The 72,089-nt window shown below is 45.5% G+C and overlaps 1 protein-coding gene across 1 annotated transcript; it reads right to left on the bottom strand.

The window, feature by feature from the left end:
• Positions 1-15,121: 15,121 nt before the first annotated feature.
• ZCCHC2 (zinc finger CCHC-type containing 2) lies at positions 15,122-61,653 on the bottom strand (the record flags this gene model as incomplete). The annotated part of the gene is made up of 14 exons (XM_084260272.1): positions 60,416-61,653; positions 45,585-45,696; positions 41,801-41,877; positions 39,305-39,376; positions 36,050-36,162; positions 34,041-34,135; positions 30,779-30,862; positions 29,039-29,096; positions 24,110-24,248; positions 22,680-22,744; positions 21,729-21,823; positions 18,490-18,618; positions 16,281-17,789; positions 15,122-15,189 (listed from the first exon to the last, which is right to left on the bottom strand). Exons 1-14 carry the CDS (start codon positions 61,349-61,351, stop codon positions 15,122-15,124), a joined length of 3,552 nt encoding a protein of 1,183 aa, XP_084116398.1. The 5' UTR covers positions 61,352-61,653.
• Between the last annotated feature and the right edge of the window lie 10,436 nt (positions 61,654-72,089).

Below are 72,089 nucleotides of genomic sequence, written 5' to 3'. Positions count from 1 at the left end.
GCTGAGCCAGCTTTTATTCTGATACATAACCAGGTCACGTCAACGTTATTAGACACGACCAGTTCCACGATCTCTGCAGGCAACTACTTCAGGGAGGAGGAAAACCCTTTGGTGCTGCGCTTCATGGCAGAGCCAGTCCTTTGCACGGTCCGTGGCCAAATCCTATCGCACTGGAGATGACGGTGTTTGCCTCCAGGCAGGCAGGCAGGCAAGGACGAGCAGGGCAAGGGTACCATGGCCAGCTTTGCAAAGCCTGCCTTACTCCTCTCCAACCTTCCCCGGGGCTCCCTCCATCCCCCCCTGCCCTTTGCTGGGTGCGGGTTTGAGGCAAGCCCAAGCAGGTGGCCGGTCTCCGGAGCAGGAGCCGGCACACACCGGCACATTTCAGCCTCGGGATGTTTCCCTTTGAATAGCTCGGCAGCAAAGGCTTTCGTCCTGGAGAAAACTGACTTGTCTTCCCACGTCACTGGGGTTTGAACACCGCTGTCTGAAACCTGGCTTTGGCTTTAGGTCCAGTGTTTGAATGGGGTAGAGCTGCCAAGGTGGTCTTCCTCCCTTCAACCCACCCCCCCCTGCCCTCGAGGTCTTCCAGGACAGCCCCGGATATACGGGAGGTCTTATAGCTGAACTGCACCTTGGCAAAGCTGCTTAGTATTCATCCTTTGGGGCCAATTGCTGGCTATCATACAGAGCGAGGGCGATTCAGGAGGAAGAAAAGGCATCTTTTTAAAAAAATTAAGTGTGTTGGGTTGGGTTTTTTTCTCTCCCCTCCAAGGAAGCCTGCGAGGCAGAGTGACAAGATGCATGAAGAGAACATTTATGCAGACTAGCAGCGTGGCCTATTTAAGAGGCAAGTGAAAGAGCGATTATTCCACAGCTCCATTCTGATGGTAACCAAAAATAAAAAATGTCAGGATTGGGCAAAAGGACCACACGCAGGCGAGGAAGCGGCACCGGCGGTGGGGGGGGGGGGGTTACCGGTGGTGGGAGGGGGGTTACGCCGGCAAAGGGACCCTGATTGGGAAGCAAACGAAAGCCGAGGCTCCCGCTCGCAGAATCACCAACCCAGCTCTTGCAGGAGCAGTTGCCAGGAGCAAGAGCATTAAAACCCCTCTGCGAGGCAAACCGGAGGCAGAACAGAAAGGAAGCCAATCGCTATTGTTCTCCTTCCCCCGTTCAGAGAGGCTGCGCTCAGCCAGGTCCAACTCTGGCCTCTATTTCTGGCCAACCAACTCGCCCAACTTATGCCACATCTCCCATGGCAGAGCTGCTGGCGTATTCTATAGGCAAAACCCCAGAGCCTTTCAGAAGGGTTGGCAGCCACCCCCATGGTTTGCACAGAGAGAGCAGTTTTGCCTACAGAGCAGCCATGTTCTTGGTTTTTTCTTCTGTCACTTTAAGGAGCTTTTCTTATTTCAGGTTTCAGAGAGGAGTGGGGACTAAGCTGGGGGACAGAATGCCAGATTCAGCACCCACGGTGCAGCCAGAGTGGGTGCACTGACCCTCTCTCAGCAGCTGTGCCGACACACACAGCAGCAAGGGAGAAAAATCGATGTGATGGCTTTAAGTCAGGGAGTTAAGTCATTTTGGTTTTTGAAGCATCTACCTCAGGGGGCTCTCCATCCCCACTTACTCCCTCCCCTTCCCACAATGGTGTCCTGCAACGCGACCAATTTGCCTGCTCCTGTGCTTCTAAAAGGGCCGTTCATAAAGACTGACCAGCTCTTGTGGACTCACGGGCCTTCAAAAGCAGAGTCACAAGGTACTCTGCTCAACAGCTCCCCAAACAGCTTAAAGAGTGCTCTCCCAAAGACCAGTGTAGCAACCCTGCTGTCTTTCATTCTCATTACCCTGGAAAACTTAAACTCAGCCATTTCATGATCTCTACGGCCAAAACAGCCACCCACTGTCACATCTCCCAGCCAGCCTAGGAGGGCACCTTTCCTACCTGGTTCACAGTACCTGTGAGAAGTCGTCATCTCCTACAGACCTCAAAAATTCCCAATTCCTGCTCATCACAGCAGTGTGGTAATCCCAATTAATGCCTAGGGAGTTGAAATGTCCCATGAGGACAAGGGCTACTGATCCAGAAATTTCTCCTAGCTGCCTATAGAATAACTCATCTGTGCTTTGCTTGTTTTTCCTCTGAAAGACGGGACTCACCCTCTCTCAAACTTGCATCTGACATCTAACTCACTTGCTCTCATCCCCCCCTCTCTTTCCCTGACTCCCTCCCGCCCCCCAACTACATCAAGGATGCAGGGATGTACCTACACAGGTCCCAACCCAAGCAAGATTCCCAGGGATGGCACAGGCAAGTGCTCAAGAGGCAGCACAGGGAACCCATGGTGCACAGCAGGGCAGAGGGGCAGCTGTGTGTGGCCAAGTGGCATCACACACCCCATCCCACCGTCAGGGAACCGGCCTGAGTTAGGAGCAGGGATGTAGCCGGGAGCTCCTAACGTCACCCTCCTCAGTCACCCTCATTTCTCCCAAAGCCAACACCTGCTGCAGGCAACGTGATTTATGCCTTTAGCTTCACACCTCTGCTTGCAATTGGGACAAAAGCATCTCTGTGTCTCACAGAGGGGTGGGATTATTTACAGAGAGAATTCTTAGGTGGATCAGGTGACTGAATTTTTAGGGCCCTTCCACATACTGTAGCTACATCCTCAAGGCTTAAAAAGAGAAGGAGAGAAGTCCCACACCACGAACATCCCCACAGCTGGATGGATGTTGGCAGGATGCAGTTCAGGGCCGCTTTGCCCCCGAGCAGGACAGAGAGTGAGGCACGTGGCTGCGTGCACCCTCCTCACAGGGGACATGGCACCTTCAGCATGAAGGAAAGAGCAAGAGAAGCAGGACGGGGGCGCACAGCACCGGAGGGAGAGAGGAATCCCTTCGGAAGCACCGGGGGATCAGTGAGCCTGGCAGTCGGGGGAAATTGATAAGAACTGGTATCAACTGGTGATCGTTCATTTTGGCCATTGCTCCCACTGCAAGGGGCATGCAGCAAGGGCCGCCATCAGCCCCCTCACCGGTCACACACAGCTACTTGTGCCAGCAACACAGGGACAGAAAATAAGGCTGGAGACACACGAGACCTGTCTGGAGAGGCAGCTGGAGGCCCACTGGGGCATTACAAGGGTTCCTAAATGATGCCTGACATCGATGCGTGGGCTCCTGAATTGACCCCCCCTGTCTACACCAATAACAAACACAGCATTGGGTGGGATAGGAGAAGAGGGCAGCTTATGAAAGGGATGGTCATGATAAAACTAGAAGGAGGGTGTCCCACAGATCTTGTTTTCCATGCTTGCCAAGGGCTCTCGGAGCACACAGCAGTGGGGATGGGAGGCCACCAGGTGAAGCATAGTCCTGGGGAACAGCTGAGACCTGTGGGACTTGCATCACTGGCTGTGCCAGGGCAGGAAATGGAGACATATTCCCACCTCCCAGCTGTTTCCCAGGAGCTGCTGAGACCCGTGGTGGAGGCTGCAGGAGGATCAGGAGCCAAAACCACTCAGCACCTCGTGAGGGGAGGGACGGAGTGAACTGCACTGCTTAGCTTGCTGTTCCTCTGCATACACGGGCCTGAGAGGTCTTACTGATGCTCGTGAGGACGTGACGTTTTAGAGTGAAGGAGAAGCATTCTCAGCCTGTCCTCAAAAAGCAAGCTGCTGGCTTCTTTTGGTTTTAATGGAAGAGAGAAGGCTGTGAAGGGAAGAGAGACTCATCCTCTCCGCATTGATGGTGGCTTCGGAGGTCCTTTGCCCCCAGCAGATGTCCCAAATACCTCAGGGGAGGAGAAACATCTGGTTTCCAGGCAGAGCAATCAGGACAAGGGTGCCACAGAGCCACCAAGGTCTGCCTGTTGTGCCAGGTAGGATTTCCACCTCCTCTTGCATGTGAGCTCCCATGGGCTGCATCTCAGCCCAGTTCAGCTCTGGTCCCACCGTGTGACATGCGAGTCTAGAGGCCGATCACCCTCCTGCCACCCACAAAGCTCCAGTGGCCATCAAAGTGATGACCTCATCTGCGCTTGATTTTCTGCTTAAATCCCACTGCAGACAGAAGCCAGACCTACGCTCCTGTCCGGCATCCTGTGCCCCGGTCACAGGTGGGCCTTGTCTCCTGCTGAGCTGATGCTCACCATGCATGAGAAGACGAGGCCAATCTGCCTGATGCTCAGAAGAAAATGAATCTGGGGAGCGAGCTTGGCCCCCATTACATTTGCTGAACTTTCAGAGCTCTTTGAGCCAAAGCATGACATCATCCTAATGTAACACAGTGCTAAATTAAACAACACGGAATAAAAGCCTATAAACAAAGGAAAAGATAGCTCTGAGAAATCACAGCCACTGAAAACCAAACACACAGGACAGACCAAGGTCTTTGTGGACACACCAGGGCAGACAAACAGCAGAACACAGCATTCCCAAGGGGATAGAATGGAGGGAAGTCACAGGAAAAAGGCATTACCGGAGCAGATGAAGTACTGTCCAACACACCCAGTTGCAGACCTGGAAGCAGGGATTTTGTGACCAACCCTGTTACCTCACTGGAAGCAAACAGGTACATGGAAAAACATGGAAGGTGGTAGCACAGTAGGGTTCAGAGGCCAACAACGAGAAGAGAGGAGACTCAAGAGAGGCAGCACTATGGAAAATGAGAGGAAGGGATGAACGACCTTGTCTTTCATCTGGATAATTGTGTCCAGCTGAGCCCCATTTTCTCATCCACAGCACTAGCCACATGCCCCACCTGTGAGAGCCCATCTGAGGCTGCTCTGCTCTTAAAAGGTAAAACAAAGAGCAGGCAAAGCTGTAGACTGGGAAGCAGCAGCTTGTAGGGTAGAGACATCTCTGGCAGTGCAACAACTCTCCCTCAAAAAGCATTTGAATTCACATTTGCAAGGCAGGATTATTGCTGTTCTTTGTCTCAGGGAGGGGAAAGTGACATTTTAGACCTTGGGTGCTGACAAACGAGTTCTTATCTGTACCTAAGGGATATGGATTTTGCTCTCTGATAAGGCAGTGGTGATCTGGAGTGAAATCTGCCCTCTTCCACCTGTCCCTGCTGCCTCAGGCACGGCCCTTAATACCTTATTTTAATAGGTCTCAAGCGAGCAGTGAGATCCATAACCACACGGTTTAACGGCTTCCGCGCTGCCGCAAAAACACCACCTAAAGCTGTGGCTGCACAGCCCTGTTCCCTTCACTGGAGGGATGCAGCCAAGTCAGTCAGCACCACATGGCTTTGGCTTTCCATTTGTTGCATTGCAGAAGTTAGCCCAAGGGTTCCTGGGGCTGAATTTGAACCTGGACCAGCCTTAAATAAACCACCTTGAGTGACTCTAATAGCTCCATTTCAGTCTGACCCCTTCTATCCCTTCTTTCCATCCTTTCCTCAGCTGCACTTTGGTCTTTAGTTTTCCTGCAGTTATCAAACAGTTACAATGGTGTCTTCTCCAAACAGGATGATCTCCACCTCTCTTTATTCACACCCACTGTCCTTTAGCCCATAGATGGCATAGCACCAGTAAGAAGGAGATGATTACCTACCTGGAAAGGGACTTTTCAGAAGTGGGAATGGGGGAATGAAGAGGCGAGCCTTGTGAGACTGTGCTCACCAGGGAGCTGCAGGAGAGCAAGCTGGTGGTGAAGACCAGCCCTGGCTACCCTGCATCCCCCCAGCAGAGCCAGCAGCTGGGCACAGGTCCATCAACAGCCCCAGGCCAGGTGCAGTGGTGGGGCAGGTCCACCCAAACAGCCTGAACAGGAGCAGCAGGAGAAGGGGACACACTGAGACCCACCCAGGAAGACCCAGCCACTTAACTGGGATGAGGTGCACAGGCAGCATCGCCCCAGCAGGCACCTGGCTGAGCTAAACTGGGGCTGCTGGGCCTGGGGCAGGGTGGATGGAGGTCCCAGGAGAGGCCAGGAAGGCTTGTTTAAGGCCTGTTAGTGCTCCCGAGGCCCCAGCGATGCCAGCTGTTCATTTTTTGCATTAGCTTTGGCACGTTCTTCCCCTCGTCCTTTATGGAACGAGCACCCCGCTGGCGCTCTGCGCGGCGGGGCGGCGACGCGCGGCGACGCAGGGGGCTGCGGTGGCTCCCCCGCCATCGCTCCCTCTCCTGCCTTTAACCTCTCACGTTTCCTCCTATCAAAGGCACAGCCAGCTGTAAAAATAACACCCTGGCACGGGTGAGAGTGTTCCGGCGCGATACGCAAACACCTACAGCAGAGCAGAGCAGAGCGCTGCCGTGCGCAGCTCCAGAGAAGCAAAACTAATTTAATTGAGTTTTATTAAAGAGCTGAGGGCGCTTCCCAGCTTTCAAGTGGCAACAGGAGGAGCCTGGCATGGCCCTGCATCAGAGCCAGAGACGGGAAGAGCTCGCCGACCAAAGGGAAGCCAGCATATGGAATACGTTACCCACGTTCCTCATGGAAGTGAGGAGCTCTCGAGAGTTCAGAAGGAAACTAGATACATTTCCAAACAAAGAAACACTGAAAAACTGGGGGTGAGTGACACCCAGCACGGCAGGGAGGGGAGAGGGCTTGCACAGCCTTCCCCCTGCCCGTGTGAGCCTGAGGTTGTTTGAATATGGAAGTGGTCTGAAACTGCTTAAAGATCTGCACCGAGGAGCTGAAAGATGAAACTTTAGGGCATCAATCAAGAAGGTCTTTTTGGGGGTGGAGGGGGGGGGAGTAAAGTCCCAAATAACTGTCTAAACTCTCTAGATGCTCACAGTCTGGCTATATACACCACTGGTACCATGGGGCTGGCTTGACCTGTCCCAACCCTCGCTGCACTTATGAGAAACTACCAGTTAGGAAGGTCTCAGCTTTTAAAATTGAACAAAAATTGAATGAAAAAACACCAACAATTGAAATTTGGACACCACCACTGATCAGTACCGGTCCTGCTGTGGCTCCAGATCCTGGCACTCACTCCTGTGCCTTTGTGTGCAGGGCCTTGTACACCCCCACACCAAAACCTGCTTTCAGACAGGCTGCCGCGGTGCGTTCAGCTGCCACGGAGCAAGAGGTGGCAGCCCCCTGCTCAAGGGCATCTGAGGTGCTCAGGGAAGAGCAGGGGGGTTGGGGCAGGTTGGCAGCTAAATGCAGGGGGACATATAACCTGTGAGGCGTGGGGCAGTCACTGCTGAAGTGAACTCATCTTCCAATGGCTGAAGGCCTCCTGCTTTTGTGGCCTTCACCAGAAAGGCTGGGGCTGCCGGTGCAAATGAAAGCAGAGGTCACCCAAGTGCCTGAAAAATGTTCCGAAATTGAACGTTGGCATCCTCTTTCTTCAAAATCCTGTGCCAGGGTTGGGCAGCAGTCCCTTTGTCTATAGCCTGAAGGCAGAAAGTGCCAATCTGGAGGTAGTTGCCCCACTTCTGCCAACCCCCCAGGTCTGTGCTATGAGGCGGAGAAGCACAGCAGTTCCGGTTGTCCCATGGAGGCACCGGCACTGGGAACCCACTGGCAAACAAAAAGCCTGGCAGCATCCACTTCCATGATCAGGAACAAAGTGTAGGTAAGTGCTCTAGCAACCTGGCTTGGCGGGTCCCGCTTGGATGAAGCGACAGCTGTGTCACCTCTCTGGGTAGCTGCTCTCTCTGGCGGCGCTGGAGGCGTGACAGCATTTGGGCATCACAGTTTACTTGTAGAGTGGCCAAGCACATTTTGTTTTTCCCCTGTCTAATTCTAAATTAACATCCCATTCTTTGCCTCCTCTGCCTGAGAACCTGGTGGAAATAAGATATCCTTCCTCAGAAAGGAAGGAAAACCATGGTGGTTTCAAAGTGCAATGCTAAGACCCATGTAGCTGCCCTGGCAATGGCTGGTACCGGCACAGGCCCACGGGGAAACAGTCACCCCCTTGCTCAGGCTATTTTATTTTGGTTTAGCAATTTTTTTGGTATTGCTGTTTGGGAGTTCACATGCTGTGGATGAAAGGATTCTGAATGGCGCTCCATCACGGGTATGGTGGCTGCATGTGTGTAAAAGGGACTTTAAAAGGCCCATGGGGGCAAAATCAAGGGGGGCGAACGACACCAAATAAATGAAAATGCAAACCAAATCAAAGGGAGGCAACACTCCAAAGGGTGCATGAGCCAGCTGACATCTCTGTGTCGCTGTAAGAATGATGAACTCTGTAAGATTACAAGTGTATTGTGATAGCCTGGTCAAATCCCACAGAAAGGAGCCTTACGGAGGTTGTGGGAAGCGCCCGTCTCTTCTGTTACGTGCCCGATCCAGCCAGCTGTGCTGTGGTGAAATGCAGAGTCCAGCTGGGGTTGTACCACATGGATGCAGTTGCCTTTTGCCGTTCAGAGCTGAGAAATAGATCTGAGCTGCTGTAAGAAGTTAAGAGATGTGTGAAACTACCTCCCCTCAAATGCACCCTGATGCCTGGTGGCATTTTCCTTGGTCTGGTTGTTGCTCTCCCCTCCCCTTGCACTTTATTGATCCTTTCAGTCCAGGTTTTTCTTTCATATGTTGACAAGGGGCCAGGATTTCCTGGACCACACACTCTGTCTGAAATTCCTAGAAGTCCCTGTCAAGACACACTTCGGAGCAGATCTGGTCTTTAAGGAGCAATTAAAGGCAGCCCCGGGATGTTTTCACACAGAAGCCTTGCCACTGCTGAGCTGTGCACTCTTTCACTGGCGTGTCTGCATAGCCTGTGCAAGAAAAGCTTTCAAAAGAAGGAAAGGAGCAGTTTGATGGCAACATGCTTAATTGTGTCTGATACACTGAGGACTCTACCTCAACCTGCCATCAGTTTCCACACTTAGTTTCAGTCAAAACAAGAGAAAACAAAGAAACAAGAAAAAAATCTGAAGCAGTTGGAAACACTGTGGTTTAACTTTCAAACCACAAGTGGTGTAAAATAAGACTCCTATAATGTAAGCATAATATTTTATTATGTAATGGCTCTGTAATTAATTTTTTAAAATATTTTATTTTGCTGGTCCCTAACCAGTACTTCAAAACCCAAAGTAGATGGCAAATATATTTCTGAAGCAGCCATCCCCATCGTTCATCAGCCACGCCAATCAGCATTGTAGGAGTTCATTCTTAATTTTATATTGGGGCCCAACATCCTCCCTCTCTGGAAAAAATTGTAGGTGTAAAGTCAACAAAAATGGCCATTTTAGATCAAAGAGGGAAGGAGTCAAACAAAGACACTAATGGTTATGATAAAAGCTATTCTAGCCTTTTACCAGCTTCAACATTTTATTCCAGCCTGTGCTTTGGTACATCGCTTTATTGAGACATTCAGACAGCAGTGACCCCTTATAGAATCATAGAAGGCTTTGGGTTGGAAGGGACCTCAAAGATCATCTCGTTCTAATCCCCCTGCCACGGGCAGGGACACCCTCACCATACCAGGTTGCCCAAAGCCCTGTCTAACCTGGCCTTAAAAGCCTCCAGGGATGGGGCTTCCACAGCCTCTCTGGGGAGCCTGTGCCAGGGCCTCATCACCTTCATAGTAAAGAATTTCTTCCTAACATCTAACCTAAACCTGCCCTCTTTCGGCTTGAAGCCACTGCCCCTGTTCTATCACTACACTCCCTGGTGAACAGTCCCTCTCCCACTTTCCTGTAGGGCCCCTTTAAGTATTGGTAGGCCAGAATTATCTCTCCTCAGATCCTTCTCCTCTCCAGGATAAACAAGCCCAACTCTTGCAACCTGTCTTCATAGGAGTGGTGCTCCATCCCTTTGACCATCTTCATGTCCCTCCTCTGGACCCACTCCATGCTAGTCAGCATGTATCAATCTTAAAAATAACGGGTTTATGTCCCATCTCTTGGGAAACATGTTCCTGAGACACAGCAGAGAAGTATCTGGTCTGATGTTAAATACCTACTGCATACCTTCAGACTAAGTAGAAAGAAATAAGAGAAATTATCCTGAAAGACGACCAGACTCCCTCATGAAATACCCTAATTTGCAATAACAAGCTGTAAGGACTTCAGAAAGTGTTTCTCACTGTATGACTGCAAATACCTAGGACCATTTCTGATGCTCAGTGGTTCTTAAGACAGGGCTTTCACGTTTAGCAGCAGTTCTCTGGGCCTTCACCACAAGACCTGGGCTATTTTAGCTCCAGGCAGTTAATAGTTCAGACAGACATTCAGAGTGGCTGGTTTTTTGTTGTGTTTTGGGGGGGGGGGGGGGGGGGGGGTGTTGTTTGGAAAGACACCAGTTAGCACACTCTTCCCGTCAGAAAATACAAAAACATGAGAAAACCCTACAGAAACTAACATGACAAAGTCAGAGAAGCTCTGACGGTACTTGGATGTTGAGAAGGAATCAGAGCATCTCACAGGGTGCCGTGGGCTCCATCGGCAGAGCCATGCTGCCACCTATTGTGCAGAGAGGTCGGAGACTCATTTCATCTCGCTAGCGGCACGTTGGCAGGAACTGCCGCTTGGATTCCTCTTTTGTTTTCTTTTCCTTTTTTAAATTACCGCTACTTTCTTCCCAGGTATCTGCTACTGGTCGTTGCCGGAGCCGGGATGCAGGCACAGGTGGACTTTTGGCCTGTCCAAACACAGCTGTTGGGACGTTTTGATCTCTGATCTACTCCAACGTAGAGAACTGGACACTCTACAGCTGCTAGCCCAAAGGCTGGGTGAAAACTAGAGCCGTTTTTCAGTACCCTGGGGTGAGAGGCAGGGTGTTCTCCCTGCAACAATGCCTTGAGATGCACATTTCCCTCCTTCCTCCTCAATGGAGCACGGGGCTGTGAACATAACTGAGGCAGCACTCGAGCCCTACTGTAACCTCAGGACACCTCCTCTTCCTCACAAGCACAAGTGCAGTCCATGTACCCTTTGTGGGTATTGTGCCCGACTCTGGCAGCCACAGTTACCATGGCAGGAAGCCCTGAGCAGGAAGCATTGCTGCCCAAAGCTGCTTTTTTGTGTGGGCAGAATTGAGGCAGCTGTACTTCAGGAGAGCGGCTGTGGGAGGCCCAGGTCAGCACAGCTCTGGAGGCAGCCACGAGCAAACCCCAAACAGGCTGCAACCTCACTCCCATCTCCCCACAGCTAGAGCAGCTCAGCACTTGTCAGTGAACCTTTCTGCACCTTTGACTTCCCACCTACCCTGGCACGACACCTGTGGCCTCTGTTCCTTCAGGAGTATCAATTAAATTGAGATCTGGACATTCCTAAGGTCGCTTAGCTGGCGGAACGAGGCCACCCACTCACCCACAAGCAAGCAGCACACGTCCTTGCACTCCCCTCTGCTCTCACCTCTCCGACCCTGTCCGTGCCCACCCCATCACTCCCTTGTTCTTCCAGCTGTAGCAGCCAGACTATTTGCACAAACAGGTGGTTTCCACCTGCAGCAGCGCTGCGGCGGGCAGTGCAAGCCAGGAGCTGTGTGGTACTCTGGTCACTCCCGGGCAGCCCTGACTCCAGGCAAGGAGGAGGTTTCCCATCCATCCTTAGGGCATCCAGCTGTTCCCAGGCCACTCAGTGGGAAACGGTCTTCCTCGAGCTGCTGGTGTAGTTGAACGGGACAGCCCAGACACTAGTGGTGTAGCCAAAGAGGAGGGCTAGGTACGAGCACTGCTAGGTAAGAGCACTGCTAGACCTCCACCAAAACAAGCCTCAGAAGAATGAGGTGTTTTATACCATTTGCTGACCAGAGGGTATGGGGTTTGGCTTTCCATTCTTGAGTTGACACACGTTTTTGAGTTGGTTTGGAGTGTGTCCAGAGGAGGACACAAAAAATAATCAAAGGGCTGGAGCACCTCTCCCATGAAGACAGGCTGAGAGAGCTGGGCTTGTTCAGCTTGAAGAGGAGGCTCCTGGGGGACCTTAAGCAGCCTTCCAGTACCTGAAAGGTGCCTATAAGAAAGCTGGGGAATAACTGCTCACTAGAGCATGTAACAATAGGTTGAGGGGTAATGGTTTTAAACTAGAAAAGGGGAGATTTAGGTTGGATATTAGGAAAAAGTTCTTTAATAGGAAGGTGGTAGATCTGATGAGGCTCTGAGCAATCTGATCTAGTTAAAAGCATCCCAGCTTACTGTGGGGGGGAGGGAGCGTGGGTGGAATTAGATGACCTTTAAAGGTCCCTTCCAACCTCAGGCATTCTATGATTCTTCACCCAACCATCATCTACTAAAGTCTGGGCTGCTTGCAGCACAGAGGCAAATGAGTGTCAGCAACTCAAGTAGCACAGCAGCATTTTCAGGGCAATAGGGCAATTCACAAATCCCTCAGACAGGTGGATGTGCTCCCTTGCGTCCAGGGAGGGGGCACGAGGCATTTGCAGAAACACACTTGCCTGCACAACCTCTGGGTTCAATGCCACCCCCCTCCCCATCACAGAGCTACCTGAAGACAAGAGGTTGGGTTCACTGGCAACTTTGAGCCTTCTGATCCCCAGGAAGCAGGTTGTTCTGGGGAGTAAGCTGGGATAAAGATCTGGGATAGCCCGTGGCCCTCAGTTCCGTAGGTGAGCTGCTGCCAAGCAGCAGGCATCAGAACCTCTGCCTGTACAGCAGAGTGGCAGGGCAGAGAGATCGGTACCCTTCTCCTTCTCTGTGCTACCCGAGCGTGTTCGGGCAACTGTGTTCGTATCAAACCCTCCAGGTGTCCTCTGCAGGTGTGAGCTGCTTCCCTGCTCCCAGCACCTCCTGCTGTTCCTTCTACCTATTTTAGCAAATGGAAGAAAGACCTCACTCCCTCTGTGCATGCACAGTATTCACACCACAGTCCAAACAAGCATCTTTAAACAGGGGTTTAGCCCAAGCCTAGGCCCATCAGAGCAAAACAGAGGCTGAACTGTTCCAAAAGAGCTTAGGTCACAGTCCTGGTCTATCTCCCAAGAGATCTAGCTGTCCCAAAGATGCTCAAATCAAGAGGCAGTGCCCTGACTTCAGATACAAGACTGACCTTACCCTAAGTCACACACTCTCAGCTTTGCCTTATGTGTGGCGGATCCCAACCACAACCTTCTGCGATCCCGCCCCTGTACTCCTCAGGAGAGAGCATCACGCTTACCTCACAGTGCTGGGTGACAAAGGACAGTTTCTGGGTGACAAAGGACCATTTCTGGGTGACAAAGGACAGCACTTGCACACAGGGACTTCTTTTTTTTCTTTTTTTTATTGCTGTTAATTCAAGGAAAAAGGTTGCATAAAATCCAATCTCTTCTAGAAATATAAGTGACCTTTCCAGTACATTTCAAATATCAAAGTATATGGTAAACATACAAATAAAGAGAAGGTAACATACCTCCTATTTACAGTACAGTATTTTAAATCATAAAATAAGTTCCATAAAGTACAACTGGCAGGTAATTCACAATACGAGTCCATTGGTGGTTTAACACCCTCACTTCAACTCAAACGCAGTTCATTCATTTCAAGTGGTCCAAAAATACCCAGATCAAATAAAAATTTTAATCAAAATAATTTTCATTTACTACTTAAACTTTTTTCTTTTTTTCCTTTTTTTTTTCTTTTTTTTTCTTTTTTTTTTAAATTAAAGCTTTCATCTACCTCCCTCCCCATTTCCCCCCTCCCCCTTCCAAGAAAAAAGTCTCAAAATGTACACTGGTGCTATAAATATAAATGCTACCTATGAAGAAATGTAGTAATCAAGCTTTTTTTTTGTGTGTGGGGGTGGGTTTTTTTTTCCTTCTCCTTCAAGTTTTTTTGTTTGTTTAGCAATTTATGAGACGGCTGAACCAGAGGTTGATTTTATTTCATCCCTCTACTGGACACCCAGGTCTGATTTTAAGAAAAAAAACATTTCTGCCATGAACTGTGAGGAATGCCAAACCCTATGGATATACAGTGGTAGTTGTTCATCGGTGTTGAATGCAGCAGTCAAAAAATACACTCATCTTCCAGATAACCTCAGTGCACTTTAGGAAATCAAATATTACCTGGAAGCAATTTAGTACATATATTGGCTTTTAAAAATAAAAATAAAAAATACAGCAGCATTAAACTTACTTACTCATGATACTGACATGATTAATACCATCTTAACACTCATTTCAGTCTTTCACATTATACCGTAATTACGCGTAGTGGTAAATCGTTATAAAATAGTGACTTTGCTATTTGGTAGACAGGTTCTAATACTAATACCTGACTATTCCGTAGAAAACCAGAGCTTCTGTTCAGTTCCAAAGAAAACATTTACATTCCAAGTACAATGCAACACTGTAAGAGTTTAGGGGAAAAAAAAAAAGTATCTCCAATCAAGTCATGTTCGTCCTGCGTTGACACGATGTCCAACAGCTTTAGAAAAGGGAAACAAGATGCCGGCGGCTTCCGCTATGGATGCAAACACACTGAGTACAACACTCATACCATTTGTGTCACCTTGGTCGCTGAACGCACAGGCTACAAAGCTACAGTGGAAGAATTTAAGCTCCTTCACGCTTCTAAATCTGTTCCAGTCCACGGTTTCAGCCCCTTCCTGCTCTGCGTATCCTCGTTTACTTGGGACTCTGGAGAGCTGTGTGTACGCGTTACTACCAGAGCGCGCGCGCGCACGCGTGCGGTACCACACACTCCTAACAGGCTGTTTTGAGCATCGATTGACCGGTACGGGCAGGGTCCATATGAACTGCTAAACACTCATGCAAGTCCAACGACTCCACGTGGACAAACAGGGAAAGAAAATAACAGCAGCATAAGGAGAACAGGGAGGGAGGGAAGAAGATTGCGGTGGGGAACATGACCAAGCATCTTCTTTCACCATATGGCCGCTCCACCAGTGATGTCAGAGGTCAGAGGACTTTTTTATATTTTTTTTTCTAAAAAAATGCAGTAAACATTGCACATGTCTCAAGTCTTCAGTGCAAAAGCATGGTTTGAATGCTCTGTTTGATTGTTTGGCTGTGTGTTTGAATTACATGCATTACGCAAGCCTTTTGTAGAACCAGGAGGAGACCAGGGACTCAGCTTTCTTCTTTTGTACGGAACAGAGGTGCGAGAGCCATGGAAAATTCCAAAAAGAATATAGAACCGGGAATGCCCCAAAACACAAGACCGACCCACCCCCCCCCTCCCACACACACCTTCCCCCGATTTCCCAAGCTTCAGTTTAAGTAGGCAATGTTTACTTGTTTCAGTCTGCAGAATCCAAGGTATCATTGGAAGGGGGAGGGGGAGGTGCGTATCTCAGTCTGTAAGTGCCTAAAACAGGAAAGAGAACTACTAAGTCACTGCTCACAATTAAAATGGATTACAAAACCACTACAAGGTATCAAAATGGACATGCTCTCCGAAAGGCACTATCATCCTCCAGTCCTTTTTAAAGTAGGCCCTAAGGTTTGACACTATTTCCTTTCATCTCCTTGCTAAAACTGAACGTTTTCAGAAAGATATGGACCACGGGTGTAGGATTTTACCTTCACTGGAAAAACGCAGAGAAAAGAGGACACACACACCCCCCACATGCCCCCCTCCCACGCCAAGGTTCATCTTTCTTGACCTCAGTTGAGGTCGACTGTCCCAGTCCAACCAACCAAGTAAAATCAGAACAGGCACAGGCCAGGAATCAGAATTAGTGTAGGCCCTATGCAAACACTGCGCTCTCCCCGTTCTCCTGGAGGGAGAGAGAAGCACGCCTAAGGCCGAAGCCATTCCTCTGATGTTCAGTTCCAATTGGCTTCTGCCTTTTTGCTGCAACTTGTCTGAAAAGTTAAAGCATGTGTCGCGTGTGTACTGCGAGACAGGGCAGAGGAGGAGCGTGGCTGGTTGCGCGAAGGTAAGCTTTAGGGAAGGTCAATTCTCAAACGGCCAGCCTGCTGCAGTTTAGGGTGGGTTGGTTTTTTTTTTTAAATCCTGACAGACTTGGATTCTTAAAGCTTGTATCACAGGCAGTAATTGCCACCTTTCGCTGTCTGCCAATGAGTTCTCTCCAAAAAACCCACTGAACCGAACCCAAGACCCGTAACGACACGCGAGTCTCAACAGAAGGGCAAAACCAAGCCAGTGAGAAAAGAATGGCAATTTAGGTCTGAGACAGTTTGACTTCCCCGCTCCGAATCATACCCATTTTCCGCTTCACGCAGTGAACCCCCTTCCCTTGCCCTGTTCTACAAGATTTTCAGGCAGAGATAAGATACTTTGCAGTTTTAGAGCAGGTCACTAGTGCACAACCATTGACACAGAACAGACACACGCACGCACGCCTTTCTGCAAGACCAGAAACAGCACATTCAGAAAGGTAAAGAGAAACCGCTAAACTCAAAAGCAAGTCCGCTGGGAGTTATCATGATTACCTTGTTGACTGGCCTCCATGGATGACTGCTTACAGTCCTGCGCATAGTGTCCACTTACACCACAATTGTAACATGAAACATTCCCGTTCTTCTTGGGTCCCGACCCATTTGTGTTGGCAACTACGTTAGGTGCTGGATATACAGGGTAGAACCTCCCGAATCCTGCCATCTGCTGCATACCATAGTTGGCTTGGCTCCCCATCACTGGGTCATGCATAAGCCCGTTTGCATACGGAGACTGAGGCAGGAAGAAAGGAAGTTGTGTTCCATTGCTTTGATGTGCTTGATTGAGGTAGCTGCCATTGCAAAGGGATGGCAGAGTGAAGAAAGGTGGAACTCTGTAGACTTGTCCATGAAGTGGGTTATGATAAAAATAGCTATTAATCTGAAGGCTTCCGTTGGTCCCACAGCTACACCTACGTCCGCAAGAACCGCACGGACCAGATCCCAGCTGCTGCGGAGGTAACATTGTCCCGTTAGTGTTGTTATTCCCAACAGCGTTTATGTAGGACGTGCTGTCGCTCTGTGCAGTGCTGTGTGTTAAAGCAGGGCTCGGGCTGGGGGCGGGGCCTGGCGTGTGGGTAGGGATTGCAGGAGGAACAGTGGACTGGACCTGGCCCACCCCTAAACCGGCGGACTGAGGCGGCGAGGAAGTTGCTACAGTGTTTAGCACGTTGGTATTCTGGTTGGGCAACACACTGGTAGCGTGAGGACTGCCTGGCAAAGTGTATGAAGCTGGTGGAGGTGGCGGTGCTGCTGTGGAGAGACCAGCTGCTGGAAGAACTACCTTTAGATTGGTAGGCTGAGGGATTGCTCCTGGGTTTCCCTCAATGTGAGGCACCATTTGATTCAGTCCTACCACCTGGGATGCAGGTTTTGTGATGGGATCTGTAGTAGGAACTGGGGATCCTGGGAAACTACCTGGACTGTGGACTGGGATAAAGGCAGTATTTGGTGATCCGATACTTAAGCTTCCTGTCGGCTGCTGCGGTCCATTAACTGTGCAACTTTCCGATGACCCCTGCGGAGAGGGCATTTTCAATCTGTGTATTGCCAAATGCAAAGCAGGGCTACCAGGCTGGACAGAGTGTGGAAGGAAAGTGGATGGGACCGGCAAAGGGGAAGCCATCAGCTCCAGGCGTTTCTCAGGTTCACCAGAGGTCGCTGGGCCCATTCCACCGGGAGGGGAGTTTGCAGACTCCCTCGCTGTCGAGACAGTGACAGGCGTGGTGACAAACACTCCCATGGCTTTACCCTCTGCGGATATGGGTGGCGGGACAACTGCTTCAGGCTTTTGGGCAGCGCTGTGCATCACACAGTGTAAGGCAGGCATGAAGGGAATATGCTGAAACTTTGCACTCAAAGGATCTTCCGAAAGGCTTCCGTTTTCGGTAGTCACCGAAGAGATCTGAGCAGATGATTTGCTCATCTTTGATGAGCTGACAGCACTGTAGCCTGTAAACCTGGTTGTATTTTGATTCCCAGAGTCCTCAGAATTGCTGTCTGTGTCTGGGGAGACAAAAGCATTTGTCAGCCAGAAGAACGAATCCGAGACAATACAAAGGCATGCCCTGAACTCATTTACCCATCTAAAGCTCCCTGGGTTTGATGACACAACTGACAGTTATGTCTTCCCGAGTTAGAATATCTTCCAGATTATCTTCATTCATCCAAATCAAACTAGGTCAGCGTCCATCACTTGCCCATACCAACCTGCCCAACTAGCTACCGTGCCTTTGACTTGTGTGTATCTGCAAATGTGAAGAGTAGGACGCAGGTCGAACTAGGAATTTGCATCTACCTAGAAAGACATTAACACAGCTTACTCCAATTTGTAAGGAGCGGCAAATCAAACCACGAATAGAAAAAGAAGGACCTCTCAGCCCCGCCACACACAGCTCAACAGAAACCCAGTTCCCTTCAAGCCAAAGTTTCCCCCAGTACTGTACTGCTGAAATTTCTCCGGAGCGCCACGTGCACCACTGAGGTCAGAAGATCGTTACGTGCACGCAGCAATCTGAAACTCAACGGTATTTAAACAGCCCTGCAAAGAGCTGAGAGCCTTCCAACTGTCCAGTCACTAAACGTGCTCTGCGGCCAGTTCAGAAATAACAGCAGCTCATAAAATGGAGAAGCTCATGAACATTAAGACAAGGAAGAGATTAGTCTAGGAATAAAGACATTCATGCACACTCTCCATAAATACAACCTCTGTCTTTTTCTTCTTCACTATCAAAGCTTTCCCTCCCATCATGCCGTGGACTAGAAGGGGAACTGTAACTTTCAGATGATGTTTCTCCACAGGTGTCATGACCAGATCCAGCGTTCAAGTTCAGATCTAAAAATAAAAATTGGCATTTTTATTTTTAATCTCAGTATATGGAAGTGAGGTTATTTTGGTTTGCTCACATCTCACCCTAGTTCAGATTTTTTGTTTGTTCCAACTCTGTCCCCCGTGTCCCGAACATTCCCACTCCCAGTGTTCGGGACTGGTCTTGTCCCCAGATCTGTGATGACTGACTCCTCAGTGCTAGAGGTGGTGGCACTGAAAATTCACATTTACGCAGAGTAGCAAAAGGAATTAACAACCTCAATAAATTTTGTCGTGCTTATACCCAATTGTACTAAAACACTAATTTCCTCTGCATGGCAGCAGTTGAAGGTTTCCAAAGAGACACAATCCTCCTTGGTCATACCAGCAAAGGCAGAAAGCTAACCCAGTGGGCAATATCAAAACCATACACCTTCTTACAATTATCTCTCCCAGAACAGGCTTTCAGCAAACTGTATCAACAGAAACTATTATGAAAAAGGTGAACTAAAAAAAGTGTAAAATTGTTTTCTAAATTCCAAATGAGATCATGGGAAGCTTATTTGCTGGAACCCGTCTTTCAGGGTGGGTTCAGATCCTGTTAGTGAATTTAAGTGGGCAGGTAATATGCTCAGGCTTTGCATTTCAGCTTCAGAGGTGACCGAGCATGGCAGATGCACCCTCTCCCCGAATGTGTGCCAGACACTCACTTCAAGGAAACACTAACCCCCAGCACCTTGGTTGGCAAAACTCCAGGACAAAAATCAGAATGCAATTATTTATTTTATTCATTCTAATAATTTATTCTTTTATTAATTTACTATTGCTATTGCAAGTAGGCTGGGATAAATCATCAAAAAAGCTGCTTTGATGCTTCAATTCTTGAAACAGTTTCCTGGATTAAACCTATAATTGATCAAATTATTTTAACAAGTGTATGGAATGCCTAATATAACCCTGGAGCAGCAGCATCAACCTCACATCACGGAAAGCAGGAGTGGAAGTGCTCGTCACAAAGCATCAAGTCTTCAGAGTTACAAATGTACTGACTGATGACTCAACAAAGCTAAAAATAGGGAGGAAAAAATAGAAGAAAACAGGAGGCAGTTAGGAGTTACTGGCTTGGAATAAAGCATTTCAAACCAAGCCTGAGCATACAAAGCTAGGCAGAGGCTCAGCCTGTAACGTGAATTCTTTTCTTGAGCCTACATTCCTAAGAGGGTATCTTCTCAAAAGACATTTTGATGTCTGTACACAAACACACAGGTACAAAGCCCATTTCAGAGCAGGACTCTAATTGCTTCCAGCCTCTGCGGGTTGCAGATTCTTCTTGGAGCAGCCTCAAGCCGCCAACACGATCAGACAGGCCGTTCCACATCTGCAGAGCAGCGGGCAGTGAGCAGTCAGAACTCCTAAGGCAAAGCATTCCCTATTTAGCTTCACACTACGTCACACAGAATCGCTCCACCTCTTAAAGTTACCGTCCCCTTCACACAGGCTCAGTGCATTTTGCCTGACAAGAACAGCCACACTCAGTCAGAAATGTATGCAGCAGAGCTGTCCTGCACAGCACGTTTTCTGCTCACACAGCCCTTGGCTCCAACTGTGTAAAACCAACCTTTGTGTGGCAAAGTTTGTGAACTCTTAATTGTTGAAGTTTTAGTCAAGTACAGTTTGTAGAAGCATTGTGGTTTGACCCCAGCTGGTAAATAAGCACCAGGCAGCTGCTTGTTCATCCCTCTGCCTCACCAGTGCGATGGGGAGAATGGGAAAAAACACAGCCCTCGTGGGTTGATAAAAAGACAATTTAATAAGATAACAAAAGAAGATGAAATAAAATAATAAAATAATAATAAAGCACATATGTAGTTGCTCGCCACTTGCAGTGAAAGAAATACTCCAATGCCCAGTCTGTTTCTGAGCAGCGATCCCACCTCCTGTCTAGCTTCCCCAGCTATATACAGAGTTACATGTTGTATGGTTTGGAATGTCCCTTTGGTCAGTTGGGGTCAGTTGTCCTGGCTGTGTCCCCTCCCAACTCCTCATGCACCCCCAGCCCACTGGCTGGTGGGTCAGTGTGAGGAACAGCAAAGGCTTTGGCTCTGTGTAAGCCCTGCCCAGCAGCAACGAAAACATCTCTCTGTTATCAAGACTGTTTTCAGAACAAGACCAAAACACAGCCCCTGTTAGATACTATGAAGGAAATTAACTGGCCATAAACCAGCACAAGAAGGTAACAAAAACTGCCCATAAACCACGTGGCAATAATTCTGGATGGGATCCACCTGGGACTCCCATCAGTGAGAAAAAAGAATGAAAACTTGAGCAAGACTGTACCCTGCTTGGAAGTGAGAGCAAGACAAGGCAGTCTGTAGAAGTTCTTTTAAAAACTTAGCCAATTAGGAGGCTAAGGCAAACTTCATCAGCTTTCTGTCATGAGAACCAAGTGTAAGAGAGGCAAGGCCACAACTGGGAGCTTCGAAAACACCAAGGTGGTAAGACCAATGTGTAACACAGCCCTTCAGAAATTTGTAATAAAGCTTGAAGACTCTATTTACTAAAGGAACACAAATATAATTTTTGTCTTTTAACTGACTGTTGTACACAAGGTCTTGGCCCAGGCACTTGAAAACCCTGTTAAGGTATCATACATGCTTCTGTGTCGTAGCTCAGTAGTCATTTGGTTTACACACTACAGCTCACCAATGGTTTGCACCAAGGGGGTTTTACACAGGTTTCTCACAGGCCTCTCCACAACAGCTGAAGAGACCAGTGAGCTGCAAAGTGAACGCTAACATCAAGATGCTGGACCTCCACACACTCGGTCCACTAAATTTCACACAGAAGTAATGCATCATTAACTGTTTCTGCAACAACTACTCCATATAAGGCAATTTATGGAGACTTGGCTGGTTTTTTTCCAGTTACAGATGAAAAGAGACATTCCCTAAGCAGCTGCTGACAGAAGAGAGTCTTGTACATTCTCTACAGCAAGTCAAAGCACAGACCAGACAACCAACATGCTGACTTGCTCCACAACAGATTCTGGACTCGTGGTTTCCCTTTTTCCTGCAGAACAACGAAAAATCTGCAAAGCTGGTTGTTTCTTACACAGAGCTGGGGAAAAAGCATGTTACCTTTTGCTGCCCCGGTTCGGATGTGCTGTGATGCCGCCACTCTCACTCCATTGGTCCTGTTACTCAACCGGCAGTCGCTTTTCTTTGCTTTCTCCCTGTGCAAATAATTTTCATGGGGTTTTTTTTCCAGATGCACAGGCACAAATACCCAAACATGAACCAACATGTAATGCCACTGTAAGCAGAGACAGCGACTCCAGCCCAGAAATGTACATTTAACAGATATAACAACAGATATTTAACAGATAATAAACTAATAGGTAAAAGCTGTTAGTGCAATATACCAAGAATTAAACTGCAAGCAGTGTTACTAAAAACTATGAGTACAGACCCAGAAAAGAACACACAAAGAATCTAAACTCCTCTTTGAAAGCTGATGTGTGTAATGCAGCCCTACACCAGACTAGCATAAAAGCATCTGGCTGCAGAGTAACAAAGTGACAGAAAGTCAACTTGGAAGCTGGCAGATCATGAGGGGAGGGTGGAATTGATTTTACTTCCTCACAGGGAAGTTCTGAAGCCCCCTGATGTACAAATTACCTTCAATAAAACACTTCAGCAAGTTACTGCCCACTGTGTGATGTTAAAGGCTTCTGTCAATTCTTATTTGATTTTCAGTGTTTTCTGGGCACCTTCACACCTTTTAAATTTCAGACAAATAAAGGGACAAAAGGCAATTCACTATCTATTAAGAACCTACTTCTGCTCCTTCACCTTTTTGCTAAATGTCAACTGCTATTCTGAGAAATAAAGGCATACAATTACATCCTATTTTTCAAGTTATTTTTTTCAGAAGATTAAAAAAAAGGATTTTTATGTAGACTGGCTTCACTCTATACCAGCTCTTGTTCCACAACGGCGAAACAAAGCACCTGAATTGATTGTAGACTCTCTTTATCAGTGAATCCATTACACTTTGTTTCTGGATGACTGGACACATTGCAAACTTACTTTTCCAGCTGTGGCTTTCCTTTCTTCTTGCTTACTGTAGACAGACTTCGTTTTTCCATTGTATGCTAGACAAAAAATACAAAGATGCCAGTCAAACAGCAGAATTTTGGTCTTACAAACACCAACAGGTCCCTAAGTCCAAGACTCATGTGCTCACAACAGGTGCTATAACCACACCACCAGCTGCATGCAGAGTGCACCCAGGCCTTTAGAAAGCATCTTGTCCTGCATTTCTGCCTTTATCAGCAAAACACTCAACAAACTACAACTTACAAACATTCAGAAGATATCAAGTTATTGTTTGCATGCTGTCTTGCCTCGAGGATAAAAACAGAAGTGGATTTCATCACATGGCCACTAAAAAGGTTAATTATGAGGCGTAAGGAGCTACAGAATTAATTAAGTGGAATTAACTTGATGGTTGTAGGGTAGGAAGTACAGGAGGCAGATTATTTTTACATAGTGACAAAGCAGATACCCTGCCTTAAACTGGAGGTTGCTGCTAAACTAAACTCTCAAAGACAACCTATAAGGACATAAGAAAAAAGCCCACCCATGGCAGAAACAATCTCTGTGGAAACATGCTGCATCTGGGCACCCTTTAAATACGAAGTAGCTTTTCCTCTGCTTTAGTGCATTAATTTTTCCCTTGCCCCAAGCTTGCAATACTTCAAGCTTTGATGCCATCTGCTATTTCATCCTTGGAAGAAAATCTCAACTCATTCCCCTGCTTTGTCAAGCGAGGACAGGTCCTGTTTGGCTTACTGTTCCCCGTATAATAATCAACAGCCAAATTCTGCACGTAGAACAAGGAGTAATATGAACCAATTCTAACATTCAAGGGTTTTCAAACTTAAGCAGGGAGTGACCTTCCTTCCCCAGATTTCAGTAGATGGTTTTATTTATAGTCTTCTCAACTATGCTTACACCAGAGCTGACCACTGAAGAGACACAAATCTCACAAAAAGCACATATGCATCCAGCTATTAACTTTATTCAACAAAGACTTAATACTTAAATTACTTAGATAATGCAGCTAAGATAGAAATAACACGTTAAACCTGTTTTCCCTAATGCAGCATCAGTATGGTTTGGTTATTAATACAGTTTCTGGTTTGTTCCTTGCAAAACCACAAAATTCCCCAGGTATTCTGAAATGCTCTCCGATAACAATACGTTACAATAACAGGAAAGCATCTGATTCAAGCATCAAATTCAAAACCAAAATATGCAGCTTTATGAGACAGGGGTAAGTAATTATGAGGACTTTTCTAATCAAGGTAAGTCAGGAGCAACTTGAACTTTGACACTCATTTGTACAATTTTAGCAGGGCTCTTCATCTTCTAAAGCTAAATCATGTAGTGGACAACCTTCTCAAGGATTCTCACAACATTGCTTTGAAGAAGAAGAAAAATAAAGAGTAACACACCTGGTCAAGTAGGTTTGTACAGTGCTCTGGGTGCTGCTGGACAATGCAGCTTTTTCTCCTCCAGTCCATCACCCCATTCTGCTCAGAGTGCTGTATGTTAAGGCTATCCAGTGAAGAACATTTTGCACTGCTAGTGCTGCTGAAGGGTGAAAAAAAGAAACAAACAAAAATGTTATGCTGATATGAACAAACTTGCAGGCTTTTCCTACCAACATACATGGGTTTTGCATCAGAAGTCCCTAGGAATTCTCAAGAGATGTAAAAGATGTAAATTACAGGAGTTCTTGTGCAGTTGAACTAATAATCTGAACATATCTGGTGTTCCTATTTGTCTCCTATAATTTGATACAACATTCAGAACAACAGAATCTGTAGAAAACAGTACTTGAGAGAAGAATTCCATTGGTATTTCTGCAAACAAAGTCTTTTTGTTTGCTTTTTTCGTGCCAGACATGGGGAAATGTTCCAGATAGAAATGTATTCCAAATTAATCTTCTCTCTTCCTTATCATTAATGACAAAACTGGAATGACTTTGTAATCCCTATTTTTCAGAGCTCATGAGACACCCAAGAAAAGAAATGCATGGCTACTTACAGATTACACTGTGGCTGTGTCTGGATTTCAAAATAGCCATCTTGCTTTATACTGTTACCTTCTGGCCTGCTAGGTTTGAGTACTGCCAGGAAAGGGGAGCTGCATTTGGCATTTACTCTGCACCTTACCCTGCCTTCCACTGAAGCTTCTCCTAACAGCGGCCGGTCAGAAGCAGTATCTAACTAGGGCTGAGAGCACTGGTAACAAAGATTGCTGGAAAAACAGCCAGAGTTCTCAGTCAGTAGGGCACATGCACCTATAAACTGTTAAGCTATCATCCAAAACCCCACCGTACTACTGGGGGCAGGGGGGAAGGATCTTTAATTCTTATCAGAAATGCTGATAATTGGAAACGTCTTTTAATTCTAGAATCACAGAAGGGCAGGGATTGGAAGGAACCTCTGGAGATCATCTAGTCCAACACCCCTGCTAGAGCAGGACCACCTAGAGCAGGCTGCACAGGCCAGCAGCACCAATACAATAACGTATTGTTACTGGTTTTGAATGTCTCCAGAGAAGGAGACTCCACAGCCTCTGGGCAGCCTGTGCCTGTGCTCTGCTACCCTCGCAGTGAAAAAGTTCCTCCTCATATTTAGGTGAAACTTCCTATATTCAAGTTTGTGCCCATTGCCTCTTGTGCTGTCACTGGGCACCACTGAGAAAGAAAAGGCTGACCCCATCCTCCTGACACCCACCCCTCAGAATTCAGTAAGATAAAAAGTCCCAAGTCCCTCAGCCTCTTTTCATAAGAATGATGTTCTAGTCCCCTCATCATCTTGGTTAACTCTTTTTTGTCCCCTCTCCAGTATCTATCTCCCTGTCCTTCTTCAACCAGGGAGCCCAGAACTGCACACAATATTCCAGATGAGGCCTCATCACTGCAGGGTAGAGGGGGAGGAGAACCTCCCTTGACCTGCTGGCCACATTGCTCTTGACACACCCCAGGATGCCACTGGCTTTCGTGGCCACAAGAGCACGTTGCTGGCTCAGGGTTAACCTGCTGTGTCCACCAGGACTCCCAGGTCTTTTTCCACTACGCTGCTCTCCAGCAGGTCAGCCCCTAACCTGTGCTGGTGCATGGGGTTACTCCTCACTAGGTGCAGGGCCCCACACTTGCCTTTGGTGAATTTCCTAAGATTACTCTCCAGCCTGTCCAGGTCTGGCCGGATGGCAGCACAGCCTTCTGGCATGTCAGCCACTCCTCCCAGTGCTGTATCACCGGCACACTTGCTGAGGGTACTCTGTTCCTTCATCCCAGTCACTGATGAATGCATTGAACATGGCTGGACTCAAGACTGAGCCCTGAGGAACACCACTTGTTACAGGACTCCAACTAGACTCAGCGCCACTGATCACAACTCTCTCTGTTGCAGCCGATTTTCAATCCATCCCCCCATTCATCTAACCCATGTTTCCTTAGTTTGTCTACAAGGATTCTGTGAGAGATGATGTCAAAAGCCTTGCTAAAGTCAAGGCAGACAACATCCACTGCTCTCCTTCTCCCTACCCATCCACTCATGCCCTCGTAGAAGGTTATCAGGTTGGTCAGACATGACTTCCCCCTGGAGAATCTGTGCTGGCTACTTCTGACCCCCCGAACAAACTTCTCTAACACCTTTCCAAGGATGGAGGAGCAGCTGACTGGCCTACTGGGTCATATTTCTTGCCTTTTTGAAGATTGGAGATTTGAAGATTTCCTCCAATCTTCAGGCACCTCACCTGCTCTCCGGACCTTTCAAAGATGTTGGAGAGTGGCTTAGCAATGACTTCTGCCAGCTCCCTCAGCACTCGTGGGTGCATCCCATCAGGACACATGGATTTGTAGATATCCAGTTTATGTAACTGGTCTCAAACTAGATCTTCCTCAACCAAAGGAACACCTTCCTTTCTCCAGACATTCTCTGCTACCTCAAAAGTCTGGGGCTCCCAAGGGCTGATCTGAGCAGTAAAGACTGAAGCAAAGAAGGCATTCGGTAACTCTGCCTTCTGTTGTCTTCTCATCCTTCACCACCCTGACACCAGCTTCATTCAACAGTGGGCCCACATTTTCCCTAGCTTTCCTTCTGCCACCAATATACCTGAAGAACCCCTTCCTGTTAACCTTGACACCCCTTGCCAGGTTTAGCTCCAAGGAGGCCTTGGCTTTTCCCATTTGATCCCTGCATACCCTGACAGCATACCTGTAATCTTCCCAAGTGGTCAGTCCCTTCTTCCACTTGAGCTTTTTCAGCAGCTCTCTGCTCAGTCAAGCAGGTCTCCTGCTTCCCTTGCCTGATTTCTTGCTCTTAGGCATACACCGATCCTGAGCTTGGAGGAAGTGGTCCTTGAGTATCAGCCAGCTCTTGTGAACGCCTCTGCCTTCCAGAGCCCTGGCCCATGGGACTTCCCCAAGCGGTTTCTTAAAGAGGTCAAAATTAGCCTTCCTGAAGGCCAAGGTTGCAGTCCTACTTGTTGTTTTGTACCTAGGACCCACGATCCTGAACTCTATTTTCTCATGATCACTGCAACCAAGGCTGCCCCCACCCCAACCTTAATTCAGGACAGCTGGCAAGCTGCTTCATATCAGTTCCCACGGTGGCAGTAATCTAGCTCCCTCCAAAGCATGAGATATGTTGAAGCTCCAGTAGCTACTTGCAAAATACCTCTGGAAATCAGTACTGAAGCTACTTAAAAGGTGTACAATAGCACATTAAACTAATAGATTAAGAAAATGGTGAGAGCCCAAGAAGGTCCCAAAATGAGCCCATGACTGCAGAGATACAAGGCACTTTAGACACTTCAGCAAATGAACTTACGTGAATCTGCTCCCAAATTTAGAGTCATTTCACATAAGTTGCGATACTACCAATTTTTTTAATTCTCTATGTCTGATCTCACACCCACCAGTAGATCTTTGGACATTTTCAAGAGTAAGGCTGCAATACTGAACAAAACCAAACAGTAGATAGAGGTAATTGTATACATTTCCCCAAACTGTAGCAACGCTATTTGAGATCAACTCCTCTTGACTTAGACAGTTTTATACAGATTGAAAACAGAAAAGTTTCACTCAGTGCCACTTCTTTAGAACTCACCAACAGCAGGCAGAGATTTTAAGAGACAGACACATAGTGCTGAGAAGACAGGACTAAGACCTCTAGCAGTCATGTGGTAAGCACATTCTCCCCCCACCCTTAAATACCCAGCAAATAACAGCTAGCAAAAGGAGTTTCTATCACTGAAGTTTGTATAAAGGCTTGTCCCTGGTTTTCCTACCTGAAAGATAGATCCTAAAATACAGTCAGCTTTAGTATACTTTATTAAACAATAAGAAAAAGACAATGTTTTCATTAGTAACTGTGTGCTACAAAGCTTGGATCTTGCTCTTATGACTTCATAGCAGGCTGTATATCCATTGGCATAGCTAGAGATTTTTGTCAAGATGACATTCTCTTCTTGAAGAAATAAGTTGAGAGTAAGCAGAAGGGTTAAAAAACAACACAGAAACAAACCACTAAGTTGTCCAATTGGTAATTTCACAAGAAGCTTGTCTGTTAAAGATCTGTGAACCTTAACCAACATTGGTTTGTGCTATGATTATATCCTAATTATTGTAATTCCAGGTAATTTCCCCCCTCCCCTCCACCCAAGAAACACATTTTACAGATAAACCAACATGGAACAAAACTGTAAACAACAATAAATTTTATATCCATTTTTTCTCTTAACAAAGTTGAAGTATTGCACAACTATATGCAAACATACCTACTAAAGTTTCTGGTCAAAATACATTGATTCTCATTACATCATATATCTGAAAGCACATATATAACTAATATGGTTAATAAGTGTTTCCAGTTACAGTGGCTGTAAACCAGCAATGTATACATGCTTTTGCTACTAAGCAAGGGAAAGAATGGACTACTTTCTCCTATAAGGTCATCTCTGAAGGTACTGAATAAAAGCTTAAAATCAACAGTAATGGAAATTTTCCACATATGCACATGTGTGTGTGTGTGCACACATGGGAAAAATACGTGTAATATGAATTCATGTTACTCTGCTTATTAACACAAATCAAAACATCAACTCAATTAGTGAAGATTCACAAAATCTGCAACGGAAGAGAGCTCTAAATGACCTAGACTTACAGATTTAGAAATACAGCCTTTTAAAGTATTTTTCTAACACAATAATGCCTCCCCTCCAACAAGAAGAAATAAACCAAGAACACCCCAACCAATCAAAAAACCCATAAACAAGCTTTAATCTAGAAGGAAACACATACTCTGAAAGCACTAACTAATGAAGTTCAGAAATGTAGCATGCTCACATTACACCATCCTAGTACCTACTTGGCAACAGGACTTTTTCCATTATGTTTCTTGTGAACTGCTGTGTGTTGCATTACATCTGGAAAAAAAATAAAGAGAGCGTAATTTCAACAGCAATTCCTATTTCCTCTTTTAGATCAATCCGACAAATTCACCTTCCCATCCCTGCCAGACATTTAACAGAAGCCACCTCCATTAAATAGGGGAGGCTTAATTTACAGTGCTGAAATTAAGGGGTGTCACACAGAGTACAGATCAGTTTGTACAGACAGTATAATCAAGACTCTTTACCTTCCAATTCACAGAATGAAATAGAAAAATTGGGACTGTAACAGCCATTTATGTTTGCTCACCTCTATATTTAATCATAAGGACTAAATGCGTGATCCAGTACTAAAGGATGGAGAGAGAAGAAAGGATTCTGAACTGTTAAAATCCATCTCAAAACTGTGTCACACACTCTGAGTAGCAAATGGAGACAAGTCTTACGCAGAAGTACTGGGTTCTGAACCTCAAATTCACCATGCAAGTGAAGCTTTATGTGTGGCACAAAAAGAATTACTGCCTCAAACAAGAAATTTAGGGACAAGGTCTGCCCTTTGAGGCATCCATTACATTTTAATAAATGCAACTTTTCTGAATTCCCACTGTTGATGATCTTGGCCATCTTGGTAGCGATCATTCTGCCTGAACTCCTCTCAGTGTTACACCTAAGTCCAAATTATTATTTTAAATAAATTTTTTTTTAAAGCAAAAAAACACGATTTTTAAACTTCTGGTAACACACCACTAAAACTGCTGGCATAAAAGGTGTTCTGAAATGCATCTGTAGTTTCATCAGGTGAATAGTTTGTTTGGTTTTTTTAAGGGCAGTATATAAACTACCATTTGAGCAATTTCCAAATATTTTGTAAATTTACTGGTGTATTCTGAACTCTAAGGAAGAATAAACTCATGATTTCTTTTTCAGTAAGAAGCTGCTGTACGAACTGCACATGTGGATTGCTGACTGCACATAGGATCAACCACAACCTTCTTGTCACTAATGTGTAACAGGAGAAGAACGGTGCCATTCTGTGACAGCTAGTGCTAGTACTCTTCAGAGGTCCATGTTCATTCACCTATCAGTCCCATTTCTCATCCTTTCCAGAGGCTTATGCTTGCTTGCTACTGAAAACAAGGCACGACTGGCTTGCCATTCTTTTCACAATGCTGGTAGGCTGCTGCTTTTGGGAAACAGCACCTTTCAGCCTGCAAACAGTACTCCCCACAGACCCAACCAGTCCTTAGTAACAGTCCAGGGTATCAAAGCAGCATAGGTTAGGAATAAGAGGAGGAAAACTTCATGTGTTTCTGTGTAAAACTGAAAGCTAGACAAATTTGGCACATTCAATGCAAAACAGTTTGCAGCTCTTGAAATGCTGCACTCAACATCTAAGCCTGGTAACTGAAGAACAGGTAAAGACATGAAAAGCTACAACCAATCTTGGCTCCAGTGAACTGTAAAGTGTATCCTCCTGTTTGCTCAATACAGCTGTGAACTTCTGCCTCTGAGCTTTCTACGAACACTCCCACTCCTGGGATTACACAACCACCTCCTAAGGAAACTGCTGAAAGTATGAAAAATTCTTCATTTACATAGCAGATTTCATTCAAATCTCTCAGCTTTGTGCCAGTGAAGCAATCAGTCAGCTGTATGATTTCCAGAACTGAGCGTGGTAACATTTCTCAGAGAAGAACCACCTTTGAGTACACAACTACCTTCCTCCTGACTTGAAGCTTCTGAACTGTCCTCCTTGAAGTGTTCTGGTGCCTTAACCGTCTTCAAAGAGGGTTGTAAGTTACCTGCAGAGAATAAAGTTCACGTAGTAACTTTATAGATCTTGAACAACTAGACAGTTCCTGAATGCTTGCACTAAACTGGAAGCTAGGGAAATGGAAGGCTGAACTTACTGGTTTGAATGTGGCAATAATTTGAACATTGTCTTCTTCAAAGTAAGCCATCTCCAAGACTAAAGGCTCTATGGAGATAATTTTATTTTGAAGAAAATTTGCAAAACAATTTTAAAGTTATGGTCTAATTTCAAAAGGCTGGGATTATGATCACAGTATTAGAAAGATTCCTGTTGTCCTGCACTTCATTTTTTTTATCATCTTTTTTGTGTCACAGCAGGAAATGGGAGGAAACCAACAATAGTTACTAGAATTGTTGTACAGCAAGTTAACATTCCTCCATTGTCAAATCACTCACCTGCCAAAAGAGTCCTAATTTGGGGTAAAGTCTACTGTTGCTCTTAACACAGTCTTAACATACAATTTTTGCTTTATTATAGCAGATGGGCTAGAAAAAAAAAGTGTCAATAATATTTACAATTTTGTTGCAAAAATATAACTGCCACACTCCAAGAAAGGATTAGGTTTGGTAATGAGTCTACTTTTAAGAGTCTACTTTCCCTCCTTAAAAAGTTCCAAGTTAGTGCAGGTAAAAACATCTGAAAGCTGTTGCTTAGGAGCTTGAAACATTGCTAGGAAGATCCTTCTGGATATTGTCTGCATTGAACTAAGCCCCCAGAGATCATGTTCCAATCCAGTCTGTTGGATTCAAAAGTCTACTCCAGCCTGAAAAACTGTCTAAAACTACTGATGGTACAAACCAGGAGGGAGCTAATTATTTCCTCCTTAATGGAACCATGGTGGCATAATTACACTCACTGAGCAACATATAGTTCAGTGTGAGATCCCAAGTATTATTTAAGGTGTAAAGCCCCTTCACTGAACATAGAATTTATTTCCATGTCAGTTTTACTAAAACCATACTCTTCAGAAAAAGTGTTTTCATATTTCTGTGACAACCATTTGAGAACTATCATGGTATTTTTCTTAAGGATACGCTTCTTCCCTCCCCCCACGCTGTCACCACATTAAAAATATGCCACCACTGGCTAACTTGCTAGTGCAAGTGTCACCAAGATGCCAGGAATCCCAACCAGGAAACCTAGAAAAACAAAGGCCACCTGTGGTGAGCTACCCCATGCAAGTCATCCAGTCCTCCTCCTCAAAAGGAAACCAACCATGCTTAGATTTATCACACCACTTGTCTTCACCAAACTTTCTCTTAACATCTAACTCAATGTCAGGGCCCTGAACCACACCAATGGGCCTTGCAACCTCTTCCCCTGACCTCCCAAGGGCTTCACCTGTGGGTGGTCAAGATCCAATCTGATACAGTGTGCTTTTGCAATTTTGGGTGGGACTGCTGGGAAAATAACTGGCAGAGGCCTCAGCTGGGGCCTCCATCTTGGGAGCCACATCTGAGTGCAGGCCCCTGCCTGGTGTGCACTGCAGCCATGCCAGGGCCTGGCCACGTACCTCGCTGATCCTGTTCTTAACCCTGACCTACTGACTTGTTTTTCTACCTTGATCTCAGACCTGCCTCACCTCTTTGGACTTGTCTGGCAATCAACAGATTCTTGCCTGACCCTGGTCCTAATCTTCCTCATAGCAAGTTAAGCCCAGTGCTTTCAGTCTTATCCATCAGGGAGAACAGATCACGATCATCCTCTTGTCATTATGACTCTTGGGCACTTGAAGATTTTAACTGTATTCCACTGAGTTCTTTTTGCTAAACAATTAAGTTTTTCATCTTACCCATCACACACTCTAGTTCTGACAAATCCTCATGAACTTTCATGTACCCAATTATTTCTACATTAGCACACATACTACTTCCCATTCACGATCACATTATGATCCATAATGCTTCCTGTAGAACTGACACTTATCCATTTTACCCTTTTAATCTACCTACCCTGTGGATCATTTCTGCCCTGCACTAACCTGGATGAAGTACATCATGATGGAATCCAGCATTGTTTTTTCCTCCCAGGCCATTTCAAATTATAATTACAAGTAAGCATTTGCAAATTTTTCCCATGTCGATGTGGTCCACAGACTAAAATATGCACACTCTGTGCAGCAAGCCTGTCATTAGCATGAATCTTTCTAGACTTTGGAAACTCTTTTCTTCCCATGCAGCCTTTCATTACAACAGAGTTGCCAGAATTTCCAGAGCAGTAAATTCCAGCCAGTTTCACAACCATCCTGGACCTCATTAGGTTAACTTTTTCAAAAAACTGCCATGTAAAAATGTGTTACTTAGATTAATAAACCAAGATACCACCCCCCCAAAAAAAAAAACCCCAAAATTACTTGCAGCTTATATTCTAGACTACATTTGACACATATCACCCACCATTTCAAATTAAAATCATCTGTCATGCCTCTTATTTACTTCCAAGTGCAAATAAGCAGTCTGTTTGAAAATCAATGCCTTACTAAGGTCTTCTGCAACTTCTGAGGCAATAGCCTCACAAAGAATGCCTTAACTGTCACAGTGTATAACATGCACTGAAAGAAGATTCAACAGAAACGAAGACCCCATCCATACAGAGAACCTAAGCTTAGGACACACGAATAGTTTGTAATGCACAAGTAAGTAAGAGGTCCACCCAGGAAACCCCTGCAATGCAAATCCTTTGAAAAAGATTCTGTATATTCTGAAATTAGGACCATCCCACTGTTTATGTACTATAGTCACAAAATTAATCTGAGTTTAAGTATCAAGACAAACACCTTATCTCCAAAAGAAACCAAATAAAAAATAGATGTGATTTTTTTTGGGTCAGATCAAGTTTTTTTGTTCCAAACTTTAAGATCTCTTAAAAAGATTACGTCCCAAACTGTTGCACATAGTCAATTCATAATTACCTATTTTAACAACATGATGGAACAGAGGAGAAGAAAGAAAGAAAGAAAAGAACACAAGCTGGTGTTACACAGCATGTTCCCACCGCCAAAAGCACAGGCTTCTGCTGAAGTGACTATTGGTTGGCAGGGAGTTTGACCAGTGGAATACAATATAACATGAATAATACATAATTATAAAAACATAATTAGGCATGACAGAAAGAATAGCTTTTTATAGACTTTTTGTTATATAAAACACTATTAGAATATTTCTTACTGTGAGTGTGCAAAGATTCTGATGAAATTGATTGGAAGAAGTTGTATACTCTCTGATTCTGCAGAAAAGCTTGCGATGTATTTGAAAATAGCTGCCTGAAATTTAAGTGAGAGTTTGTTAAACTGTAACATTCCATGGGAAGAATACAAAATTTTACTACAGTACCATGTAAGAGCAAAGCAGGCAGGTCTTATGAACTTGCACGTTCAGCATAAACAATGTTAATTGCTACTTTTGAGCTTTATTGTCTAGTGCCAGTGTAAGGTCAGAGTACAGCCAGTGAAAGAAATTGGAATGATGAATTTTGGTTTTAATTTAAAAGGTATGTGCTTTTGAGCTATCCCAATTCAAATATTTTAGCCACCAGTAACATTTTATCGAAGAGGAGCTTGGACTGAGTCTAAAAAGCACTGGACCATGTATTTTAACATTTAATTTCCCAAAATAATGCACCTGATCCTTAAATACACTTATTTGATTAAATAAAAAGTTGAATTTACTGTCAGTATTTGAGTTTCACAATTATCTCCAAGAGCAAAGGGTGGGATTGTCAATACTGTTCCAAACTGGTCTGAGGATTCTCAAGAGGTCAGTGACAACTTCTACTACATTCAGATAAGAAAATAGGCCAAGAATTAACATTTTTAAATCCTGCACCAAGTTTTCAGTTATTGCTTGCCAGGAAGCACTACTCAGCCGTATTTTTTTGCATGGAAGGCAGGGGAGATCAATTTTTGGCAGTTATGCACATACTTAAGACCCCCAAATAAATGTATCCTTCTGCTAAACTGTTCCTGCAAGAAAATGAAATTTGTATCCGGTAATGTTGTTATATATATATTTATATTATAAATATGTTTATAAACACATCTATATTATATAATGCTATGAGACTGTTTACATAGCATTCCAGTATAGTCACAACTTAGCTTACAAACTGTAGATACAGCTCCATATCATAACGTTGTTGGACACATTTAAAGGTTCTCCTCAAACGGAATCTCTTGGGTTAGTAATTAGTCTGCAGTGAGGTTTCACAAGTGGCCTGTATTACAGACACCCTCTCTTCAGTCAACCTCTACTTAACAAGTTTATCCATTTAAAACCAGAACATTTATTAGCCAAAGAATTGTTCAGATTTAGTTTTTGGCTTGACAATCAACCCAATAAAGACAGACAAATAATATTACAAACCAAATTAAAAGAAAATCGGGAAGGGGGAGGTTTAGGCATACAGCAGCTCCGTATCTTCTATAGCTAAACAAAAGCCAAAGATCCAATACACTTGGACCTGCAAGAGCTTGAAAAGCTTTGTCTGATTCTTCAACAAGTACCCTAACTCAAGAGACACTGCCTAACGTGATGAATAATTTACATTGTTTTGAACAAGGTTGAACAACCCTGACAGGAAAGAACAAACGTAACGAGATATCTGTAACAAATAAAGAGAACAGGGAGGCCCACCCAAATTCATACTGCTGTTCCAAGTTGCAGGATTTGACCAATGTGTCCCAGATCCAAGCAAGCACCTTCATGGCTGGACAGAAGGTCAGGAGGTATGGGCCATTTTCTTACATGTGAGCCACATTCAACTTTATTTACATGCTTCACTATTACTGTTTATTCTTTTCCAAATTCTGTTCTGTTTCTTGCTCTATCCTGTCATAATATTAGAACAGATGTGCTTTCTGTTTCTGTAGTATTTCTAAATATACCCTTGCATAATAGAGGCAAGACCCTCGCTGAAGTGCCACTCGTTATATAATGCTGCTCAGGACAAATATTTTTATAATTGTATGACTACTTCTAAAGGAGTAATAATACATTGAAGTTTCTTGACAGTCTCAATTTGAAGGGAGGAAACAAATAGTTAAGGCTATCACTGCCTTCCCATTTTCTTCACACATTGTGTTTAGGCAGCAAAATTTCCACTGTCCTTAAAAGTCATGTAGTTTGACTTCAATCATTTTTCAGGTGATACATTTTAGGTTATTTGGTAAAATATTTACCTGATTATGGGCTCAAGATCAGCATGCCTTCGTTCTTCCCTCTTCTGAAAACCCTGATTTAGTGCTCTTAAAATAGTCTTGTCAAATGCTTCAGAAGACAGTTCCTTTGGGAGCTGAGAAAAAGGTTAATATTAAGAATTGAGTAGTTGACATTTTAAAGACTATATTTGTTCACCGTCAGTCTTTGTGTCTTTTGGTGTCAACATAAAACTCTGTTGTTCCAGTTTAAGTAAGGTAATTTACAGACTAAAAGGTACAACAAATCATCATAATTTAGTTTTGCTACAGAAACACTTTGCTGTAAAGCCTCACTTCAAACCCAAGTGTTAGATGGTTTAAAGAAATTCTATTTGAAAGAAATTTACCATGGGTTTTTTCCAGAGTAATTTACAGCCTTTTTTGATTTCTTATTTGCATCTTTCATACACAGGAAGCAGGTCTGAAAATAACATTAAAAAATTACCAGGGAGAACTGAAAGCACTGTAATCACCATTGTCACTTAGCTAGATTAAATTATTTTAAAGAAACAGGAGTGGAAAGGGGACTGCTTCAGTTATGTAACACATCAGACTTCAGTGGGCAATATTAATGAATAGCATGTCCTTCTCCAGTTGCTAGTAACACTGAAACTTGTTATGAAATTCCATTACAGCTGTTTCTAGTGACAGTATTACAAAGTGAGGTGTTCTGATGTTCTAATTTAGAAGGCAGAATTCTTCATCTAAAGAGCATGTCTATTTTAAATTAAAAATATTCCCTAGAACACATATTTTTCACATTTACCACTTCCAAAATAATGCACTTAAATACAGGAAAGCTGATTAAATAATTTTTTTTAAAGTCTTTTAAATTTGGGGCAATTAGAAGTAAATTGCCATAGCAAAAATGCTTTTTCCTGAAGTTAAAAGTTATTGCTGATCTGGTTAACATCTGCCATCAGTTGTGATGAACTGCACTAAGTAATTTACACTAGAGCAGCATCTCCTTGCATATCTGGAATACACCCAACCTAGAATGTCAGCTGGTTATTACATCCTGCTAGAGGCACAACGGCAAAGCACTAAGTAATTCTTTCACTGAATGAGGTGCTACTAATAGAGAGACACTGTGTCTAGTGTAGATAATTGCTTGGTAACACACATAAAAGGAACTTCTGGAACCCAGACAGGTGCTGTTAGTATTGTATTAGTACAGTGCTATAGAACCTGAAGTGTTTTAGACATAAAAAAGGAAAGAAGTGCTGAAAGCAGCTTTTCTTAACTGATCCCTTTACTATGTGCTATTGAGGAACTCCGACTGAAGAATTAGTCAGTGTCACCCCAGCTACTGCAGAACCATGGGGACAAGCAAACCTCCTGACCTGGTGTTCTCTATTTAAATTTGTTACTAGAAACAGCCACAACTTTTTTGCTTTACAACTTTCACTAAAAGGAATTCTATTCCTTCTGTAGTTAAAGATGAAGAATTATACAATCCCAAGATTAGGTGCTCACTACATTAACTTCAGGTAGTGAGATGGCCTGTAAGTCTTTCCACATACGTGAGTCATTTCCTACATGCAAAGGACTTTTTATGCTTACCAGGTGATAAAAGGAGCTCGTTAAACATAAGGCATCCAAGCAACCCCTTTAGTTTTTCCCCACCAATGCTTTTATTCTTAAACATTTTTATAGTTATTTCTACAAACTTGGAATTTCCTATCAAGTATTTTGACCACCCTCTCCTGTCCCTAGGAGACTGTGCATGCTACTTAACGCCATACAGACTGGAAATAATAACAAAAAGCCAAAATGCAAAGGTGTAAGAACTGGACAGCATTTGTAATTCTATGGTGTTTTTTAAAGCAAGGTGTAAGCTTCATCCTGCTGTATTTAGCAGTTCTCTCTTTCTTCTCCCCTTACAGCTAGCAAACCAACACAAACCAAATATATTTTTCAGCTGCACATATTCTCCACAGCAAGCTCGTAGCAGCCTGTGGTTGTCTTCCTCCTATTCCTTGACTTTCTATAAATCTAGACTCTGCTGGAGCAGTCAAGCTAGAACAGGGGACACCCCGCATCCACTGAGCTGCCATCAGTCAAACTGGGCAGCTCTGCAACATTTTGGGTCCTGTCCATTTGTCTGGCTACTTCTTCTCCTGTCAAGTAGGTACTAGAGGGTCAGTTTCAGAATCTGGTACTTGTCTTTACTTTACAGGTAGAACAGGAGGAATGCAGTTGAACCCTCATCCCAGAACTCCATGTGATCCCAGATGACAGTCCAGCTTTCATGATTCTCTTCAGAAGCATGTACCCTATGCTGTGGGGCATCCCATCTGCAACCAGGCATGCCACTCATAATTCCAATCCTCACGAATCAAGCTCTGATCCCTGTTGGAACTAGATATTCCTAAGTGGCAGTGAACACTCACTGCTTCACTTCCATGACTAGAAAATATAACATCGATGACTGAAACAGTGAACAAGACCTTTGTACAGCAACTGGCTTTCCACTGCAATTAAAACTGCCATTTGGAACACCAGATACTATCTAAACATGCCCACAGCAGATCTTCCATTAGTGCCCTGAACAGCAAGGAGTTTAAATACAGAATTTCCCAGAACAGGTGGAACCCACAATATCAGACACTGGCAATGAAACACACAGTTCAAGGCCACCACACTCATGGAGTCTACATGTGACCTACACACACAAATGCATGCCCTGCTTGGGCTGGCTGGAAGAACAACAACTTACAGAACTTTTACTTAACACAGGCATGCACAAATAGTTGCTAGATTTTCTCCAATTTAACTCCCTGCAACAGTCAATATGCCTGCCTTTATTCTACTGAAGAACACAACAGTAAAATTAAGAACTATTATGCTCATGGCTCTGCCTCGTTAATTAGAAACAACAAATGATACTGTTAAGGTCATTCTAACAGAGACATGAATAAGCAAATCAGCAGTGCTTGTACCTATACATTAATTCCTTGGAAAATATTATAAACCATTAGAAATATGGTAGTTTTATGGTAGTGCAAATAAGAGCTCACTTCAGGTATCTCCTTGGAAACTCCCCAAACACCCTGCTGAGCTGCTTCATCTGTCAAGCTGCTCCACCACAATATATACGATTCAAATAGTGAAGTACAAAAATCTGGTAGCATGCTTTTGTTTCTCTATCACATCCCAGAAATCACAGCTCTTCTAGCCTACTTTGGAAGTGATAAACCTGAAGCATACACACTACTTTTAAATTTTGATACATACTTTTAGCAGGAATTCCTGTAGCTCCTGGTGTGTTTTCGTTACACGTGTTACTGAAAGATCAGACCAGGTTACCTAGGAAGGAAGGAAAAGAGAATGGGGAAAGTTCCTTTTACCAAGTATTGTACCAGGCAGCTGATTTTAACCTTTCCATAAATCTGATGACCTCAGTATAAGGGTTAACACTTGCAGGTAAGTAAATACACCAAGCAAAGCAGAGATAGTAGGGTACCTTTTCAAAGACATACACTAACTTTGAGCGTACGTTTTAAGATCACCTTCATGTCATTTGTGGCTAAAGAGAGTATGGACAAATTCAGATGAATGCAGGGAAGCCCCTGAAGATTACTTGGTTATTGACTCTGAAAGAAACCAGGCATAAGGTTCTGTAATTACAGGACTTGTATCAAACAGGCATCATTAGCTGAACACACCAGGTACTAGAGAAAAGGACTGTAGGCCAGATACAGTAAGTTGAGCTCTCACTGCCATTATCATGAGTTGAAACAAAAAAAAAGTAGTCTACAAAATACTTTTACTTGCCTCAGGCTTGACTCTTACGTGGTTATATAGAAGTTGTTGTAGGGTGCAATTCATCAAAAGAACTGCAAGTTCCTGAAGTTACTCAAGAATCAAACAGCATTTTGGTATATGCTTGTATAAAATTTCAGTAGCTTATTGTTCTGACACAACATGCAAGTAGTAAAACAGCACCTCCACATGCATTTTTTGAGAAAAAAGGAAGTAAGTTTGGTTAGATGAGTGCTGCCCAGCTTGAAGCCCACTGCTGCACTTAAGATTCCCATTACATGCATGGGAAGATTCTGTGTAATGAAAGTGAACGTGTCAATTATAAACATTCACTTACTCCACAGAGTTGATAGGATAATGTCAACAACCAACTGCCTTCAACTTAGTCCCCAGAAATGCCACCTACTCTTGGTGCCCTTAGTTGGGAAGCCATGATTGTAATTGCTGGTTTAACCTTAGAAAAGCGGTGTCTGGGCAAGCACAAAATGATCTGCAGTGAGGAGCACAGTATATCCTGCATAGATCAGGAGAGGAAACTCTTTCCTAAAAGAAATGGGGTGCAGGAGTTTCATGCTTACTCAAATACTTTCCAGAATATCTCCACATTCCCCCTTTAACAAAGAAATCCAAAACCACTGTCAAATCTGTCTGTGTGCTGAATTTTTAAAATAGTTCTGTGACTCTAATCGATTAACAATCCACACGGGCCTTCTGTGCAAACCTCTCCTATCTACTATTGCATTTTATACCCAGTACTCAGTTCAAAGACTATTCAGACAAACGATCTATGACAAGGTTGAAATACTTGAGCAAGTTACCCCCTACAACTCTGAAGGCTAAAGTCCACATTACTGTTTTCACCAAAAGAAAGGTGCAGAGTCTTTACAGAAATTTCACCTTTAGACATGGTCAACAAAGTTTCCGTTGCCACTACTTTATTTCAAAACCAGAAATAGCAGACACGTCAATTTAATATGAGAAACAAGAAAACTCTGTAATTCACATCTATTTAAAGACTACAATATCACGTTTGGGGATTGACACATCAGTTTTCAGCTCAAAACGGCACTTGTTTAAGTTTGCCTCTTCAAAGAGCTCCCATGACGCGTGTCAAATGGCCAGTTACAAAGTTTGACATGACATTCTTTTGTTTGCAGAAAAAAAGGTAAAATTTAACTCTGTGTTCCAATGTGGTACACTGCCAGACTCCCATCTATCGGCCAAGTGACTCATAATGTTAGTCAGTCCTCGCTAAGAAAATTACTACTTTGATTCAATCAGAACATCACCACCAATGGCCTTAACAGCTATTACTTAACACCTACATCTCTTAATACCAGACCTCAGCACCAAAAGCTTCTTTTCCACAGTTGTAAGAAGTAATGTTTCTGTTTTGCTTAAAATTCACTCTCATAATTGTTTCATATGTTGCCTCTGTCTATAATAATACATGAAGCCTATACTATAGGCAGGTCTTCAAATTTGTTAACAGTTTTAGCTTGTTTGGTTTTACCTTAAAACCAACCACAAAACAAGCTCCCAGTTTTGTCAAAGCCCACAGGAACCACCTTTTTATGGAAAATATTCATGAAAGAGATCTAAGATGACCATATGACTCCGAGCAATGGATAACTGCAGATACAAGAGCTGTGCTCCTAATCAACTAAGTTTAAAATTCTTTGTAATGCTTACCCCAAATTAGCAAAAGCCAAGTTTCCCGACGTGATGCCATAAACCCAGCTATGGCTGGTGCTTTACACCTTCCCACCTTACGCCCACCGTTACATAAAACGCCCACTGTGCACACAGAATCCAAGAGAATTATATGATAATTCCAAGAATCTCTGAAGACCCTAATGCAATTCAAAACTGCCTTTGAAGCAAGGATTTGAAACAAGCTGTATATATTTCCAATACATAGACACCATGAAGACATTTACTTTAACATTCCGTTGGCTAATTGCTTACTTTGAACGTGTACTCCAAATGTTTGTCAGCCCTTTTTCTTGGTAGTCCTTTCAGGGTTATCTTCTCGATGTGTACAGCTGAAAGAAAAACACAGTTTGAAAAGGTACCTACTCACCTAGCCGCTCTGAGAATCGCTGTTTACTGGCTGGCCCAACCCCACTCTTTCTCACGCTCTGCTTTACTATAACAAACCGCAGGGGGCAGACAGAGCCCTGCTCTCTACTACGCACTCCCCTGGCCTGACCACAGACCCTTCCATCGCAGACCACGGGTACCTGTGCATTACCCAAGAGCTTGTTTAGACTGAAAGTCACACAAACACAGCAATATAACCACTGCGAGAGGAAAGGTGATGAAAGGAAGTCAAGTTGCATCTTTACTCCAAGAAGCAGCTAGTGCTGATAAAAGCCAGCGACAGAGCCTTTGGCATCCACGGTTCTGAAACGTGGAGTAGCAGAGAGAGCAAACTAAGGCACGGCCACCGCGCTTCTGAAAGGCACTCAGGTGGAAGGAAACACCTGGAGAAGGCCTGAAGGAGACAGATATGTCTGTCAGCAAACAGGAAGCAAAGAGGAGAAGCATAAGGCTTCTGTCAAGAGTATCATTAAATAGAACCAAAAAGGAAAGCTTCCTTAACATTCCTTCCCCATAGCCTACTGTATTTAGGAATAGGCATGTTCTGGCTGTAAGAAGCAGCACCATATGACTTTCAGGGTCTGGAGATTTTCTTGAAGGCACGTAATGTTGTTCACCTAATACTCTACACAAAAGTCCTCATGTAGCTAAGATGGGCTTTGCACTTTTCCTGCTACACTGGACTAAGAATTCAACAGAATTTTATTCCTTTACAAGCATGAATGCATCTTTACCTGTAAAAAAACCAATTTAAAAAACAGTTTGACCAGCCCCACACCATCAATACCTCCTTTCCATGCTTTTGAAACTTTTTCTGAGGGGAGGTGGGTGGCCTGACCAGCTAACGTTTTCAATTTTTAACTAGGTATTTTCATGGGATATATTTGGAACAGCATGTAACAATAAAATAAAAAACTAAATAAACTTCCTAACAAGTGTCTGTTAGAAAAGTTATTCTCGGAGACTAGCTAATTACCGTTTTGTCTACCTCAAAAACGTGTAATGAATTGACTTCAAGTTACAGTTAAAGTATCATCCTCACTGAAGATGCTGGTCCTAAGAGAACTAAGTATTAGCAATTTCCTTAAAGCAGTAAGAAGCCAGCATATAAATCCAGTGCTAATGTTAAAGCTTCCACTTCTTTTAGAAGAAAGACAGGGAAATAATGAGTGTATGCTGGTTGTCAGCCCCTACCTGGGAGTTAGAGCACTAACTGATCAGTTCATTTTTATCAGTTAATGAGCTCTTACAAAGCAGAGAAACCTGAGCTGAGCTAGGGATGGCAGACAATAGTGTACATCTATATTCTGTGAAAAGCTGAATGTTTGGTAACCTTAGCTTCTACCTGCCTGATGCAGATAAAAGCACCGTTAGGAGGACGAGTGTGGCATAATGAGTTTTGGTGCAGTAAAGTTTCTTAATGGCCAATGTTAAAATTGATACCATCAGCTGAATTGAAATTTGTTAAGTTAATTAAAAAGTTGACTCCCTTGGCTGCAACTGAGAATAGTGGTTTAAATTTTATTTCACTATATGCGTATATTTAGCATACATAATTATGGAAACACCATTAACATCTGAACAAGCTTCTTTTCTAATGAGATTGTTGTTTATTTTAAACTATTGAATGTTCTCAATGTTAAGAGATGATGAAATGTATAAATACATTTCATTACACAATGTAGTACTTTCAGCTTCCTTAAATTCTTTTTGTTGCTGTTGCATACTTCATTGTCACAAGTGATACAACAGGTAATTGCAGCATTGCTGCTGCACAGCTTTAGTTCCACAGTTTCAGACCTCTTTAAAGTTCTGGTCCCACAAATGCATTTGAAATATTCCAAATGGCTACAGTGAGAAGAAATGTTTAAATATACAGCCAATGAGGTGTGTTACATCTCCAGATGTATTCTGGACAACACATGCATTCTGGAAGATTAAGTCAACCATGTATACATGTGTCCTGGTTTCATCTGGGATAGCAATAATTTTCTTTCTGTAGCTGATATGATGCTGTGTTTGTGAGTTGGGATGAGAGCAGTGCTATCACACACGGATGTTTTCGTTGTTGCCAAGCAGTCATGGACTTTTCAGCTTCTCACAGTGCCCCAGGAGTGAGTAGACTGGGGGTGCACAAGCAGCTGGGAGCTGAACCCAACCCAACAGCTGAACCCAAATGCCCAAAGGGATACTCTATAGCATAGGATGCTCTGTATATGAACTAGAGGGAAAACCCACTGGGGGGCTGCCATTCAGGAACTGCTGGGCATTGATGGGCGGGTCATGAACATCATTATTGAGTACCCATCACTTGTTTGTTGCTGTTGTTACTATTATCATCCCTTTCTTTTCTGCCTTACTACACTGTCTTAATCTCAGTGCACACATTTTACTTCACCCCCACCACCTAATTCTTTCCCCCATCCCACCGGGGGAACCACTGTGTGGCATTTAGCTTCCTTCCAGGTTAAACCACAACAACATGGCACTGCTTCCATGGCATGTACAAGTTATGATTTCTAAAAATCATCCTCTTCACAGCTGAGAATAAAAGAAGTTTTATTATCCATGCTACTTCTAACCGAGCAGGGAGGTATCTGTAGCGGGGACTCCCTTTCTATCACATACCTATAGAGAAAATATAAAAAAATGTTTATGATCTTTCACTGTTATTTCTAACTATGATAATATGAATGCTGAGAAATATTTAAGCTCTTTACTAGGCTCAATAATTCACCTTTTCCATGCTTCTGTTATTTAAAATAAAAGTGTTGCTAAAGGGTCTCCCTCTTATGATTCCAATTTGTGAATATGAACACTTTGAACTCTGTAAAAGGATTTGAAACAGGTTTGTTGTCTGTAATCTACCATAATCTTTCTCTGTGTTTTTTGCAAGGAATTAAACCTCTCAAATTGCCTGCCTTCAAAGTTTAATTAAATCTCCACAGCAGAGACAAAAGGACATTTATGAAGACAAAAGGAACAGCAATAGTTTTCCCAGATTGCCAGCTCTTCACAATCTGCAGGATAGCATTGACTTAATTTCGAGTAGACAAGTGATTTGCTAATCTTGCTGAAAGAATAAAGGGTAAGAATAAGTCTGTTTTCAACAGTGTTCATTTCTTCAAGGAGAAGAAGAGTTCTGTGGAAGGCTCTGAAGAGTTCTGTTTAGGTTCTGAGGCCTTGTTATCAATCTCTCCAACAGAGCCAAAAGACTTACTTTGATGGAAAACCTCTTCAAACTACCACTACCATAAAACGTTCTAATATGTGTTTTTTTCTCTCCTTGATACAATTGATCAAGTAGCAAATGGTATCCACTGTTTCACAGTATCTCTGCACTTAGTTTTACTTCAAAAATCAAGCACCATTAATGCAATTGCATTAAATTTTCTTGTCTGCTCCCAAATCCCACCTTTTTTTTTAGAAGGAAGGCCATTTGCAATGGATGCAGTTGTTAGTAGTGAGCAGATAACAAGAATGACAACTTGTTATAAAAAAGACCAAGTAGGCAGCAGAGAAGCTATTACACTTACCCATCACTGCAGTTTCTTACTGAGGTAAGCAGCGAGACAGATTCAAGCTTTCTACAACTCTGGGCAGAGTTCAGCACTCAAAAAAGCCTCTGAAGAAAGCTCAGGCAACCTACCTTCTCGCTGAGGTCTATGGGAAGTCACTGGCAGTCCGTCGTGAGGTGCTGTGGTTCGTTCTAGCAAACTGGTCTCGTTACTGGACACGCAGTCACTATGGGAAAAGTCGTTCTGAAGTGAGAAGGAAAAAAACACAAGTGTCTCAACAGAATGCACGACGATGGAAGCTTGTTCCAAACACCACAAATTACAAAAATCAAGTTCCTGTTTTGGTATTCTACAGGAGAAAAGCCTGAAGCTCTTGACAGTGACAAAAAAAAGTGATCATTAGTCATTTCAGTTTTTACTTTCTTATTTATTTAATGTCAGCTATAACCTGCAATGTTTCACTAAATTTATTTTAAAACCAGAACAGGGTGGGAGAGAGATCATGTGCCTTGAGGTTATCTCAAGCTGGATAATTCAAGGTCATTAGCTCATAACTTCAGTGCTTATTTACTGAAGTATTTCAATTACTAACGTGTGATGTCATCTACTTAACTACACTAAACATATTCCCCTCAATTATATTCATACCCTGTATCCTCAGCCTTTCCCCTCTTCTATATAAGAAATCACAAACAGCTGTTTGGACAGTCTATCAGTACACATGGTCCTAACAGCTAAATCCATGCACCTCTTACTAACTAAACATTTGGGATGCAAACAGTTGCTGCCACCACCCTCTCTTCCATAGAGAACAAGTACAGACTGAAAGCTCATCTCCCCCTGCATTTGCCTGCAGACTTCATATGCCAAGAATACAGTGCATAAGGTGGGACAGAAAACGTGCTTGTGTCCAGAGAACGGCAACAAAGCTGGAGAAGGGTCTAGAGCACAAGTCTTATGAGGAGCAGCTGAGGGAACTGGGGTTGCTTAGCTTCCAGAAAAGGAGGCTGAGGGGAGACCTTATTGCTCTCTGCAACTAGCTGAGTCGAGGTTGTAGCCAGGTGGGTGTGGGTCTCTTCTCCTAAGCAACAACAGCCTCAAGTTGCACCAATGTTTAGACTGGATATTAGGAAAAATTTATTCATCAAAAGGGTTCTCAAACATTTGAACAGGCTGACCAGGGAAGTGATTGAGTCTCCATCCCTGGAGGCAAACGTGGTGCTTAGGGACATGGTTTAGTGGTGAACTTGGCAGTGTTAGGTTTATATTATAGCTGGAGTTAATCTTAAAGGTCTTTTCCTTCCTAAACAATTCTATAAAGTAATACCACAGAGATAACATGGACAGATAGAAAAGTAAAGAACAGACCAGGATAACAATGATAAACTACAGAAAAGTATTAGATGAGCGTGGACTTTCAAGTGGTTTCTCTAGGGTAAACAAGAGCCTATAATTTTTTTCCCCAAATTGAAATAAAACATTAATGTATTAACCTACACACTCTTTAATGACCAGGTCTTGTTAAAAAAAAAAAAAAAACAACCTGATCAAGCTAAAATACAGAAATGTTTCTAAATGTCCAATGACTTTAGATGTAACTGGTTTTGTCAGTTCATCAGTGTAGTTCCACGTTTCAGGAAACATGTTGCTTAAAAGAGATACCTCCACAAAGAACTAGGAAATACTGAAAGTTACTAGGGAGCTTCTGGATCCTGTTTTACCCAAGGTACCTCTATTTATCGGAAACAAGTAGTTTAATACGAGCTTACCAAGTACCTAAATGCCATCAATATTCAAATACCATATTGACGGTGGTGGTAGCAGCAACAGTGCAAAGGGGGAGAGGCAGGGGGCAGGTTTCTTTGGAAAGCTTTCAAAATAAGAAATAGAGGGTATTTGATGCACCACAAGTATTTAGCAACTGGTCTGCATGTAAACTAGAAGTTAAGTAAACATCTATCTACTTAATAGCTCTAAGCCAAATAAAACTCCTGGGGAAAAATGGATCATTTTTGAAGTAGATGGATACTGAAAGTTCAAAGTCTGTTCTGCTTGTTCAGGATGAAGAACACTGCTCCACTGAAAGACCTTCATAAAAGGTAAAGGAAAAATATAAATCTTCAGACAGTACCTTTAGTTTTAAATATAGGAAGCACAAGATTCTGGAAATAAATGCCAGAATATACTTTTTTTTTTCCTGAAGGACTTGTGCAACATGATGAGACAAATCAGCAGCCAAGACTAGTTAACTTGTTTGGTACAGAGGACCTCAAAGACTGTCACAATAGGCAGAGCAGAACGAGGAGGCACAGAGGTGTCAAAAGACATCAGAATCCCCTTGCCATTTGTGAATTCTTCAATGACCTTCTTCAGTTTTGACAGATGTACCAACTAAAGCTTGTTTCATCTTACTAAACCAGCTCCACATCACCTAGGGCGTGGACACAACCTGTGGCAACACCTAACAACACATTCAATTCGTTTAGGACCCAGTATGTACACAGGCATCAAGCCTGCCCTGGACATACTGTCGTTAATCTAGCTTTCATCAGTCACATTAGCAGCAGTACACAATTAGCAAGCAGAACATCTACGTGTCTTTAGACCACACCGCAGATGGTCTGAGGAACTGAAGAACATTTTAGCTGTTGCATTTACATCAGTGTCAGTCTGTGTTCTACACTGAGTGTCAGTAATTTCAGGTTTCAAAGCAATCAGTCTTAAAATATAGAGCATGCTTTGCTTCTTCAAGATAAAACACCGGTCCCTAGTCACTCAGTAAACAATCTCAGCAAACTTAACTGATCAAAACAGTGTTTCATGCTTCAAACATCTAATAAATTATGGGCACAATGTCAGGCTTGGAATACCAAAGGAGAATAGCTGTATATCAACAAGATTGCATTTTAACAGCTTTAGCAAATTTGCAAGTTTAGTTTAATTTAAAAAAAAAAAGAAAAATCACAAGTGTGCTCTCGGGAGAGATACTTTCATATCTCCTCAAGGCTCCCATGGATACTGTTTTGTCAGACATTTCACAACAACTGTGGACATAACCAAACCCTGGTACTTCACTTTTTAAGTGCTAACTCCTAGTCATGCATTATTCACAAAACTGCTGGCATCTGAGAATTAAAGTTACCCTGTTAAGGCTGTGATTCATTTAAGATTGTCCATAAAAAGCACTACTACTATAATTAACCGGCTGTATCCTAACTACGTAAACTAACAAGTTTAGCACGTATTTTGGTATGAGAGTGAATGTTTTCCTGACATGAAATCAAACAACTGGCTCAAGATTTTTAGAGAAGATCAATGTAAATTCTCTGGCAGAAGTAAGGTCTTCCTTAAACTACAGCCACACGCTGTGCCAAATGGAGCTTTGGGATCTTTCTTCCACACTGCATACAGATGACAAACATTTGGATTAACTCGGACAGAGGCTCTCAAACTATTCAATTTGTTTTAGTTTTCTAAGATGTCTTTTTCTACCTCTGAAGTCATGACCATAAGAGCTAAAGGCAGTGGGTTGGTTTGGGTTTTTTTTTTTCATTTTAAGGAACAAGCTGAGACTTCCACCTAATGGATTACTTTTTTTTTTTTTTAATTCACAAACTGACCTAAACCAAATAAAATTTAAAGTCAGACTTTCTTTTGCGTTCAAAGTCAGGCTATTTGTTTTGATTAATGGAAAAATAATTTAAAGTCTATTCTTATAACCAACTGCTCGTTAAAAAAATCCAAGAAATTACGAGCAGCTTTTTAATGAAAAGTTAGTTCAAAGATATATTCTGCTTGGCTCATGTCAAAGAAGCATTAAATACAGCTGCTACACCTCCTAATACTAGAAAACTGCTCCCCACCAATCTTTTTTGTAAGTGTTCAAATACTTTTGCAGAGAATTATTCTGCTGGAGTGGTTACTTTTCTGTCCATGGCAGTGTTCCACACCAGGTGAACTACACCCACATTTGAAAGCTCTAAATTGCAAAATATTACATGGTTCAAACCTGTATTTAAACAAGTCCTCGTATCAATGATTTTATAAATCATGGCTGTAAAAAGTTCATAATTTATTCACTTGAAAAGTTCTTCACCCAGGAAGTTAAACCAGTAGCAGGTACTGCGTGTACTCTGTGAATGGCAGCTTTCACAACACCAAGTGGAACGCAGGAGGGAGCCAGGGGGGTAAACCGGGGCAGTCACAGCTTTACCTTACAGCCTGCACAGGTGGTTTCTGTGCCGGCTCCAGATCCTCTCTTAAGCTGCACAACAACTCTTCACATTTGGTGTCAACTACTGTGACAGTCCTATATCAAATACTCACAAGTAACTACAACACAAGTGGCACTGCCAGAGGGGATGACTCTAGCACAAAAGTGACTGGAACCTTTAGGCAGTCTAGAGTGAATACGCAGAGTGACGTGGTGGGTTGCTACCTGGTGCCAGTCACACCACAAACACACGTCCTTTCGAGCTGGGTAGGCTGCAAGGAGTTCCTGTGGATGGTGACGCTGTACAGCACTAATTGTGCCAGTCCCTTCCTATCAGTGTGTAAAATTCATCCACACCACACGTGCAAGTGTGAGGTTAATTCTTGCATAAGCCTTTGTCACTGCAAGGCTTTCACACGCAAGGATTTGCTGCTGCTCATCGGTGCTGCTGCTAATGACTTAAGTACAGTGAAGCAAGAAATGTGGGTGGCCCCAAACCAATTGCCAGATAATTAATTTGATAATCATACAGATCTCTGTGACAGGCTAAAGGATTAACTCTGTATCTCCTTGAAAGTGAAACGATCTAAGAGGGTGCTCTAAAAAGCGTCTGCTCTCACAATCTGGTACAAGACATCTTTCTTCATATGGCTGAAAGCAAGTACCATATTAAAAAACACAGCTATGACTTGAGATGGTTCCCAGAACCGCAAAGACAAATACCAAATGTCTAGGTTAAAAGCCATCCTACTCAGAAGGACGTTGCTGTGCCTAATGCACGTGAGGTGAGCAAACCACAGCTAGTCTACGATGAGAGACTCTGTCTTCTATTAAAGGAGATAGCTGATCAAAAGAAAGTCATGCCAATATTGGTTTGGCAATATGTAATGAAATCTGTTACTGGATAGCCTACTTCTCATTATGAGGAAGTGATTGATGCACATAAGTCTTCTGGTGGTTGTGTTGCACTTTCATAAAAGAACTATTCATGCATCAGTTCTGATGAGCACTAACAAGGCAAACCTGCTTAGAGCAGCTGGACAGCTTGATTCCTTCTACATGCCCAAATATGAAAGCTTATTTTTCTGCAAGACTCAGTAAACATGCTGTTAGGGACAGCAACACCTAGCCTCGCAGGCTGTGCAGGTGCAAACTGGCACAGCTCACTCATTCAAAGCAGCAAACACCACCAGATGAAATAAGGTATCTTGGAAGAATCAAGGTCTAACTCACAATCATGAGTTATCAACTACAGCATCTGTAACTTCGAGAAATTTGAGTGAGATCAGAATGATCATTAATAGATGTGGTGCCAGTTACAAGACCAAAGCTGCAATTCACTTAAAACAATCCTGACAAGCTACCACCCTGACTGCTTCACAAACGTGATATACAGATACACGGCTGCACAAAGGCAAAGTATCACCTCACAAGAAGCAACAGTCAGCTGAAACTGCACATGCATTTGTCTGCTACTGAACCCTCTCCTAATGACAACAGCAGCAAAGAGGAAGCCTTACTCAAAGCTGCACCCTATCACCTAATGCTTGCTGTTGCTTGGATATAGGGATAGAACATTCATGACGTCTTATACTTAAATGGAAATCCAGCACATGCATTTAATACTTGCAAATCCAAACATGCAGGGCAACAGTGCTTCAAAACCTGTTTAACATCCACAACTGTTGATACAGCAGATGGTCTCCTATACAAAAAATCCACTACTCATGCCTTGGATGAGCTACTTTCCAAATGCAAGATAAAGACTAAAGACAAGTGCCCAACTTGCATGGCTAAGGTATGTTTCTGTTTGCAAGCCCTGAACTACAGAGCAGCACTGCCCAATTGATCTGAGATGCAGACAGCTGTCCTGCAAGACTAAGAATGGAATCAGTCCCAAAATCTAAGACCACAAAGATCTACCAAATGATCTCTCTTTTGGTCACAGCCAACAAACATCTTCAATGCTTCCTTGTCATCTTTTCACATGTAGAATCAACCTCCAGAATAATAATGCTTATTCCACATAGAATCACAGGCAAGAGAAATGAGCAGACAGGAACCTCATTAAGTTCAACAAGGGGAAACACAAAGTCTTGCACCTGGAGAAGAACAAATAGAGGCACCACACAAACTTGGGCCTAACCAGCCTTGTACAAAAGGACCTGTACATACAGCACTACACATCTGAAGGGAGGTTGCAAAGAGGGTGGAGCAGGGCTCTTTTCAGCAGTCCCCAGTGGCAAGCCCAGAGGCGATGGCCACAATCTGAAACACTCAAAGTTCCCTCTGAACATCAGGAAACACTTTCTCACAGTGAGGATGACTGAGCACTGGCACAGGTTGCCCAGAGAGGTTGTAGAGTCTCCATGCTTGGAGACACTCAAAAGCTGCATGGACATGGTCCTGGGCATCGATGGCCCCAGGTGGCCCTACTTAAGCAGGGGGAGGTGGTGGACAAGATGACCTCCAGAAGTCCCAGCCAATCTTAGTCATTTTGTGGTTCTCTGGCCATACATAAAATCCCATAAAACGTGGGGTAAGGGCCTGATGGGCTGAGCATACAATTCAAATGGACAACATGCAACTGTCCTGTTAACTCCTATCTGGTAAGCCGGACTGCAGAGAGAGAGAACAGTTGCCCAAGAGTACTTCAAGGTGTATTTGTTTTGTGAAACTATTTTAAGAGCTCACGTGTAACAGCAGCAACAAAACACTACAAGGGAGATAGTAACCTTTTGAAAAAACATCAGCTGATTCAGGGGGGAAAAGCACACCATATGACAGCTTCAGCAATCACATATTGACTAACTTGTAGCACTGTGAAATCATGATGATTTTGAGAGGCAAAGGGCAAACCAACCTCTCATGCAGCATTAACAGTTCCAGCTGTCAAGGCCTGTGGCAAACACACCTGAAGCACTAGACATTTCAGCTACAGCAATGATTTACAGTGCTGGGGGAACACCACACCTTGTGTTTGCTAGAAACAGCATGTTCTTTCTGTGGGTCTCATCTGCATCTGAGCTTTTAACTGGACAGGTTCAGTCCAACCTAGGAAGCCCATGACAAAGTAGAAAAGTTGAAGCTGAAGCCAAGCAATGCAATAGTTCAAATGTTACCACATCACCAGCTGGCTGCTCATCCATTCAGTACTGTTACAGTTGTCTGCTGAATGAGTAAGAGGAAAATTACTTGAATGTATAAGTTCTGACTGATATAAAAAAAAATTACTCTCTCAGTGGCCCAGAGTAACAGAAAGCTTAAAAAGAAACATTTGCTCCTTAAGAGTGGTTCACTGAAGTACAATTAGCACTGAGATGAAGCCTTCATTACTACTTTTAACTACTGGCAGAGGGTGGTAATAAGTCATTTTGTCCAATTCTTGAACTCAAGAGGTCTAAGCAGCATAGTTTAAAAGTATTCTTTCATATACTGCAGTTCCAAAAGACAGAAACCCCCTCTGTCATGTTCTTATCTCACTCTTAAGAGACTTCCCAAGGCATTAAATCTCCTTTTGCTATTAAAATACTTTTACTTTCTTTTCCCAAAAAGGACAAGATTAAGAAGTTGAGGAACGGCAAGAAGCTCACAAAGGAATGCAGGATCCAGCCAGATCTCCGAGCTTGTCCTCTGCAAGCTCAGACTCTTAAAGCATTAGAAGATACTGCAGAAATTCTGCATGTCTTGGAGAAAAAAAATAAACATTTTATATTAATTATAGTTAATAGAGAATCAACTGGAGTGTTTTCTAGGACAGCTATAGCTAGACACTGATACTGATAAGAAAATGAGGTGACAGAGATTTAAGTAGACAGAATCCTACAGACTTGGGTGGTTTCACTGCCATCTAACTGCTGTTGTCTGCACCCTCCTCTGTAGCTTTTTAGACAGAGCTGAGAGTCCTGGGTACCCCAAGCCCAGTGAGATGCTGCTATTTACAAGTAAGTCAACACTGAAAACAGGGACCACAGCTTAACAACAGTAATAGAAGTGCGACCATTAGGAAGTAATGAGTATAGTTTCACTTCCCCCAGTGCTCATTCAACACACTGGAGAAGAAACTGGCACGGGAAGCAGGGAGAGGCTGATTAACCCTGGTATAAAGGGACTGGGCAAGGCTACAAACTTGCCTTGTCCCAACACATCCTATTTAGAGCTGAATGACTAAAACAACCCAGAGAAGTGAAAGTTTTCACTCCACAATTTCCTGGAGCATTAGCATGCACATTTAGACAGAAGTCTTTCATTTACAGCATTGCCTTTTATCTAGTTACAACTTCCTTTCCAGAAGGCTGTCCAGAGACAGAAAAGTTTCTGGAAATTTTTGACTCCTGTTTGGAGTCAGAGAAATTCCTGTTCAAAGACAAGGGTGTAGGTTCAGTGAGGGTGCCAGAATACTTTTTACCTCAGTATGCAAAACTTAAAACACTAGTACTTTCCTGTAGCATATTACCATTTAAAAGATCTTTGCTAAGAGTAAAATGACATTTTTAATCTTTTTGTCTCTTATGTACACCAGGCTCTGAACACACACACTTTCCTTTCTTTTCGGAGTACTCTGCTGCTTCAAAATGGGATTGCCTGCTTTTCTATTTCCACAGACAGTGCTCTCAGTTACTTTCTCCTACCTTGTTCAGCTGTACAACACTGAAGAACAATCATAAAAGCATTCTTCTAATTTGCAGACAAAATATCCTATAAATAGAAGCAGACTAAGAAAAATACTCTGTAAATAGAAACTTTTTTTTTTATAAGGAGAGACTTTTTCTGCAAAGAATCCTCCAGCCAGCTAATTAGAATACTATTCACCAAACCATTATCTTCAGGAGATCGCTTGTTTCAACAGAACCTTAGTTCTATTACTGTCAAGTATGTCTGATTAAATGTTCCAGCATCCAACACAAGCCACATTTATTATGTTAGGACATACTCAGACCTCCTTCACTTTTTCAGCATTCTGATCTCCAATCTTGAATGGAGCAAGACAAGCAATAAAGTCACAGAATTACAGGCTGGCTTGGGTTGGAAGGGACCTCAAAGACCATTTAGCTCCAAACTGCTGCCATAGGCAGGGACACCCTCCACTAGCCCAGGTTGCCCAAAGCCCCATCCAACCTGGCCTTGGACACTGCCAGGCAGGGGGCAGCCACAGCCTCTCTGGGCAGCTTGTGATAGTGTCTCACCGTCCTCACAGGAAAGAATTTCTTCCTTGTATCTAGTCTAAATCTTCACTCTTTCAATTTAAAACCATTACCCCTTGTCCAAGCGCCCACTGTCAGGTCATATTGAACTTCTCACCAATCAACATCCCCAAGTCCTTCTCGGGCCTGCTCTCAAACCATTCTCCACCTAGCCTGGAGTTGTGCTTGGTACTGCCCCAACCCATACACAGGACCCTGCACTTGGCCTTGGTGAACTTCATACAGCTCGCAGGGGCCCACCTCTCAAGCCCGCCAAAGTCTCTCTGGATGGCATCCATTCTCTCCAGCGTGTTGAATGCACCACACAGCTTGGTGTCGTTGCTGAGGGTGCACTCAATCCCACTGTCCATGTCACTGACAAAGATGTTAAACAGCACTGGTCCCAGTACTGATCCCTGAGGAATGCCACTCATCACTGGGGTCCACTTGGACACTGAACTTTTGACCACAACTCTTTGAGCGTGACCGTCCAGCTAATTTCTTATCCACCAAGTGATCCATCCATCAAATCCATGTCTCTCCAATTTAGAGATAAGGACTTTGTGCAGGACACTGTCAAATGCTTTGCACAAGTCCATGTAGATGACAAACTGTTCTTCCCTTACCCACCAACACTGTAACCTCACCACAGAATGCCATCACATTTGTTAGGCACAATTTTCCTAGTGAAACCATGTCGGCTGTCACAAATCGCCTTGTTTTCCATGTGCCTGAGCCTATTTTGTGATCTTGCCACACACAAAGGTGAGACTGACCCCCCCCGCCCCAGACCCCGGGTCTTCCTTTTATCCCTCTGTAAAAACGGGGGTTACGTTTCCCCTTTTCCAGTCAAAAAGAACATTACTAAACTGCCGTGACTTCTCAAATATCATGTAGAGTGGCTTAGCCACTTCATCTGCAATTCCTTTGGGACCCACAGATGCATCCTCTGGGCTTGTACACCTTCAGGTTCCTTAGATGTTCCTGAGCCTGGTCTTCTCCTACAGTGGCCAGTTCTTCATTTTGCCAGCCCCTGCCTTTGCATTCTGTGACTTGGGCAGTGTGGTTAGAGCCCTTGACGGTGAAAGCTCAGGCAAAAAAAATCATTGAGTACATCAGACTTCTCAAAATCCTGGGTAACCAGGTCTCAGACTCCTTCCCAAGGGGGAAGGGGAGGCACATTTTCCCTAGCCTTCCTTTTATCACTGACATCCCTGTAGAAGCATTGGCACTGGTACACTTATTAAACACATATAATCAACACAAGAGTTAAGTTATGTCTTACGTTACTTAAACCAATATATATAGTGGTATCGATACGTTAATGCTTGTTTTATGACTACAGATGTGAATGCTGTTGACTGTTCTTCTCACTTCAACTATATATTCAGTGTTCTTATTTCTGCACAGCTTAATGTATAGTGACTGTTTTTTTCCCAAAAAATCTGTTGTTATAAACTACATTTTCATTTTAAAAGCTGCAAATTGTATCAAGTGTTTCTATCTTAAGTAAAAAGAAAACTATTTCGGACCACCTTCCTGAAGACAGAAAGTCTATGCGATAAGGCAATCCTGCCTCTGTCCATCCCACTCTAACAGTCTTATCTCCTACAACTTTTGAATTTATGAGCCAAATTTGTGAAAACGTATCACTAAGAAGAGTTAGGTTCTTAAAGGATCATTAGAAAACCCAAAAGAGCAGCAGTCCTATTAATCCTTTGTCAAGAATCAATTTTAACGTGAGCTTAACCTTACCAGACAGCACAGAACCTACCCAGAAAACATTTTTCCAGTCGCAGGGAAAAAGCAAACTGCTTTATGTACTAGTAAATCACCTACAGAGAATTTGTAGGTCAATCTCTCAAGTTGTGCTGCTCACTGTAGCTAAATGTTATAGCTCCTGGAAACCTCAAACCAAGCCTTTTTCTCAGATGTGCCACACACAATAACGCAGGCCCTGCCCTGAGGAATTGAGAATCTAGACCTGACCAATAACTTACACAGTTCAGTTCCAGGCCTGAACTCCATCACCTCTATAGGCCGATTTCACATCACCCTTGCTTGCCACGGGTACTTGTTATTCCACAGGCCATGCGGAGAGCAGCTCTCCTACCATCTTCACACTGCTCCAGAGGCCACGAGCTGCGAAAGCCTGGGAGCATTCACGAGGGGAATAAGACCAGAGCTGACCTAGCGGCCTATCAGCACAAAACTTCTCCTGCGGTTTATCTGCTCGACAAACCGGACGCACCACAGCCCCTCTCGGGGCAAAGCCTCCCCGCAACGACCCCAGGGTCTTCCCGCGCCCTAGGCTTCCCCCTTCCAGAAAAGGGCTGCGGGATCTCCAGCGCTCAGGGCGGGGGTAGCTCCTCGCACCGCTGCCCCGCGAGGGAGCGGCGGGGCCCCGGCGGCACCGCGCAGGGAACGGGCGGGAGGGGGCGGGGGCCGGAAGGCGCCACCAAGGGGGCTCTCCGGGCCCCCCAGCAGCGGGCGGCACGTGTCGGCGCCCCGCCCTCCCGCTGGACGGCCGGGAGCGCCAGCCCCCACCAACCTCCGGCGGGGGGGGGGGGGGGGGGGGCGAGACCGGCGCGTGATTGGGCGCGGGCGCCGCTGCGTGGGCGCGGGGCGGCCGGGACCCTTCCCGTTATGCAACAGAGGGCGCCGCCCCTCCCCCGGCGGGACGGTGGAAACCGCCCCTGCGGGCACGTGACCAGGAGCGCAGGCTCCGCCGCCGCCATCTTGACTGGGGGCGGGAAGCGGCGGTGACTGTTAGTCACCGCATCCCTGCCCGGGGAGGGGTCTGGCGAAGCGGCTCTTCGAGGGGACCGGCCCTTTCGCCGCCATCGGCACGCCGGGGGGAGGGCCGAGGGGAACAGGGGCCGTGCCCTCACGGGGCGGGGAGGCGCCGTGATCGATCCCTCCTCCCCGCAAACAAAGCGAGAGGTCATCCTGCTCTGCCCGGCCGCTCTAAGGCCGGGAACGCGGAGAGGCCCCCCGGGCCGTTACGGTGCCCTTTGTGTTGTCTCCCCCTTGGTTCTTCTGCCCCCTCGGAGCCTGGCTGTCCCCGTTTAACGGGGAAAGAGAAAGTTCAAGTCCAGGTGCGGGCCACTGCAAAATGTGACGGGAACCGCCCGCGCCCGGTGGTTCCCGTGCCGCCGTGAGGGGCGGCTGCACGACAGCCAGCAGGCTGGCCCCGGGGGCACCGTCCAGGCCGGGGGAAGGCTGGAAGGGCGCAGGGAGGTGAAGCTGGTTGTGCTGCCGTGGCCACAGGGCCCGTTAGAGCCGAGGAGGGAGCCCGGGCAGCCCTTCTGACCCGAGGCCAGCTGAAGGCTGAATTCAAAGAGGTTTTTATGAACCGTTTTACTTCACAAACGGGGAGCCCTGAAGGCACTTAAATTTCAAAGATTAAAGGAGGATAAAAAGCCTGCAGACACCTGACAGGATCTTAAATCAAGTCCAATTTAACATTGGAGTTCTTCTCTGCATTTTGCCAGAGAAGTCTTTACACGTCCTACTAACTTCACCTCCTCCAGTGTCCTACCTGCGAGGGCCCCACCTGCGTCCCCGTGAACTGAAAACACTCAGCAGAGACCCATAAATCCCTCTCCTGCCTATCAGTCATGATTTCCCAGAAAGGGCCCTGCTGTAATTTACAATTTAACCATTAAGTAAAAACCACCAAAACTTTAAGAAGGGCTGCAGTACCAGTCCTGTGTGGACTAGGGCACGTGTGACGTGCATGTTCAGCCAAGCTGGCTCTGGTCTCTCGGTGTCCCCTGAGTAAACGAAACCACCACAGCTTGGAAGGCTGCTTTTACGCCAAGGCCAGCACGCTGCACAAACCAGACTTCAATTCCAGTAGTTCACAAGCCCCTGATCTCCCAACGCATTCGGTGGGGCACACTGAGTGGCTACAACCAACGTGCCAGCTTCAGGCAGGAAGCATGTTTCCAGTTATTAGCACTTCAAACCCTGTAACAACAGTGTCCAAGCCTTACCACTTCCTGCAACTCGATCTTCTCCCCCTAAAGCTCCCAAAGACGGACTTCCAGGATTCTTTCTGGGATAGACTTGATGCAGTTCAAAGAACCAAAATTAAACACTTTTTAGCCTCAGGCTATGAATTCACCCTGATTTCAGTACCTTAACATCTACCCACTAGTTCATGACCCACCAAAAGTGCTTTGCCCTTAAACTGATACAAGCATTTACTTAACATATTAGTAGGCTTAGAAACTCACCCCCATCTCCCCTCCAGTACTCCTCAAGAGCATATCCTGTCTTTACCAAACAGGAAAATGGGCCATTCCTTTTGTATGGCAGGCAACATAAAACAAGTTTTCTAGGAGTGGCTGAATTGGATGGTGCTGTGAGTCAACTTAGGAACAAAACCTAGCTCCTACTGTTTGTACCTTTTTCTGTCAAGTACCCGATGAGAAAACCTGGTGTGTAGCCTTGAACAGCATTAACAAGCAAACACCTATCTTCCAGCCCTTTTCTTCCCCTTTGCATGAGGAGTCATCTATAGACCAAAACCTGCAGAGCTCCAAGATGATGGCTTGGTTGCATAAATATGGGGCAGATTTTAAAGCTAACACTTATCAAGAGGGCAGCAATGAATGGCGCTGGGGGAAAACCTGAGTGTAAACGTAGCTGCTGCTGCACAGGAGAATGCTTCAGTGCCACCCACTGAAAATCTTCACTCTCGGTGACAGCCACCTTCTAGCAACAAGTGGCACATCTGCTTTCAAGACATGCTTTGCCACTTCCCAACAGCCACCCAGAAAATCAGTTTTTCTCTGAACAGAAGCTCCAGTTGCAACATGTTCATTCGTTCCTTTAATAGAATGATCACCACCCCTTGTCCCAAACATCTTCAGACACCTTACTGAACATGGCTTTTCAGAGAGCCGACCTTAGAGCTGCTGCCCCAATCCTTGCCAAGTCTAAGCCTACACCTCATTTGGCAGGAGGAACAGGTTCCATACAAGAATTATGTCAAGGCATTCTATTGTTTTAGGCCCCTAGAATGCTCTTTTAGAGTCCATGGTCTCTATCTAGCATTATTGTCATTATTATTACAAGTTTAGTTAAGCTGTCACTTCTGGATGCTACTTCTTCAGCGGCCTACTGCATACAAGGGAGCCAGTCAAGCTGTAGCAGTGCTCAGCACCCTGTGCTCCAGCATGTCAGGATTCAAAAAGCAGTGCACCAGAAAGCATGGGAGGCTAGAAAAATAAGTCCTTCCTCCCTCCCTGATTCTACCACGTCATATTCAGGCACCGTTACGTCGTGCAACAAGAAATTCGTACTAGCAACTCTACAGCATCTATGGGGGTGGCTGGGGCCTACACATCCTAAGGGATCAGGGGGTGGTGGGGTGGTAGGGAGGGGTAATAGGATGAGCAACGAGGCAAGACGGGAGGGACCACATCCGAGTGGGGGGCTACGGGGATTGGCGAGTAAGCCGCCCTCAGCTCCTGGAAGACCGGGAGGGGGTGAAGGAAGGAGAAGGAAACCGCCCGATGAGATGGCGCCGCGGGAAGAGGGCAGGACGCGGCGTTACCTGGGCTTGGTGGCGGCCGAAGCCCTCCTCTTCCTGATCCCCGCATAAGGCCCTCCGCAGCCGCTCCAGGTGCTCCCGCAGGGTGACCCGCTGGTGGAAGGAAAAGGCCGGGTGCAGCGAGGCCATGGTGAAGAGCAGGAGCAGCTCCTCCTGCGCGCTGAAGCCCAGGCCTTGGGCGGCGGGCAGGCTGGCCTGCCCGTTTCCTCCAGCTCCGTCCATCACCACCACCACGTCCTCCTCCTCGGCCCCCTCCTCCTCAGCAGCGCCCGCTTGAGGCCGCCGCGCGGGGCAGCTCTGCAGGATGGAGTCCACCTGGGGCAGGAGGCGGTGGAGGCGGCCGGCGGCCTCGCGGTTCTCAGAGCCCAGCAGGGCCAGGTAGACGATGAGCTTGGACCGTACGGCCGGGTCGCGGAAGTCGCCAAGCTGCCCGGGGTCGCTGAGCCCGTTGGCCTTCGCCTCCGAGTCGCGGAGGTAGTGATAGTCCTTGCGGGCCAGGTCTTCCAGACAGGAGCCCAGGAACCGCAGCTCCAGCGGGTTGCAAAGGTCCAGCAGCCCCACCATGAACTCCAGCCGCTGCGCCGAGCCCAGCACCAGCCCAAACCACTCGTACACCGTCTCCTTGTCGGTGCGGGCCGCCGCCGAGCCGGGCCCGCCGCCTCCCGGAGCGGTGAGCGAGGCAGGGGGGGGCGGCGGGCCGGGCCCGGGCCCGGGCCCCGGCCCCAAGCCGTGCAGCTGGCTCGGCCGCTCCAGCCCGCACCCCCTACCCGCGGCGGCGCCCCCGCGGGCCGGCGCCCGGGGCACCTGCTGCAGCTGGAGTTGACAGTCCAGGGCACCGCCGGGCTCCTTCAGACCCAGCCCCGCGACTGCCGCCGCCGCTTCTTCCACCGCCGCCGCCTTGTGGCTCGTCTGCTTCAGGGGCAGCTTCATCTTCAGCATCCTCGGCGCGGGGGGGACGCGAGCATCCGACGGGGCCCGGCTCCGGGACGGGGCCCTGCCCGGCGGCGCGGGGTTGGGGGGCGGGGGTAGGGGAGCGGGACCGGGGGCGGGCGCGGCGCGGCCGGCGGTCAGGAGGAGCCGCTCATGCTGCCGCGGCCCTGCCGGCGCGGGAGAGGCGCGCGCAGGGGCAACGGTCCCGGCGTGTGCGCGCGTGGGGAGTGGGCGGGAGGGTGGGGGAAGGGCCGGCCTCGCTGGCGGCGGCGTCTGCAGCTCCCGCAGCCGTTCCCCCTCCCCCCCCACCTTCCCCGGCGCCTGGGCGCGCGCCCGCAGACCCTCGTGCGCGCGCGGAGCCGGAGGGCGGCCGTTGGCGCTCGCGGCCCCGGCCGGCGCGGACTGAGCTCGGGCTCCCGGCGGGGCGGGGCGGGGCGGGAGGGGAGGAGGGGGGAGGGAGGGGGAAGAAGAAGAAGGGGAGGGGGGGGCAGGGGGACACGGCCGAGAGAGGGCGGGGGGAGCGCGCCCCTCCGCCTATCGGCGCTGCCGACGTCAGCGCGCTCGCCGGCGTGCGCGGTCCCCGCCGCCGTGGTCTGGGCAGGGCTGCGGGCGCGCGGCGGACCCGGGCTTGCGGCAGGCGCCCCGCCCGAGTCTGGGCGGGGGAGTGGGGGTCCCCTCCGCGAGCCGCAGGCGGAGGCCGCCTCCTCCGCGGGCGCGGCACGGCCGGGGCCGAGGCCGAGGCCTCGCTGCCCGCCCGCACTCGGGCCGTGGGCTTCTGGGGGTGAGGCGGCCCTCGCCTCCTCATGAGCCCAGAGTGGTGGTGCGCGACACCGGGCCGCGGGGGCCGAGCCGGGCGGCTTCACCCGGGCCCGGCTTGGCGCTTCGAGGCGCGTTGTGCGCCGTGACCGCGGGCACTGGGGTCGTGCCCCCCCCCGCGCACCGGGCGGGCCGGTGTCAGCGGCCTGGCTGCCGGCGCGGCCCCGCGTCGGCCTCGTGAATGCGATTAGCACGGAGACGGGAACAGCTCAGCACCTCACCCGCGCCCGGGCGAGGAGCGGGGCTGGCTCCCGGCCCAAAGGTGCCCTGAGGTGGAGTGTGCGGCCTGGCGACCGGGCTGCGGTGCGCAGAGGCACGTACCGCGGCTATACCCCGCTGATGGATCGGGGCTGGTTACAGACGTGTAGCCGCTGCGCGCTGTTACGTCTCTGATGCATTTGAAATTGTTACTGCTGAATAGGTGCCTCGGCTTTAAGTTACTAGTGTTAGAGTATCGCGTGGCTTTCTACCGGGCAGCTCTGCAGGGGGGGAATACCGGGAAAATGGTAGGAAAAGCGTCGGGCAAAATGGCTTAGGGGTGGTCCGTCATGAAGCAGCAGGCTTGCTTCGTTCTCGTTGCCCCTGTCCTGCTCCGAACTGTGGCGATCCATGAGGATGAAGAGCCTGCGATTGCAAGATGGAGCAGTACTCTGAGCAACCCGAAAGTTGCCATGCTCCTTGCCCCAGTTCCCGCATGTTTTACATCAAGTCAGTGTATATATGAAAAACAGAGTCAAGCCGGTGGCTTGCAGGGCAGCACAGTGAAGAGTAAAACGCGCTTCAATTACAGCATCTCCGAACCGCTTCCTACAGCGGCAAGGTATACGTTGCCAGCGCTATCTCCCCGTTATCTGCCTGTCCAGAAGCTAGTCATGCAACATCAAAAGAATCTGCTTACTAAACAACCGAGTAAATGTTACGCAGATTGTAATAATCTTCTACACATCACCCAGACTTGCCACAGGGCAGCCTGGAATAGTGGTTTCAGGCTGACCCATATACTGTGTCTTTGCATGAATGCAGCAAGTGTATGCATTTTATTTATATAAAAAAAAAAGGACTAGTAGGTACCATATGTGAGGTTTATATGTTCCCGATTGCTGCTCAATCCTCTTCTAGTAACAGAAGTGGACTTTAACCTGACTCACTGCAGCTTTCCCAGTTCACTGACATCACAGCAGCGTCGTTGCTGTCTTCTTCCCAGCCTCTTCCAGGATGTGTGGAGTGCAGTGGGGAGGAGGAAATGGTTCAAGTTTTCCCCTTCATCCCAGACCAGCAGCAGTTCTTTGCTGGTCCCAGGACCGGGAAGGTAGAAAATAAGCATGAGAAGTCTCATAAGTCTATTTTATTTTATCCTTTATTTTATGCTCCTTGTTGGTTAGGGCCTGGCTGGGGCCCTGGATCATTGCAGATCCCTACTGTTACTAGTCAAAGCGGCTGTCATAATACCCCAGGATGATATTTCCTTACATTGTTGTTATGAAGTAGTAATTCCAGAATTGCCGTAATTCTTGTCATATTGTCATGATGTGGGTTTTTTTTAAGAAAAATCACCGTGACTGTGTCAGGGGATGCACCAACCTGGAGTCGTGGAAGCACAGAAACAAGGCTTAAGGCTTCTGCTTAATAATTCAAATAGATATTTAATCTGAATAGAATTTCCTGGGTCAGAATCACAGTGGTACGGATGTTAGAAATAAACATTTTGTACTGTTAACAGTGTGTGATGCAAGTAAAACATGACATAGTTCCAAGCAGATAACACCACAGGGAGTGATAAATGAACTTAATCTGGGGGGGAGGGGGAGGTTGGGGATGGCACTAAGAGAAGGTCCCCCAATCCATTCATAAATCCGCAGAGGTAAGAGAAATCGCACACGTGTGAGGGTAATGGTTGGAATGACCAGTCCTGAATCCAGAAAATACTTGAGCCCGTCCCTATTTGGGATAGTTCCCAATCTGATACTTGGTTTCACAAATAAGCCTTAGAACCTAATTAACTCAGCCCTTCCTAATTTCCCCTCCCCTAATGGCTTAAGGTACGATCCTTGAGAAAAACGGATTGGAAAGATGTGAAAAACAAATAAAGATGAAAGGGGAAGGAATAGCCTGGGAAAGCAAGAAGAGGACGGAGCTATCCCATGTGGCCTCGCAGGTATTTCAGTAGCTGAGGGAAGTGGCAGCGAGAGGAGGACGGTGTGGAAAGAGAACTGAAACTCAAGTGCCCAAGTGAAATGAAAGTGAAACCCGGGGCTGCGGGTGGAAGGAGGACACTGAGGGAAACTGCACCAGCGCTGACAAACCAGGGCAGCAGGAGGGGCTACCCAAACATCTGGCTCACCCAGGGCAGGCGGCCTTGAGGCTTCTTAACCTGATTTTCTTTTAAAAAGAGTATAGCTTGCACACATCTTCAGTGCCTGCCGGCCCCGCAGCAAAGCTGACTTAGGGTGAGCCCGGTACAGAGCCTTAGAGGGAAAAATATGTTTGCAATCTGCAAGTTGAAAGGCAGATGAGCTCTGATGCAACACAGAGCAAGCAGAGGGGCAGGCAGGATGGCACTGCGGGTTCGGGAGCCCTGCAGCCCTGCTCTGGGAAGTGCTGCTCCTCAGAGCGCGGCAGGGTCTGGTCTCGTGCCCTGGGTTAAGGGCTGTGCACACACTGTGCAGAGCAAGGTGTCGTGTCCCAGAGTCGCCATCCCCACAACTGGGTTTGCAGTGACAGGACTAGTGACTTTCCTGAGTCGTCTCCCACCTGCCACCTTTCTGCCTCTGCAGCATAACCCCTCCTCAAATAGCCAAAGCCCCAGAGCCTCTGGAGCGCAGAGGGGGTTCCTCACCAACCTGGAAACGTTGTCATTATTGACTGAGCCTCCTGTGAACCTGGTTGGGGCAGGTGGCTGGCTCAGCTCTCACACCTACCTGTGATGGTCGCAGTTGGGAGCAACAAGCCCTGGAGAACACAGGAGCCAAGGAGCACCCCCGTTTCCCCCACCTTCTGTGTCAGCACACCGCGCGCAGCAGCCACGTGTCCATTGAGCATAACCACCCCCTCACTATGTTTTTGCAAAGAGGCCATTGGCATTTTGGGGGGTTTGTGCAGCAGGGCTTAAAACTTCTCCAGCAATGCTTTTAGAAGGGAGAAAGCTGAATGCTGAAGCTAAAGGAGAAGCTAACCAAGTAACCTTCAACACGGTCCACATACATGTATTTTAAATCATCCTGTCTTTTTTCAGTATTGACTTCTGACCACAGCAGTCAAAGATCTTCCTATTAATTTCAGAAACTTATCAAACTAGTTTTGTAGTCTCCCTTTGTTTGGGCCTTCACCAATGCTTAGGACCTGCTAGAACTAGGTTGTACGGATGTGAATGAGGCTAATCTGTGGCCCATTTAAAAACCAGATAGGGAGGCTGTAGTATATAGATACATGTGTATACATTTCAGGTTATATATATATGTATTTCATACAAAGGTATATATTTTTTTCATGGATACCGTTCCCCAGCTTTCATCTACTAGCCTTTTCACTTCTATGGAAAGCTGTTACAAATGTTCAGTGAGGATCTTTGCATGGATTCCCATGACACAGGGTAGAAGATAGATACATAGCTAGGGAAACAAAAAGCTTCCTCTCTTCCTTGCCTCCTTTCCTCCCTTTCCCAGACTGCAGGAAGGTCAATTGCCTCTTTCTACAAAGTTTGCAGATGTGTTTAATTCACCGTCAGTAATACAGACTACTGTAAGGTCTCTCAGCCAAACTCCCAAGGTGTACGGGAGTCATTTCAGGCAATGTCACACAAATGTCACGCAAAACACAGCCTGGAAGAAAATGTAAGTTCCCTGATAAAGCTTTGGAGCAATTTTGCTAACTCATGATTTGTCATTTATCTCACAATAGATGGCATTTTTTTGAATATCTTACCTTTCATGAAACAGGGCGTAGTTATGTAGTTACCCTTTAGCCCTGAGATCTGTAAGAAAAAGTCTTGAGAACATGACAACTTGAAATCTGTTAAAAATAAAACCTGGGAAGTCAATAGGTTGTTATGAATTTTTTTTTATCCTTATTGCTTTGATGGACTTCGAATGTTTGAGCTGTTTCTTTCTTCAGGCCTCTTTTCCAGCAGGAGTTGGACAAGCTAGTGTTTGAAAACCGAAGATATGTTTAAGAAATTACTTTTTTTTTCCAATATACATTTGTGGAATGAAGCCAGGCACTTTTAGGACTTCATATTCAATAGGAGCAGTAAAATGTAGAAGATGACCCATCGTCCTGATTATGTTAGCATCCTGTGCAGGAACAAACTGAATTTTAAGCAGAGTTTAAATAGTTTAAATATAGGTTTGGATTTAAAGTCACTGAACAATAATAGGCAGAAAAAAAATTAGGCAGAAGGTGTGTTCCCAGGATCAACTTCATTATGAAAGACTATTTCTAAAGTCAAAGTCGTGGGTTATTCATTTGCAAAGGTCACCTATCCCAGGCCTCTTTGGCAACCTGGCCAATAAAGGTACTGTTACGCAACGTGGCTGCAGATTGCAGCTCCCCATTCAGGGGAAGCTGAACTGAGCCCGCAGGTTTTTTTTTTTTCTTTTACATCACCAGCAAAGGTGAATTATAACTATTTTCATCTGGAAACTCGTGCAGGGTGGAAACATTACCGAGCTGCTGAGGCAGGGGCACCCGTTTCAGGTTCTGAGCGAAAGGAGCAGGTTGCTTACCCGCACGGCGTTCCAGCCTGCGGCGCACATGGCAGTCTGTGCCAGTTTGCTTTTCCCCCGGGTAAAATCATTAAAAAACAAGTTATCAAGATAATTTAAGGAGAGTCACACCATTTAAGGAGAGTCACACTGGAATACGTTTATCCTTTGGCTCTCCTGGCCAGCGGTTTCCCTTACGCTGATGGCAATTCTGGGTGGGGTTTTTACCATTGCAGAGCACAGCCTGCACTGGTTCGGATCACGCCGCATTCAAGCGTTGTACCCAGAACTGAAATCGGCAGCGAACGCTACTCCCTGAGCTAAACCACAGTTCGGTTTCAGGGAGGAAAGCAATGGGATTTCCAGCACCATTCAGCTTTGGGCTTTCTCGTGTTCCAGGAAGGAACGCCTGTGACTCCAGGGAGTTACAGAGGAGCCTTCACCGGGTGCTCTCACAACGAGCAGCACATGAACTCACACACACGTGCACAGCCTGCATGCACAGCTCAGCTATCGCCAGGGCTTCACTGTTGTGGGAAGTCCTACTTGTATAAGACCATCAGAAGACCATTTAAGCACATTCCCCAAACAGTTTCTGTTCTAGTTAGCAGTGAAATAAGTCCTTTTAAGTGAAATTTAAACACCTACACAAAGAAGAAAAGACTTAAGCCACCTTAAGCATCTGATGAAAGTTAATTAAAATCTGTTCTGAAATGAGGGCTCGCAGGAGGAATGTGGGTGTGGCTCAGGCGCAGGAGAGCCGAAGCACCAGGCCTGCCTGGTATTAGTCATGTACATGATAATTATGTATGCAAGGAGCACCCAGGAATCAGACCCTTCTCAGAGGTTTATTGGATAGATCATTTCATAATCGCTACACTTGGGCCAGGAGGAGGAGGAGAGAAGCAAGCTGCTGGTCTATCCATCAGGATCAGTTGTGTGCACTGGACGTTCTTCAGAGCAAAATTCTTGCCAGTATGGGCTCGAAAGTACCAGGGGGAAGAAACGCTACATCCTGACCTTTAAAATGTGCAGTCGCAGTCACAAAGAGCAAGGGATGCCAGCGTGAGCTGCAGAAGAGTCATGAGTCACTTGTGAGATTTGTGCTGCAGAGGGAACACGTTATCCCTTCGCTCTGCTGGTAGTGCCAGTCTCTTTCTGTCTTAAATGATCCATCTGCTGCTGCCCAAATTAGACACAGAGCTCTCACCGTCACTGTGCAAAGCGGTCACCCTCGGTGCTCAAAGCATGGCGTTCTCCGTAGCTCAAGCCTTGCTTGGCATCTTACCTCCCAGCCAGGGAAACCCCTTCGTGCCAAGCGTGGTTTATGTCCCACTGAAGACCTCAAAAGAGGAACTGTGGTTGCAAGTGCCAGAGCCTATTTGCCAGCACGCCCAGCTGAAGGACAAAAGGAGAGATCTTCCTCAGGTGGGAGTTGCTGTCATGACCCTATGGGTGAGGTGGGGGCCTGGTGGAAAAACAAACACCTTGGCTGCACAGCTCACAGTGTTACCAGAGGGGGAAGGCGGTCAGCAGCTACTGCTCATTTGTCTTCTGTTCCACACACTTTGTTTGGCTCAGGCAACACAATGTCACTGTTCAAAAAAAGCTGAAGCTTCAGCTCACCCTGGTGTGCCATTGGTGTTGGTCTGAACCCACTGCATGCATTAAACCTGAAATAAATGCAGGTGTTACACGCTCACGTTGAATTAATTTAGAAGTAAGCTGTGAAATTATGTAAAGCCAGAGAAGCCACCTTCACTTCCCTCATGCTCTCCCCCACAATATATATGTGTATATTCAGATGCCCACTGTTTGAATTACCAGTCCTTGGAAGTTTTACTTTCTGCTCTTTGGGGATGCTCTGATATTCTGCTCAGGTGTGAATCCCTGTTTGTAAAGCAGTTCTCCATTTGGCAACCTCTCGAGAATAAAACAAGGAATTGGAAATCTCTTGGTGGGTAGGTGTTTCATACTGGAGGTGTTTCTGGCTTTCCATTTCTGAAGAATGAGTAGGCTGCCTTGAAGTAGTGACATTTGTGGAAGCTCTTTAAGTCTGAAGTGTATTTATTAGGGGTTTATGGCATATAAGCGGGATGGCTTACAATCTGGTGTATATGAGGAAGAGCATCATAACATTTATGCTGGAAAAAAGAAGTAATTCAATGAATCAGATGAGTAGATACCTCCTACAGGGAAAAAAAGGGGAAAAAAAGAAAAAAAAAAAGAAAAAAAAAGAAAAAAGAAAGAAAAAGAAGAAGAAACCTGCACAAGCTCTTGTTCCTGCTGAAATTAATAGCCCCACTCACCCGCTGGGGCATTGCAAACTCCCACAGAAAGACCCTCCGCTGTTTGGGTGGCTTGGTTATTTCAGCAGTAGCACCCAGTCTCAGGAGCAGCTGTGTTTCTTTTTCATAAGAAGAGTCATTTCTGTGTGGAGGATACAGGGCATCTTCCATGTGTACGTGGATGCTCACCTCATTCTCCCTCCAGTTCAGTAAGGACACTCCAGCGTGTGCTTAGCTTGAGCTTGCACACGGAAGTGACGATGCTTGTGCTTTGTTTAGCAAAACAAGAGAAGAACACGCTGCCCTCCAAGGAGACTATTGAGCAGGAGAAGGAATGTGTGAAGTCTTCCTAGAGGAGATGGCCTTGCAGAAAGAGCTACCACTTGATTATTTTTATTTTGTTTTGAATTAAATCATGTTTGGGTTTTTTTTTTTTTAAATTTGTATCATGTACATGGTTTGTGTGGTTGAAGCCCAAAGCCTTATTAATTTTTTTTGTCCACAGTTACAGACTGTCTTTAATAATTGAAGACAAGTGAAGGGTCAGAAAATTACCTCATTTCATCCCTACCTCAAGGGATGTTTTCAACAGGATATAATTATCATCCACAATCGTCTGCTAACTCTTGAAATAATAGTTTAGTCATGCCTAGCTTTCTCTAGCGTGTATTGAAGGAGCAATCAGTGCTTGGAAGAGGAATACCCTTTCTTTCCTGGGAATCTGGGAAGCATTACAGACTCTGAAAAACTAAAAAGCCTGGCTGAGAAATCATTGGTAAAACACTGGAGTTTAATTAATATTTTATAAATCTTTCTTGTAAAAAACTCATAGCATCTTCCTCTCAATTAAGCAACTCAAGATTTACTGACTTTCTGCATTTATACCTTTTTTCCCTCTTTTTTATGCCATTTTATTTTCACTAATCTTTCTTAAACACTTGCCCTTGGATATCGGTGACATTCAGATGCCTTTTGATGGCCTTTGAAAGTCATTCCTCTAGTAAACCCGTTCTTATCCCAAATGATGCTTTCTGCTGTGACCTGTGCCAAATCGCTTACCCTTCCAGCTTCAGCCCCCCCACCCTCCCCCCCCTTCTGCTCTCGCAATGCTGGCAGAACAGGGTTGCCAAGTACCTTTCCCACAGAGGTCCCAATATTGCCTGCTGTGAGGGGACACGTTAACAGTAGAAGTCAGGCTGCTTCAAGGATGACAAAGATGGGGCCTGCATTGCTTCCAAGATGGCTGAAGAAGATCCTTCAGGAGCTGGCCAGCTCAGGGCCATTGTGGGATACTGTGTTCACCTTGGGTCCCCATTCAAGAACTTCCTCTTCTTCTTCCTTGCACCCGAAACATTCACTTTGGTGACAAGCTCATCTGGCCATGACTGGGCCTTCCTCTGCATTTGTTCAGTGGCTAAGGCATTGATCAAAGCCCCTCAAAAGTAATAAGCTATCTAATAAGAGAGTTAATTAAGAAACCCTCTCTCGGTCAGGGACACATGTTGCTTTCTGTATCTTTAATATGTCTGGTGTACTTTGAGACACTAAAAGAACGGGAAGCCATGACATTCGGAGCTTGCCCAAAGATGATGAAAAAGCACTGATGATAGGGGGCTTAAATTGGAAAGCGTTGCGAGCACGCAGTCCACAATGCAGCATCCTTATCTGCCGTGACAGCCAGCTTTATCACCTCACAGAGAAAAGGCGGCAAAATCAGTGAAATCCAGTGAATTACTGTTGCAGCCTTTTGCCTAAAAAGGCACTGGGGCTCCTTGGGAAAGGATGTTCTGTACCCACATTTGAAATCATTTCAAGGGTTTAACTTTTTTACCAGTTTAATTACTAATCAGTGTCAGAAGCCAGTTGCAAGATAATTTTTTCCCAATTCTTTCTCTTCCTCTCCCGGTTTAAAGGCTCTCTGGGGATTGCCCTTCTTCGGGGCCTGAACACTCTGGTTAAATACTTCAAAAAATTCTTTGAAATGCGAACATCTAGCTTGGATATGAAGCTTAAATCTGGCATCTAATGAATTTCAAGAGGTTCCCAGCTCCCTCAGTTCCTCTGAACATCACACTGACTAATTTAAAAATTCTATTGTCCTAGGAGCTCATGTTTTTTAAGCACTTTGAGAGCGTAGTAATGAACACGAGAGAAAAGCCCAAGGAACGTGACAGGGACATGAATTTCTAACTACAAGTGCCAAAAAAAGAGCTAACAATTCCTTTTAAATAAGCTTGCAACCGTAAAAGAAAAAAAGAAGAAGAAAATTGTCAAGACCGATTTGAGACCTGCCGCTCAACAAGAGGTTTCCTCTCCCCATGTGCCTGGAGATGCTTGGACTTTTTGTTGCCATCTGCAAAGTACTTTTCAAACATTGTTTACTTAATCTCGACCCTCCCCTGGGGGACCAGTGGGAAATCACCGCTTTCTTTTTCAAGGTGTAGAAATCGAAACAAACATGGTTAAGCCTGGTCATTTAGGAATTTATTCCCAGCAGATGTAATTTCTTTGGCAACTCCACCTTCAGGAGGAGGGAGAAATTGGAGAAGGCAAGAACTGGGAAACTGGAATGTTTCCAGAGGACGGGATCTTTAATGGAGAACAGAGATCAAGGAAGAAAAATCTGTAAACTGGAATCATGCTCAGGAGTAGGAATGGTTATTTGGGAGTCCTGTAAAAAGCCCGAGAGGTAAAGTAAAATCCATAGGCCTGGTGGAGGAGGGGGGAGGTCAAGACAGTGCCTCAGAGGAGCTTGCGTGCTCTGAAGGAAGTGAAGGGTGAGTGGAACAGCCCGCCTGGGGCTGCAGCACTAACCCTCTCTGTCTCTGCTCTCCTTCCTCCTGCCTGTGGAAGGGACCTAATACTTCTGCAGATTTCCCCAGGGAGGGAGGGGATGAAAGCACTCGGAAAACGCTGAACAAAGGAGGGTGTTTAATGACAGAA

Source organism: Gallinula chloropus (genome assembly GCF_964237585.1).
Source record: "Gallinula chloropus genome assembly, chromosome: 2".
In the NCBI taxonomy this organism is placed as follows: domain Eukaryota; kingdom Metazoa; phylum Chordata; class Aves; order Gruiformes; family Rallidae; genus Gallinula; species Gallinula chloropus.
Note: the sequence above shows the minus strand (reverse complement) of the source record. Positions and strands in the feature narration are given on the sequence as shown.